Here is a 72,089-nt window from a genome sequence, read left to right as displayed (position 1 = left end):
TATTCACACTTTGAGAAAAGTGCTTTGCTCATCAGAGATTCACTACATGGGCAGAGGAAAAATGCATCAATCCTCAGGTTTGGGTCAGTTAATTAGATAAGAATTGCCTTGCACTTCACCCTTCTCCCCACTTCTCACTTCTGTCAGGGGTCCCAACTTGCTATTATCTATCCCACCGACTTGCCAGGGACAAGATCTAACCATAGTTTAAGACCAGTACAATAGGAAATGGACAAGAAGATTTGCATGAGTTTCCTTGGGCTGCCATAATGAAGTACCATGTACTGGTTGGTTTTAAACAACAGGAATTCATCCTCTCACAGCTCTGGAAGCTAGAAATCCAAAATCAACACTTGAGGGCTGGGGGTATGCACCCTCTGAGATTCTGAGTAGACGCCTTTCCATCCCTCCTTAGCTTCCAGTGTTGGTCATCCACCCTTGGCATCCCTTAACTTGCAGTTACATCATTTCAATATCTACCTCTGTGGCCACCTTGACTTCTCTACATGTCTGTCTCTTCATACAGCATTTTCCTCTTCTTAAAAGGACATCAGTCACACAGGGTTAGAATTCACCCTAATGACCTCATTTTAGCTTGATTACATCTATAAACACTCCATTTCCAAATAAGGTCACACTGGTTCTGAGGGTTAAGACTTCAACATATATTTGGGAGGACACAATTCGGACCATAAGAGACTTTAACCTCATACTCTTTCTTCACTGAGGACTCAGCCTACTTGTCATCATTTTGACTTGTTGGTTCCAAACTTGTTCCCCAAGACTGTAATTCTCTATTACCAGCCTCTTCTTTCTGTGTTGCTTTTCTGGTTGACAAATATGACTTCTACTTACTGTCCTGCATTTGAAAAACATATTGATCCTGTGTCTGACTACCCAGACTTTGAAGCTAAGATTTGTGATTTCAGGGAATAATCCATGCCTGTTTCTAGCACCAGGTCCATAGCTCTGTGATAGCCACCATGTCTAAGCACAACCCCAGATCCAGGCCCTCCCCTGATTCACCACCTCCACAGTCCTCCTACACTTCCCTTTACTAGAACCCAAACTGGATTCTACCATCTGCCAGGCCTGACACAATCAACAAGAGCATTCCAACTAGAGTAAAATTTTCTAATTTGCTTTTTATATATCTCAAATTAGGATTATGTTCACAATGTTTAAAATGGTAACCCCTGCCTCATGTTATTCTCATACAGCTTTAGGTATCTATATATATTTACCATGGTTTCTCAAACTCATTTTGAGAAGAAGGAAAAATTAGCTAACTTTATGGCAGGGCAGCAAATAGTTTAGACAAGTGGAGAAGCTAATTATGAGGGAAAAATTATGTAATTTCTTCAAAGATCAAACAATTAAATTATTTAAGGTTTGCATCAATGAAAACATAAATGGAAATCTGTAGCAATTTTCCAAATTTTGTCTTTAAATAAGTCTTAGCCACAAAATATTTGAAGGAAATTTTTAAACTTTAATTACTTGAGAAACTGTATTAATTCTCCATTTACCATTTTGGTATAAACTTGGTCTAAAACTATACCCACATACAGAAGCAAACACAGCTAGTCCATTAGCCCGCCACCCTCTTTCTAAACAATAGTGCCAGCTTAATTTAGAAAGATTTGATTATCTCTCAAGTCCACAAAAGTCAAACACTTTCTAAACAGCCACAGTTTCCATTCCTTCAACACAGAGAGATGACCAATGATAAAATTAAACCCTGACATTGCCAAGAGCCATGTCATCTTTCAGCTGTAAAAATCCTGTTGCTTACAGTTTATAAAAAGATTATCAGCTTAGCCACGCTTATGGTCCACAAATACAACTTAATGACATCATTGAGTCTTCCAGTTGGCCACATACATGACCTCAAAGAAGAAAATCAACAATCTTCCCACTATTAGTCATTCTAGTTATTGATGTGTGCATGTCTCAAGTCTGCCTGGTCCTCCCTTGCGACGTTTTAAAATAAATCATCCTCATTTGGGTGGAAAGAAACTCAGAAAGTACAACTGACCAGCACATTTTTGCTTCCATCCAATCCAGACAATTCTTCAGCCACTCCTTTTACTCATGGGGCCACCAGAGACTAAGTGAAGCATTTCCATCCTCTGCCAAAAACACGTGCCAGTGTTTACTAGGACTTATGCAAAATAATTTTACAGAATAACTTTTCAAAAGCAGAAGGCTCCATTGACTTATAAAAGTCTAAAATGGATTAATAGGAAAGAAAGAGACAGTCCCAGAGGTACAAGTTATCAATTGTATGCACAGGATGAGTAAGCCTTACATATTTCAACTAAGTTGGAATTACAACACCTCATTTCTCTTGGTGGCTGCTGCTAAAATGAAGATGCACTTTGTTTTACTTTAATAACAGAAAGTATTCTTGGCTGGATCAAAATGATTGCCATGAAGCCTTGAAGATGCTGCCTCACCAACTGATTTGTCCCAGTTCTAAGCCATGTCTACCTGACTTTGGTGGGCTGAACGATCTAAGATGACCTTTATATGCATTCATTCATTTAATCATTCAGTTCAACAACATTTAGTGAGCACGTATCACATGCAAAGCGTTGACCTAAGACCTCTGAATTCAAAGATGAAGAAGAAAATACTCCTTCTTGCAAGGGAATCATAATCTTGTAAAAAACTTCTCTAACCTCATATGTATTGCCTTTGTATCAGTCAGGGTTTTTGAGTTATAAGCAATAGAAACCTTCTCTTGCTTACTTACATCTGGGAACAGAACAAAAATAAGCTTCAGAAAGGACAGGAGCCAGATGCTTCATGATTTTCTAGATTATAAGAAAAAGTAGAGCAAGTTTTCAGGTTCCTGCATTTTAAGTGAATGTTCTCTATTTTCACCACTTTGGATTCTAATTAACTTATATTGTATCACATACAAGGTAAGGGTGAGTTACATTGAGTGACAAACTCACCAAGACTGTCTCCAACAAAGGAAAGCAGTTTTCCCAAAGCAAATTCAAGTACTCTTTCTAGAACAGAGCAGACTCTGGGCAAGCAGAATAGCCCTGCCTAAACTTTTATTCCTCCCATATTCCAAAGTGTGCTTTTTCCATTGTGAAAGCCACTTAATACCCCACCTGAGGGCTGACTTGCCTTAGGCTTTGAAAGAAGCCCAGTCCAACAGTTCAGAAAATCAGTAGTAATTCAGTCTTGCCTCAAGTCCCACTCAAGTCCTTGTACTTGACTCTGATAGCTGGGCTCTGCATTGGTGCTGAAAACCTGAGAGTCAGGGACCTAGCATCCATCATCTCTGCATCCCTGGTGCCCGGAGCAGGACCTGCTGCAGGAGTACTTAGGAACTGCCTGATGGTTGATGCATTTTCAGCACTGGGTCCTGTCTTCTTTGTGTTGCCACCTCTGCCCTACTAACCTGTCCAAATATTTTAATCCCTATCAAACTAGGGTCTTGTCTCCCCAGCCTGACCTCCCTCCTTATTTCCACCTAAAAACTTGAATTCTGCACTTGAATATGAGCAGCAAAACTGGGTGGTTAAGAAGCAACCCTGTTGAGTCAGAAAAGGTTGAGTTAAACCCAGATTCTTTCACTTACTATGTGATCTTGAATAAATTGTACCTTGCTAAACTGCAGCTCCTTAAAATGGGTACAATAATATTTACCTCCTTAGGTTGTTATGGAGATTAAACGAGATTAGTTATTTAAACATTACTTAGCACAGTGCCTGGCCTAGTAAAATATTTAATAAATCACCTTTGATCTTCCAACCAAACATTTCATAATTTTACATGTTAATGTCATATTGGTGCTATTTGACTCTTTGGATTTCAAATCCCCTGTTTATATGCACCTCCAAGTCTTGACTACTCCCATGATTCAATTTTCCACCTCCTATGATATGGATTGGCCCCAGCAAGTGATATCCAGACTCTTTACAATGGGCTGTGGCTGCCCTGCCAGCACCGAATCCCCATGGCCAAGCTCATTCCTTTCAAACAACCAAGTTCCCTCCCCTGCAACTTCACAGGCTCAGGCTTAGATCTTTCTCAGCTCTCTCCCTCCTCACAGCCTGACAGGCATGACCAAGGGACTTGGCCCTTCAGATTTACTCATCCTCATTACAACTGTTGTGAAAACAGTTTGGTCTGCTTCCAGAGAACCAACTCTCCCAGGGCTGCTCAATACTCACCAAATTGCAGAGCAATTTCTGATTTTTTTTTTTTTTTTTTGCTATAATTATTGGAATAAATCCTTAGTTACTTAAACTTAGAGAAGGCATTTTGCCCTCTTCAGCAAATAGTTTATCTAAACACATAGATCAATGTCTACATGCCAAGCACTGGAATTGTTGTTGTTCAATCACTCAGTCATGTCCAAATCTGAGACCCCCACAGACTGCAGCACGCCAGGCTTTCCTGTCCTTTACTATCTCCTGGAGCTTGCTCAAACTCATGTCTATTTAGTCAGTGATGGCATCCAACCTTCTCATCCTCTGTCGCCCCCTTTTCCTTTTGCCCTCAATCTTTCCCAGCAACAGGTAGCCAAAGTTTTGGAGCTTCAGCTTCAGCATCAATCCTTCCAATGAATATTCAGGGTTGATTTCCTTCAGGATTGACTGATCTGATCTACTTGTTGTCCAAGGGACTCTGAAGAATCTTCTCCAGCACTGCACTGGATGTGAAGTGAAGTCTCTCAGTCATGTCCGACTCTGCAACCCCATGGACTGTAGCCTACCAGGCTCCTCTGTACATGGGATTTTCCAGGCAATAGTCCTGGAGTGGATTGCCATTTCCTTCTCCAGGGGATCTTCCCAATCCAGGGATAGAACCCGGGTCTCCCGCATTGTAGAAAGACGCTTTATTGTCTGAGCCATCAGGGCACTGGAGGTAGAGATGCTTAAGACACAATGCTCTTCCTATGGAAAGAGGACACCAAGCCAGAAGAATCACAGAGACACCGTTGCTCCTCATCTCCTTCCATTTTAACTAGCAAGCAATGATGATATAAATATCCTAAAAAATAATAATAATAATTCTTATTAATGAGTAATAAAGATACAACTTAGGTTGGATTTTAGAATGCTCTTTGGCAATGACATTTGCAGAGAACTACAATTTTAAGAGTAGATTTCAATGATTTTTCACATCCAGTGCCCAGATCAAGAAATAGAACATTGGCAGAACACCAGTAGCCCTCCCCTGCTCCTTCCCAACCACTCTCCATTGCTGGGAACCACTGACCTGGTGGTGAAGCTTGCATGGATTTATACAGTAGGCACTCTTGACTGGCTTCTTTCACTCATCACTGAAGCTGTGAGATTCATCAACGAGATTGCTTGTCACTTCAGTTTGTTCATTCCCATTCTTGAATAGTATTGCTTTGGGAAATAGTTTACACTTTATCCATTTTCCCTACATGAACATCTCTTTTATTTCCAGTTTGTAGTAATATGAATAATGCTGCTATAAACATCCTAACCCATATATATATATATATATATATATATATATATATACACACATACATACATATATATATATTACTATAAAGACTATCCTAGCACCCAGATGGTCTCCACTGGGAGGAGAATCTTAATTCTGACTTACAATTTGCATTAAGCTCAAGAGTTAAGAAAGAATTCATATATTGGGACAAGTCAGCGATGTTCATTTCTGGGAAATAGGGCAGAAGTTCTCCTGTGGGAAAAGGAAAAAGAACAAGGAACAAAAGTTTTCCCATGCTCTTCTGCCCTAACACGTATCTTTTGGTTCACCTATGTACTCTTCTCTGTTTAGTTTATAGGAGTGGAATTGCTACATCAGAGCATAAGCACACGTTCAACTTTAATAGATATTTCTAAATGGTTTTTCTCTTCTGCATGTGTTTTTAAAGAAGATGTCACCTTCTAGAGAAACAGCAGTTCATTTGTAGAGGCCAGATTCTGTGGGATCTAAGAAGCTGATTTTAGGACCTGTACTCAAAGCTCCCTTCTCTGTGTTTGCTCTTTGTGCTTAGGGGAGGACATTTATATTGGCTACTAGGCAGGTGCACAAGGCCAGCATCAAGTAAAGAGTCCATGCACTCCCCTGGAAAACTGGTAGGAGTCCTCAGGGCTGAGAGCATAGTTTATGCTGGGCTTTAAGAGCCTCCCGGAGACAAGTGAGTGAAGATTTTATCAGAGAAAAAGAATGGGAGGAGTGGTGTAAAAAGAGTCAGATCAGGACACCAGGACACAAAATCCAAAAACAGGCCTTTGATTCATGGGAAGAGACTAGGTGGGTCCCCAAGAACAAGTGAAGAGTGAACAAGTCACAGGGAACTAGAGAATGAAGAGTGGGAAGGCAGCAGGGCAACACAGGAGTCTAGGCAGTCACCCTCCACCCAAACCGCCTCCTCTCTGATTTCTGCAGGGTGGTAGTGGCTGGGTGAGTAGCAAGTAAGGAAGGGGATTAACCCCACAGCATTCTAGTTTCCTGACTCACTACTTTCTCAAGGTGACTGCTTAAAAGACCAGACCTGGTGGTTGAATTACCAAAATCCTTCTCTATGTTGTCAGACCTTAAACATCCATATCTGCTGGGCCCATCCATTTGGGAAGCAATATAGCAATAGATGGGTTTCCCTGGTGGTTCAGTGGTAACGAATCCACCTGCCAAAGCAAGAGATGTGGGTTTGATCCCTGGGTTGGGAAGATCCCCTGGAGTAAGAAATGGCAACCCACTCCAGTATTCTTGCCTGGAAAATCCCATGGACAGAGGAGCCTGGCTGGCTACAGTCCATGGGGTCTCAGAGTCATACACAACTGAGCATGCACACGCACGTAGCAACAGATGATGATTCATAAGACACGTATATCTCTTAATGCAACAATCCACAATAATCCACTTCTGAGAATTTGTAAGACTATCTTTTTTTTTTTTTTTGCAAGAGCACCTTTGCTCTTCTCTCCCTATTCAGGTTTTTTTTTTTTTTTTTTTTTTTAAACTTTACAATACTGTATTAGTTTTGCCAAATATTGAAATGAATCCACCACAGGTATACCCGCGTTCCCCATCCTGAACCCTCCTCCCTCCTCCCTCCCCTACCCTCCCTCTGGGTCGTCCCAGTGCACCAGCCCCAAGCATCCAGTACCGTGCATCGAACCTGGACTGGCGACTCGTTTCATACATGATATTATACATGTTTCAATGCTATTCTCCCAAATCTCCCCACTCTCTCCCTCTCCCACAGAGTCCATAAGACTGATCTATACATCGGTGTCTCTTTTGCTGTCTCGTATACAGGGTTATTGTTACCATCTTTCTAAATTCCATATATATGCATTAGTATACTGTATTGGTGTTTTTCTTTCTGGCTTACTTCACTCTGTATAATAGGTTCCAGTTTCATCCATCTCATTAGAACTGATTCAAATGCATTCTTTTTAATGGCTGAGTAATACTCCATTGTGTATATGTACCACTGCTTTCTTATCCATTCATCTGCTGATGGGCATCTAGGTTGCTTCCATGTCCTGGCTATTATAAACAGTGCTGCGATGAACACTGGGGTACACGTGTCTCTTTCAATTCTGGTTTCCTCAGTGTGTATGCCCAGCAGTGGGATTGCTGGATCATAAGGCAGTTCTATTTCCAGTTTTTTAAGGAATCTCCACACTGTTCTCCATAGTGGCTGTACTAGTTTGCATTCCCACCAACAGTGTAAGAGGGTTCCCTTTTCTCCACACCCTCTCCAGCATTTATTGCTTGTAGACTTTTGGATCGCAGCCATTCTGACTGGGGTGAAATTGTACCTCATAGTGGTTTTGATTTGCATTTCTCTGATAATGAGTGATGTTGAGCATCTTTTCATGTGTTTGTTCACCATCTGGATGTCTTCTTTGGAGAAATGTCTATTTAGTTCTTTGGCCCATTTTTTGATTGGGTCATTTATTTTTCTGGAATTGAGCTGTAGGAGTTGCTTGTATATTTTTGAGATTAGCTGTTTGTCCGTTGCTTCATTTGCTATTATTTTCTTCCATTCTGAAGGCTGCCTTTTCACCTTGCTAATAGTTTCCTTTGTTGTGCAGAAGCTTTTAAGTTTAATTAGGTCCCATTTGTTTATTTTTGCTTTTATTTCCAATATTCTGGGAGGTGGGTCATAGAGGATCCTGCTGTGATGTATGTCGGAGAGTGTTTTGCCTATGTTCTCCTCTAAGAGTTTTATAGTTTCTGGTCTTACGTTTAGATCTTTAATCCATTTTGAGTTTATTTTTGTGTAAGGTGTTAGAAAGTGTTCCAGTTTCATTCTTTTACAAGTGGTTGACCAGTTTTCCCAGCACCACTTGTTAAAGAGATTGTCTTTAATCCATTGTATATTCTTGCCTCTTTTGTCAAAGATAAGGTGTCCATATGTGCGTGGATTTATCTCTGGGCTTTCTATTTTGTTGCATTGATCTATATTTCTGTCTTTGTGCCAGTACCATACTGTCTTGATAACTGTGGCTTTGTAATAGAGCCTGAAGTCAGGTAGGTTGATTCCTCCAGTTCCATTCTTCTTTCTCAAGATAGCTTTGGCTATTCGAGGTTTTTTGTATTTCCATACAAATTGTGAAATTATTTGTTCTAGCTCTGTGAAGAATATCGTTGGTAGCTTGATAGGGATTGCATTGAATCTATAAATTGCTTTGGGTAGTATACTCATTTTCACTATATTGATTCTTCCAATCCATGAACATGGTATATTTCTCCATCTATTAGTGTCCTCTTTGATTTCTTTCACCAGTGTTTTATAGTTTTCTATATATAGGTCTTTAGTTTCTTTAGGTAGATATATTCCTAAGTATTTTATTCTTTCCGTTGCAATGGTGAATGGAATTGTTTCCTTAATTTCTCTTTCTGTTTTCTCATTATTAGTGTATAGGAATGCAAGGGATTTCTGTGTGTTGATTTTATATCCTGCAACTTTACTACAATCTCAGAGACCTCCAGGACAATATTAAACGCTACAACATTCGAATCATAGGGATCCCAGAAGAAGAAGACAAAAAGAAAGACCATGAGAAAATACTTGAGGAGATAATAGTTGAAAACTTCCCTAAAATGGGGAAGGAAATAATCACCCAAGTCCAAGAAACCCAGAGAGTCCCAAACAGGATAAACCCAAGGCAAAACACCCCAAGACACATATTAATCAAATTAACAAAGATCAAACACAAAGAACAAATATTAAAAGCAGCAAGGGAAAAACAACAAATAACACACAAGGGAATTCCCATTAGGATAACAGCTGATCTTTCAATAGAAACTCTTCAAGCCAGGAGGGAATGGCAAGACATACTTAAAGTGATGAAAGAAAATAACCTACAGCCCAGATTATTGTACCCAGCAAGGATCTCATTCAAATATGAAGAAGAAATCAAAAGCTTCTCAGACAAGCAAAAGCTGAGAGAATTCAGCACCACCAAACCAGCTCTCCAACAAATACTAAAGGATATTCTCTAGACAGGAAACACAAAAACAGTGTATAAACTTGAACCCAAAACAATAAAGTAAATGGCAACGGGATCATACTTATCAGTAATTACCTTAAATGTAAATGGGTTGAATGCCCCAACCAAAAGACAAAGACTGGCTGAATGTATACAAAAACAAGACCCCTACATATGTTGTCTACAAGAGACCCACCTCAAAACAGGGGACACATACAGACTGAAAGTGAAGGGCTGGAAAAAGATTTTCCATGCAAATAGGGACCAAAAGAAAGCAGGAGTAGCAATACTTATATCAGATAAAATAGACTTTAAAACAAAGGCTGTGAAAAGAGACAAAGATGGTCACTACATAATGATCAAAGGATCAATCCAAGAAAAAGATATAACAGTTATAAATATATATGCACCCAACACGGGAGAGCCGCAATATGTAAGACAAATGCTAACAAATATGAAAGGAGAAATTAACAATAACACAATAATAGTGGGGGACTTTAATACCCCACTCACACCTATGGATAGATCAACTAAACAGAAAATTACAAGGAAACACAAATGTTAAATGATACAATAGACCAGTTAGACCTAATTGATATCTATAGGACATTTCATCCCAAAACAATGAATTTCACCTTTTTCTCAAGTGCACATGGAACCTTCTCCAGGATAGATCACATCATGGGCCATAAATCTAGCCTTGGTAAATTCAAAAAAATAGAAATCATTCCAAGCATCTTTTCTGACCACAATGCAGTAAGATTAGATCTCAATCACAGGAGAAAAACTATTAAAAATTCCAACATATGGAGGCTGAACAACACGCTGCTGAATAACCAACAAATCACAGAAGAAATTAAAAAAGAAATCAAAATTTGCATAGAAACTAATGAAAATGAAAACACAACAACTCAAAACCTGTGGGACACTTTAAAAGCAGTCCTAAGGGGAAAGTTCATAGCAATACAGGCATACCTAAAGAAACAAGAATAAAGTCAAATAAATAACCTAACCCTACACCTAAAGCAACTAGAAAAGGAAGAAATGAAGAACCCCAGGGTTAGTAGAAGGAAAAAAATCTTAAAAATTAGAGCAGAAATAAATGCAAAAGAAACAAGAGACCATAGCAAAAATCAACAAAGCCAAAAGCTGGTTCTTTGGAAGGATAAATAAAATTGACAAACCATTAGCCATACTCATCAAGAAACAAAGGGAGAAAAATCAAATCAATAAAATTAGAAATGAAAATGGAGAGATCACAACAGACAACACAGAAATACAAAGGATCATAAGAGACTACTATCAACAATTATATGCCAAAAAAATGGACAACGTGGAAGAAATGGACAAATTCTTAGAAAAGTACAACTTTCCAAAACTGGACCAGGAAGAAATAGAAAATCTTAACAGACCCATCACAAGCACGGAAATTGAAACTGTAATCAAAAATCTTCCAGCAAACAAAAGCCCCGGTCCAGACAGCTTCACAGTTGAATTCTACCAAAAATTTAGAGAAGAGCTAACACCTACCCTGCTCAAACTCTTCCAGAAAATTGCAGAGGAAGGTCAACTTCCAAACTCATTCTATGAGGCCACCATCACCCTAATACCAAAACCTGACAAAGATGCCACAAAAAAAGAAAACTACAGGCCAATATCACTGATGAACATAGATGCAAAAATCCTTAACAAAATTCTAGCAATCAGAATCCAACAACACATTAAAAAGATCATACACCATGACCAAGTGGGCTTTATCCCAGGGATGCAAGGATTCTTCAATATCCGCAAATCAATCAATGTAATACACCACATTAACAAATTGAAAAACAAAAACCATATGATTATCTCAATAGATGCAGAGAAAGCCTTTGACAAAATTCAACATCCATTTATGATAAGAACTCTCCAGAAAGCAGGAATAGAAGGAACATACCTCAACATAATAAAAGCTATATATGACAAACCCACAGCAAACATTATCCTCAATGGTGAAAAATTGAAAGCATTTCCTCTAAAGTCAGGAACAAGACAAGGATGCCCACTTTCACCATTACTATTCAACATAGTTTTGGAAGTTTTGGCCACAGCAATCAGAGCAGAAAAAGAAATAAAAGGAATCCAAATTGGAAAAGAAGAAGTAAAACTCTCGCTGTTTGCAGATGACATGATCCTTTACATAGAAAACCCTAAAGACTTCACCAGAAAATTACTAGAACTAATCAATGATTATAGTAAGACTATCATTTAACAAAGAAAAAAGAAGAACAAATGTATTGACGTGTACATTGTAAGTATATCTATATTGCTTTAAAAGAAAAGGTGGGGGCAACCTAAATGTCCAACAGTAGTAGAGAGTGTATCAGTTTGACTGACACTTATAAAATCATTAAAACTAATTAAAATTAAGCTTTTGTGCAAACTTGTGTAAATTAAAGTCTCAGGAGACAAGATTGGACAGACATTAAGATTACAGTGAAATAAACATGCATTTAGAGGTGGACAAAAGCTCAAAAGGAATAAGAATAGCTAACATTACATGCTCACTACACAATATCGTTCTGAGTGTTTTATACAAATTAACACATCCTCACAATCATTTAGGAGGTAAGGAGTATTTTGAACTCCATTTTACAGATAAGGAAACCAAATCACAAAGAGCTAAACAAAACTGTCCAATTAGTAAGTTTCAGAGCTCAAGTATTTGACCTCTAAGTCCTTAGGACTAAACCCATTATTGTGAAAATATGAGTCAAACAAGGGAGTGGGACTATTGTTTTTCCATCTTTGTATGGGAAATTTTCTAATATCTTTATAACTAAATCAGATATGACAAACATTTAATACTACATCAGATAAGACATCCATTATGTCTCTTGTGTACAGCTAAATTCTTTAACAGACATCATTTCACTAAATATTTGTGATGTTTGTCAGAATCTTAAGCCATTGGAACTATTAATGTTTATTTTAGAGATTAAAACTAACAGTTATGTTGGCCAATTAATTATAAAAACTTAAAGTACAAACAAAAGAAAGCAAACCCTACAACTTTCCATAAATCCGCATGAGAAGTAGAAACAACACAGAGAAAACCCTCTCAAACAGGAGCAAAGTCAAGGACCTCCTCCTATGAGACAACCCACCTGTGTGAAGTAGGATGTTGAAAACATGACAAAGAATGCTGACTTTAAGCTGGAATTTGGCCAAATTGTAGAAAGGAACATAGAGCATAAAACTAGGTAATATCCGTAAATTATCTAAAGGTTTTAAAATGCCTATTTACAGAGAAAGGGCAACAAATGATTAATGGGGAATCTTGGGGTTTTCTTGGAGTTATTGTGAATTAGTATACCAAAGGCTCACAGATGATGAAAAATGGGAGCACCCTGAGGGCAGGAACTATGGAAATATTCTGTGAGGATATAAATGAAAATACCTTTGACCTTGAAATCCATTTGAGTTTGGAAAGATTGTCTTAGTGCTGACTCAGCAAGATTTTCCTGGCTTAACATCTGGGCATTATGCCTGGATGGCAGGCTTCACTGAGTGTCAAAATTATTAATATGTACACATGCACATATATACATGTGTATATATGTAAAGCTGACCTTTGAGCAACATGGGTATGAACTGCAAAGGTCCATTTATACATAGATTTTTTTTCATAGTAAATACTGCAATACTACTATACCATCCTCAGTTGGTTGAATCAGCAGATGCAGAACCGTTGATATGGAGGTAATGAGGATACAATATGGAGTTCAGTTCAGTACAGTTCAGTCGCTCAGTCATGTCTGATTCTTTGTAACCCCATGAGCTGCAGCACGCCAGGCCTCCCTGTCCATCACCAACTCCCCGGAGTCCACCCAAACCCATGTCCATTGAGTCGGTGATGCCATCCAACCATCTCATCCTCTGTTGTCCCCTTCTCCTCCTGCCCTCAATCCTTCCCAGCATCAGGGTCTTTGCAAATGAGTCAACTCTTCGCATCAGGTGGCCAAAGCATAGGAGTTTCAGCTTCAACATTAGTCCCTCCAATGAACACCCAGGACTGATCTCCTTTAGGATGAACTAGTTGGACCTCCTTGCAGCCCAAGGGACTCTCAAGAGTCTTCTCCAACACCACAGTTCAAAAGCATCAGTTCTTCGGTGTTCAGCTTTCTTTATAGTCCAACTCTCATATCCATACATGACTACTGGAAAAACCATAGCCTTGACTAGATGTACCTTTGTCAGCAAAGTAATGTCTCTGTCTCTGCTTTTTAATATGCTGTCTAGGTTGGTCATAACTTTCCTTCCAAGGAGTAAGCGTCTTTTAGTTTCATGGCTGCAATCACAATCTACAGTGATTTTGGAGCCCCCCAAAATAAAGTCTCTCACTGTTTCCACTGTTTCCCCATCTATTTGCCATGAACTGATGGGAGCAGATGCCATGATCTACGTTTTCTGAATGTTGAGCTTAAGCCAATATTTTCACTCTCTTCTTTCACTTTCATCAAGAGGCTCTTTAATTTTTCTTCACTTTCTGCCATAAGGGTGGTGTCATCTGCATATCTGAGGTTATTGATATTTCTCCCGGCAATCTTGATTCCAGCATGATGTACTTTGCATATAAGTTAAATAAGCAGGGTGACAATATACAGCCTTGATGTACTCCTTTCCTATTTGGAACCAGTCTGTTTTTCCATGTCCAGTTCTAACTGTTGCTTCCTGACCTGCATATACGTTTCTCAAGAGGCAGGTCAGGTGGTCTGGTATTCCCTCTCTTTCAGAATTTTCCACAGTTTATTGTGATCCACATAGTCAAAGGCTTTGGCATAATCAATAAAGCAGAAATAGATGTTTTTCTGGAACTCTCTTGCTTTTTCAATGATCCAGCAGATATTGGCAATTTGATCTCTGGTTCCTCTGCTTTTTCTAAAACCAGCTTGAACATCAGGAAGTTCATGGTTCACGTATTACTGAAGCCTGGCTTGGAGAGTTTTGAGCATTACTTTACTAGCATGTGAGATGAGTGCAATTGTGCAGTAGTTTGAGCATTCTTTGGCATTGCCTTTCTTCAGAATTGGAAGAAACTGACCTTTTCCAGTCCTGTGGCCACTGCTGAGTTTTCCAAATTTGCTGGCATATTGAGTGCAGCACTTTCACAGCATCATCTTTTAGGATTTGAAATAGCTCAACTGGAATTCCATCACCTCCACTAGCTTTGTTCATAGTGATGCTTTCTAAGGCCAACTTGACTTCACATTCCAGTATGTCTGGCTCTAAGTGAGTGATCACACCATCGTGATTGTCTGGGTCGTGAAGATCTTTTTTGTACAGTTCTTCTGTGTATTCTTGCCACCTCTTCTTAATATCTTATGCCTCTGTCAGGTCCATATCATTTCTGTCCTTTATTGAGCCAATCTTTGCATGAAATATTCCCTTGGTATCTCTATTTTCCTCTATTTCTTTGCATTGATCACTGAGAAAGGCTTTCTTATCTCTCCTTGCTATTCTTTGGAACTCTGCATTCAACTGGGTACACATTTAGAGTTAGATATAAATTAAATGCAGATTTTTGGCTGCATGGAGGGTCATTATCCCTAATTCCCACATGGTTCAATGGTCAATTTGTATACTTGTACACATATACACATGGGGCTTCCCAGGAGGCTTCTCAGTGGTAAAAAATACTCCTGCCAATAGTGGAGATGTGGGTTCAGTCCCTAGGTTGGGAAGACCCCCTGGAGAAGGAAATGGCAACCCTCTCCAGTATTCTTGCCTGGGAAATCCCTTGGACAGAGGACCCTGGGTGGCTATAGTCTATAGGGTCACAAAGAGTCAGAGACATCTTAGCAACTAAACAACAACAGGTACATACATACCTACATACATACATATGGATAAATAGTCTGTGGATGTTAAAGTACCTGGAGTTATAAAACACAAAGAGCAACCCCTTCACACAGATTGTCAAGACTGCCAAAGCTGAGACACTTGTCCATATAATATGAGAAACCCTGGGAGTGTCATCACCATCCATCTTTGTCTCATTTATCTCTTCCATTTTAATGTTTCTTTTCAAAAGGTAGTCCAAGCAAAAGTAACATTGAATCGGGTCCTAAGGCAAAATTTTCATCCACCCTCAAAACCAAACCTGCCTCCAGCTTCAGCTGTGACTTAGGTCTGTGTCTTTCCCGATCCCCATTGTGTTCACAGCACATAGCAGAGTGCCTGGTGCATGTTCAGCACTCAATGTTTGAACAAACTACTGTCAGGTAAAAATAAGAAGAAAATCAAGGAGCTCACGTGCACTTCAGGAAATGACGACCGAAGTTAAGAAAGGAGAAGTGTGCCTAAATATGTGGGACAGATACCTTGTTTACTGGGAGTCTAGAAGAGGGAAGGAAGAGGGAGGCCCTGAACTGGAGGCAAGGAGAGAGAGCAGTGGGCTTCTGGACTGTGGAGGTACGGGGAACACTCCTACAGTGCTTCCAACTCTAGTGCTTTAGGAACTCTGCAATCTCCTGACTTTCCTGAAACACTCAGTTGGCATCACCAGGTCAGAGGACAGGCTGGAGGACTCTTACAATCCAAGAGTGTTGGAGCTGGAAGACAGATGATCTCATCTACTTCATCTCAGTTCTGCAATAAGTAAACTGGGACCATGGGAGTGAAATAGCCCCTCCCAAGATAATAGGCTGTTATGGGGAGCCAGAACTATTCTCTGGAGCACAGTGGGCATCTTTACTGCATCTTTACTCTTTACTTTAGTGACAAGAGTGGCGCATGTGTCAGAGAAAGATGTCAAGTCACAAAAGTCACCACAACTGATTTGCTAGACATGGAAAAGGAAAAAAGTTGGTCGATCTGGTTACCTAGTGTTTGACACAGCCCAGAGGCTGTTGGAATATAAAATCCTGTGGACAGACCTGGAAAATATAAATCAGAACAATTGGGTATAATAATTTGGCTATCAGCTGTTAGCCCAACAGAAAGACATTTCCTTAGGAGGAGGGGAATAGAAAGAAAGCTTTGTTAAATGCACTCAAACCTGGTGAAAACATCAAAATAATCTCATTAAAGAGTAATACACACAGACAAAAGGAGTTCACTGCAGTCTTAAAAATCTCTTTAAGGAATTTCATTTAATTCTCCCCTCAGTAAACTTGGTTTGTTTTTTATTTTCAAGTTTGCCTATAAGGCAATACTTACATCATTATATTTAGAGTAAGGGTCTATCCCTGCAAACACTTATTTAGGTAAAATGTTCCTTCCACAACCTAAGAGGACCAGGTGGTATTGAATCATATCTTTCTAGTTCATCTAGGAACAAACCTTTCTGAAAACCTCTTAAGGCAGAAGTGACTTGTCTTCTCATTTTCTCATAAGTAGTAGTTTCTTGTCCAGTCATGTCCGACTCTCTGTGACCCTGTGAACTGCAGCATACCAGGCTTCCCTGTCCTTCACTATCTCCCTGAGTTTGCTCAAACTCATGTCCACTGAGTCAGTGATACTATCCAACTATCTCATCCTCTGTCACCCTCTTCTCCTCCTGCCCTCAATCGTTCCCAGCATAGGGGTTTTTTCCAATGAGTTGGCTTTTTGAATAAAGTGGCCAAAGTATTAGATCTTCAGCACCGGTCCTTCCAATGAATATCAGGGTCAATTTCCTTTAGGATTGACTGGTTTGATCTCCTTGCTGTCTAAGTGACTCTCAAGAGACTTCTCCAGCACCACAGTTCCAAAGTATCAATTCTTTGGTGCTCAGCTTTCTTTATGGTCCAACTCTCACTTTCGTACATGACTACTGGAAAAATTATAGCTTTAACTATATGGACCTTTGTCAGCAAAGTAATGTCTCTGCTTTTTAATACACTGTCTAGGTTTGTCATAGATTTTCTTCCAAGGAGCAAGCATCTTTTAATTTCATGGTTTCAGTCACCATCCACAGTGATTTTTGAGCCCAAGAAAATAAAAGACTAGGAGATTATAAGGGCTTCCCTGGTGGCTCAGGCAGTAAAGAATCTACCTACAATACATGAGACCCAGGTTCAGTCCCTGAGTTGGGAAGATTCCCCTGAAGGAGGAAATGGCAACCCACTCCACTATTCTTGCCTGGAGAATTTCATGGACAGAGGAGCCTGGCAGACCATAGTCCATGGGGTCACAAAGAATTGGACATGACTGAGCAACTAACACATACACAGGAGGTTATAAATAATGTCATGCTTAATACCAAAGAAATATTTACATAAACCAACAACATCCAAGGTATGCAGTTTTAAAAAAATGAATGACTTATCAGTCTGTCAAATTATATGTCCCCTCCCAGAGCAAGTCTTACCAAATGATGGGTGATAGAATTTTCCATGATTGAAGCTCTTTTTTAATTGAGTAAATAAGCAAAGGTAGGAATGAAAACATAAAATTATAGTGTAAAAGTAAAGACAGTGTATCTGAGAACAGAGAACAAGGGTGTTCAGTCAAAAGGTAAGCAGATTTATCCATTTGCTTTTTAAAATTTTTGTATCTCCTTTTTATTTAACATTGTGCCTGTACATGTGTGTATGCATGGTGTACACAAAAGAACGTGTAATTCAAGCCTTGGAATCACATCCCGTTTACTTATGTCTCTGCCCTGCACCCTCCATATTTATTCCTTAACATTCTATCAAGAAAAAAATGAACTTCAGTTTGTGAATCTGTTGTCCATTAGCCCTGGTAAGGTTGCATTATTAGCCCAATTCTTCCTTCCTCCTTGCATCCCTGATTTATGTTTAGCCATGTGACCAGTTGGCCAATAGAGTGAAATAGACATGGAAGTGTCCCATTTCCAAGCTTAAACCTTGAGATGTCGTGCAAGTTTCGGCTTGCCCTCTTGTACCTCTGCTGCCACCATGTGAAGACTTGTCCAGGCCAGCCTGCATATCCAAGAAGAGAATAAGGGTTACATACAGAGAAACAAGTCTGGTCATGCCCATCTTAGATCAGTCAAGCAAGTCAGCCAATATCAGCAGAGCCACCCAGGGAAGCCTAGCCAAGAGGAGCTGATCCACAGCTAATCTTTATGGCCTTGGATAATAATAATACTGCTATAGTAATAATAAATCTAAAATATTATAGCTATGATAATAACTATTATGCTATTATTATATAGCTTTTGGTTTTAGGATAGCTTATTACACAGCAATAGCCACAAGTTATACTAGATTTGCTCAGAAATTCAACAAGCAAAAGGTTTCATTCTAACATATTTTGAGTAATAAGGAAGACATTTCCCTGTCAATGCTTTACTTCTCACAATTGTAAATGGAATCTAGTACTAGCTGTTTCAGTCTTCCAGGCACTGCAACAATCAGATGCCCATAAGTTTCTTATTCTAGGAAACACAGAACTGATTACAAAGAATTATGCTATGATACATCGAAAGGTGAAAGAAATAGAAAGAAAAAAAGAGAGGAAGGAAGAAAGAAAGAGGAAGGGAGGGACAAAGGAGCAAGAAAAAATCCTCATCTCTAGAGGTCATTGTATGACTTTAAAGGACACACATTTAAGCAGTCACTAAATATACATATCCAGGGAGATAAGAGAATCGCCTGCAATGCAGGAGACTCTGGTTCGATTCCTGGGTTGGGAAGATCTGCTGGAAAAGGGATAGGTTACCCACTCCAGTATTCTTAGGCTTCCCTTGTGGCTTAGCTGGTAAAGAATCCATCTTCAGTGCTGGAGACCCGGGTTCAATCCCTGGCTTGCAAAGATTCCCCTGGAAAAGGGAAAGGCTACCCACTCCAGTATTCTGGCCTGGAGAATTCCATGGACTATATAGTCCATGGGGTCGCAAAGAGTCAGACACGACTGAGTGACTTTCATTTTCAGGGAGATAAGAGAGACATTTGTTTAAATGGATAGAGATGACCTATTTTAAATAATCCAAACAATCCATTTGCATGAGAAGATACAGGCTAAAGAAATATTTGGATGTTCCAATGAAGTGCTACCCTAGAAACTAAAACAGTGACATCTGCTAAATGAAGCCCAGTTTATTCCTTTCTTCCAGGCTCTCATGGAAATCTGCTTAAAGGAACAGTAGCTGAGAAACCTCTCATAGGATTCCTGCCCCAGAATTTGTATAAAAGCCCTAGACTGAAAGCCCAATTAATTGCAGAGGCTGCGGTGCCCTCCTTGCTCAGGTGTGACAGGCACGTCAGGGACTGCTCACTCTTTATGCAAGTGCAGTCGGGCTGAATCGTTGACTAATTACTAACCTGCCCTGCCCTCCACCTAAGGCCTTACCACCCAAACTGCGATGAGATAACTGTTGGCCAGGTCCACACTACAAAGAGAAATTGCACTTCTACTGAATGGCCATCACCTGAACATTTAATTGCCCAGAGAAAGCTCCATCAGGAAGAGTTGTGTGTGCCCCATTCAGCAAATCAAGCACAGACAGAGAAAAGGTCGGACGTGTCTTTATCAATCAGAAATTGGCACCAAGACAGCAAAGCTGTTGAATTGAGAGAGACAAGAAGTTTGAGGTGGGTATAGCAAGGGACAAGGAGGGCATGGCAACCCACTCCAGTATTCATGCCTGGAGAATCCCACGGACAGAGCAGCCAGCCTGGTGGGCTACAGTCCATAGGGCCCCACAGAGTAGGATACGATTGAAGTGACTGAGTGCAGCAGCACAGCATGGCAAGGGGTTCCCAGGCCTGGGATGTGAAGGTGTTCCCTAATAATCTGCCCAGCCTGGAACTAATAAAAAGAAACAAACAGGCTATGCCTGCAATCAGACACTCATCCATATGGAAATAGACCTAGGGAATCAGATGGATTTCACATTGTCAACATCTTTTCCCTTTGTCCCATCAAGCATTCCCTATGCAACAATTCAGCAACTAAGAGAACCAAGTTGCCACTAATAGCACCCAGATTCCCAGATAGAAAAGGCAAGCCATAATCCTAGGATGTTTATCTAATCTGGGTTGATGGACATGCATCTACTTTGGAGCTGAAAAGAGAGGCTGTGTGTTGCTGACATTGTTGGGGAAAGGGCCTCTGTTCTCCAGATATTCTCGTGTCATTGGTGGAGGGGGGCTGGGTCCTTTCCAGGCAACATCACTGTTGCTCTTGGATCTATAGATTCACTCCTTTTATGTAACTAAATCTTCTTTTACAAGGTATATCCTCTATACTCTTAGGAAAGTAGATAGCATAGTGCTCTGTGTGTGTGTGTGTGCACGCGTGTGCATGTGTGCGTGCACACGCATGCTCAGTCATGCCCGACTCTTTGTGACCCTATGGACTGTACCCCACCGGGCTCCCCTGTTCATGGGATTCTCCAAACAAGAATATTGGAGTCGGTTGCCATTTCTTTTCCCTGGGGATCTTCCTGGCCCAGGGATCAGTCTCCTGTCTCCTGCTTGGCAGGCAGATTCTTTACCCACTGCGCCACCTGGGAAGCCCAGATAGCATAGCAGTCATTCACAACTTAATGAGTTTGGTTAGATTACTTCTGTCCAACAGAAAAGAGTTGATGGTGAAAGAATGGTCATTAGGTTGGATTGGTGAAAAAGGTCAGTTTTGAGTTTTAGCCAATGTTGGGGGTCAGGGGGAGTTGCAGGTGGGGAGAGGGGAATTCCAAGTATAGACTCCAGACTTTCAGAGGCATCTGTGAGGTTGAACTTGTATGGACCTCAATACGAATGGTACAAGGGACAGGATTGGAAGGGGTGGGGGTGAGGGATGACAAAGCCTGATTGGGAAGCATGGAAAGGGTGGTTCCAGTGAGAACCATTCATACACCTCCATGGCGCGTCTTGGAGCCCAGGTCTTCTCCCAAAGGCTAAGCGCTGTAATGGTCATAGATGTGCTCACCTATCCAGATGGAGCCTGAAGCATCCAGAACCCTTGTAGCTGCCTCCATTTAACCTACTTCTACCACCCAAATATTATTTCCTATGTGTGTCATTATGGAGGAAATGTTAGAGAGCCCTGCTACAGCTTAATGATGTAATGGAGCAAGTGATGCTTTTAAAAGATCTCTACTTTTATTAGACTCAACCACTTTTAGATGTTTCCTAAAGCCAGACAACCTGATTAGTCATCCCAGCTCTCTACACTCCCATCTGGACTCCCATATTCTCATCTATAAAATTAGAGGGCTGTGCCTGATGGTCTCTAAGACTTCTTCTGAGTGAAGATCTCCACTGACTTCCTGACCTTCACATCCTACAACTTCTTCCCACTGTCCATTCACTTGATCTATCTTAGGACTCAGCTGAAATGCCACTTTCAGACCCTCATTCATGGACTAGTTTAAGTCTCGGTTATATTGTGCTCCCCCTTTGAAAAGTTTCATCACACTTGCAATTACGTCATTCATCAGTTCAGTTCAGTTCAGTCGCTCAGTCGTGTCCAACTCTTTGGAACAACATGAATCGCAGCGCACCAGGCCTCCCTGTCCATCACCAACTCCCGGAGTTCACTCAAACTCACGTCCACTGATTCTGTGATGCCATCCAGCCATCATACATTCATGCAATCAGTATTTTTTTTTTGGGGGGGGCGTCTACCTTGATGAGAGCATGGGTTTAGGAGTTGGACCGACAGGTGTAAATTCCAGTGCCACTGCTTACACTCTGTGTGACCTTGAGAAAGTCTCTTAGCCTCCCTCTGCCTCACTTGCATCAGTGATCAAATGAAATCTACAACTCAGTGCCCTGGTAAAGGTTCAGTTAATGTAGGTAAAGCACAGAGCCTGGCATAGAGCAAGCACTCCGTAAGTTAGCAATGATGATCTTCATGATGATTTCTTTACATCACACAGTACAAGGTGTTTATCCAACATTATTCTTCTGTTAAGCCATAATTCACAATTTCTTCTTTACTAGCTGAATTTCCAATGTCTCACATAAAGCCCAACATTTAACCACATAACTGAGGTTCAAAATACTGTTTCAGTGAATCGATGAACACAAGTAGCTTGCCTTGTTTTCAGTCCCATCAATTTCTCCCAGTGCTAATTTTCACAGCTAAAATTTTCTTCCTCTTCAGCTTATACCGAATCTTGCTTTTGTTCTCAGTCTTTGGAGAGAGCAAGAACAAATGTACATTTCTCTGTTCATTATAGAAATATTACTGTTTGGGTAATATTTGGGGAAGTTCCATGAATACCTTTCCCTAAACTTCTTTCTCCCAGCTCCCCCTTCTAATTGCCACTTAAGGAATAACAGTTTGAGTAGCCAAATATCTTTCCCCACAAAAAGGGAACACTCAAAAATTTATGCATTAGATTTCCAGATGTGGACAACTCTTGTTTTTGCCTAAATTGTGTTGACAATTGTTGGAAAGTCATTTGATTTTGTCTTTGGAAAATCACTTGATAACAATCCAACTATCTAGAACCTCTTTATTTTATGCCTGCTAAAAGAAAAGAAAGTTATTACCCAGGAAAATTTCCAGACTGCCATAAAAAGGAACGGGTTTGCTGCCAAGAACCATCTGCCATAAAACCTCCTCTAACAGCGTCTTACCTTTATGTATCTGTAAAGCACCCTTTTTAAAAATGAGGAAAGGCCATCAATCATTTCTTTTAAGGTGAATTGCAAATGTTTAATACAGAAATTGAATATCACAAAATAGGACACAAGGTGTGCGGCTTTATAGAATTAAGTGTGGGCATCTCACAGAGAGGAATGCCACTTCCAGCAACTGGGCGCCTTGCTATCCGTGCCATCTACAGAGAGTGATGGTGCCAGTTTCACTGGCTTTTGAGGTCTTTTGTGAGAATCACAGGAGATAAGAGCAGGGAGAACACTTTGAAAATCTAAATGTGGTATGAAAAATCAAAGATACAAACTTTCTTAATGAAAGAAAACAAAATGAAACAAAAACCTATAGTTTCAAAGCTATTGTAATAAAGATGCAATAAAATTAAGGGATTGGACTCTAAGCCAGTGGTTCCCAAATCTGTCTGCACATGTGAATCCCTGAGGATCCCCAGCTAATAAAACAGGGCTCTAAAACCCACCACAGACCTACTGAATCAGAATTGCTGTAGACCTGTGGATTTAGAATTTGTTCACCAGACCTGGGACTCTGTATTTTAGTGCACTTGCAGGAGAGGCAGACAGATGTGGAGATTTTGGACATGCTGGGCTGGATGATGTCTAAGCCTACCTGGAGCAGAGAGAAAAGAAAACCCATTATCTTCTTCATTAATGTCTCCACCAAAACTAATGATTCCTGTGGTCAATTCTACTCTATATGGTGTTCTGCCTGGTCCCTACCAGTGCCCATCAATCAGAGGGAAAGATTACACAGGCTGCCACTGGCACAGCATCACCTCCCTCCACCCACAGCAGGGATAAAAGGGAAGGTCCCAGAGGAAACAGGGGGAAGATATCCCTCCCCCGCTCCCATTGGAGTGCATGGCCAAAGCTGGTTCCAACCTGACTACAAATACCCTGGAAATGAGGCACTTTGTGCTTTGTTCACTCTTTCAAAGGTCCAAGTGGAAACTGGAACTTTATCCAGAATAACAAAGTTCGGGGGCATCCCTCTCTCCTTCTTTTCTTTCCTTTTTTCCTTTACCATTTAGTTATGAGATACCTAATGAGTGCCAGGCCCTGTGCTAAATATTAAGGGTGCCATGACAGGGTGTTGCTCATGGTCTGTCGGAAGATCCAACATGATGACCTCCAGACACAATACTATGAAGAAAAAGGAACTCGGCTGCAGAAACCATAACAGAGGAATCTGACACCATCTGGAAAACTGACCCAAGAAACATAAAGACAAGGCAGAGGAAACAGCCAATACAGGGGTCCTGCTGGATTAAGGCCAAGGAAACCATCCCAAAGAATGAGGGAAGATGGGGTGGCATAAGGGGACGTGAGAGGGGCAGATCGATGCCTGTGGGTCATCCATTTAACATTTTGGACTTCAGCACATGTGCAATGGGCAGGCATTAAAGGGTTGTAAGCCAAGCAGAGAGGGGAGTTGATAAGGGCACTCTGTCTGCAGGGTGGGAGCAAGTAGGGACCAGGAGATAAATAGGAGGCAATTCAGAGAGTCCACGTAGCTTGACCATGGCAGTGGCCATGGAGGTAGGGAGAAATGGACATTTCAGTGGATAAAACTAACAAGGAATGAATTTGATTTTTATTTGGAAACAGAAAAAAAAAACCCACAATCATTTATCTGCTGCAGGGGATACATTCCAAGACCCCCAAGGGATGCCTGAAACCTCAGAAGATGCTGAACCCTAATATGTTTTCCAACACATATGTGCCGATGATAACATTTAATTTACAAATTAGGCACAGTAAGATACTAACAACAATAACGAATAAAGAAATAGAACAATTGTAGCCATAAACTGTTAAAAACCTGGAGTAGGAAATGGCAACCCACTCCCATATTCTTGCCTGGAAAATTCCATGGACAGAAGAGCCTGGCAGGCTACAATCCATGGGATAGCAAAAAGTCAGGCACGACTGAGCACACACACTGTAATAAAAGTTATGTGAATTCAATCTCTCTTTCTCTCTCTCTCAAAATATCATACTGTACAAATTTAATGCCTTTTCCATCTTAACTAAGCACTTACCATGTACTATGGCCATTATTTTTGTAGTTTGAGGTGCAAGAGCAAAACCAGGAATTTGTTTTTTCTTCTTCACAATTTCATAAATAAAACATTCATTCTTACCATAGATCTTAGCAACCTCAGACTATGATTTTTTTTTCTTTCTTTATGAAATTGAGAACTTTCACCTTCATACTAAAAGGAAATGCTTTATGGCTTCTCTTTGACAGATCCGAATTGCCAGCATCACTCCCCTTGTGCTTGGAGACATTAGTAAGCAAATTAAGGGTGACTTGAACACAGCACTGTGGTACCAAGACAATTGATCTGATAACTGAAACAGTTACTAAGTGACTAAGAGGTGGGATGTGCCAGACAAAATGATGATTCACATCCTGGGTGGGACAGAGAGGGAAGGCATGGAATTTTATCAGGCTACTCAGAATAGCGCACAATTTAAACATGAACTGCTTATTTCTGGAATTTTCCACTTAATGTTTTCAGACTATAATGGACCACACGTAACTGAAACCACAGAAAGTAAAACCACGGATAAGGGGGAACTATTATATTCAGTTTGGCAGGAGAGCAGGGCAATGGATGGAAGAAATAATCAGAGGTGTTTTTGCAGTAGGAAGTTTAAGAAATTGTGATCTGGTCAGCTTCTTATACGGAAAAGGACACCCTAACTCAGAGATGTTAAACGACTTGTTGAAGGTCACATATGAGTTCAATGACAGGGAGAGGCTAGCATAGTCCCCACCCCAGGATCAGTTTTGGTGGTAATCAAAGTGAAGGAATTATACCAGCTGAGACCAGGGTTACAGTAAATCCAATACCAGGTTCTGAAGAGCTGTTGGAAATAAAGGAAATGTGTTCAGTGGTCCCCAGGGCCGGGACCTGATAAAGCTTCATATTACAGTCCACCACTATGAGAACAAAGATGGTACAAAGAAGGGAGCCAATGGCACTGTCTCAAGACAGTAAGACTCCAGCTCTCCTCCTTCCTCTAGCCAAGAGCTGAACAGCATCATGTCCAGGACAAATGCAAGTCAACTGGGCCTGGCTCCCAGTCCCTCAGAATACATACTCTCCCCTCCCTTCCACTCATGGGGGCCTCTCACACTGCTTACCCAGATATGTTGCTGAGCTTATGGAGCATGGCTGGATGCTCAAAGGCACCACTGGTTACAAGCCTTGGGACTTTGCAGAGAAGCGTGCACACACACACACACAAATGGGAGCAAGAGGCTTCCTCTGGTGTGCATTACACATATCCTCAGCCAAAAAAAAGATGAGCAACAACCACAGAAGTGGGAGACTCCACATGATAGCTGAAACAACTCGCCCCTCATAAGGACTGATATAGCGGCTGCTACAAGATTAATTGTATTTTTCCTGGAACAATGCTGGAAATCACTCAAAAGGCAATAAATGCTGAAGTCTATCTATGCTCTGCCAAAATTTCAGACAAAAAGCCAATAAGGCTATTTTTACCTTACGTGCTTGAACGGATTTTTTTTTTTTTTTTTTTAAGCAGATCTGTGTTCAGTGCAGTGAACTAGATCAGCTCAAGAGCTCAGAAGAGACAGATCACCTTGGGGAGGTGAGAGAATTCTCCTGAGTCATCTGTACTCCAAACCACATGTTGGATGTGCCACCCAAAGGAGTACCTTGCCTGTGCCTCCTTGTTAAACCCCACACAGAAATAACGGGCTGCCAAGTGTGTGGACTAAACAGGGCAGTTCCTAAGATCACTTCTTGTATGGAAGCCAAGAATAGGAAGTTGATGATGGTAAAGCAAAGGACCCTGTTAGCCACAGCTCCTTTTGAATTTCTGAAATATTTCAAAAGATGAATATTGCTTTTGCAACCAGATCAAAGTCCTTCGGGGCTCCCTCAGGGTTAAATAGATGGTGATAATAACCTGTGTCTTGTATGTGTAGAGCATTTATAGGTTTTCATACACTATCACATTTATCCTCTCAACAACCCTGTGAGTTGGGTATTATTATTCTTAATCACACTTTTACAAGTGAGGAAACTAAGGATCAGAAATGTTAAACTGGCTTGTAGCAATTTGCTAGAAAGAATCATCAGACATACATAAAGACTGCCACAAAATACAACTTTGCTTACAACAAATAAAATGTTACATCAGTCAGGATTCTAGCAGGAATCAGATCCCAAACTCAAAACAAAACTAGTAACAGGGGGATGTTATATTCCTAGGCTGTTATATTCCACTGACTACACTAAAGCTTTGTCTGTGTGGATCACAGAAAACTGTGGAAAATTCTTAAAGAGATGGGAATACCAGATCACCTTACCTGTCTCCTGAGAAATATGTATGTGGATCAAGAGCAACATTAGAACTGAACATGGAACAACAAACTGGTTCCAAATCGGAAAAGGAGTATGACAAGGCTGTATATTGTCAACCTGTTCATTTAACTTCTTTGTAGTATACATCATGTGAAATGCTGGTCTGAATGAATCATAAACTGGAATTAACATTGCCAGGAGAAATATCAACAACCTCAGATATGCAGATGACACCACACTAATGGCAGAAAGTGAAGAGGAACTAAAGAGCCTCCTGATGAAAGTGAAAGAGGGGGGTGAAAAAGCTGGCTTAAAACTCAACATTCAAAAAACTAAGATCACGGCATCTGGTCCCATCACTCATGGCAGATAGAAGGGAAAAAGTGGAAGCAGTGACAGATTTTATTTTCTTGTGTTCCAAAATCACCATGGGGAGTGACTGCAGCCATGAAATTAAAAGATTTTTGCTCCTTAGAAGGAAAGCTGTGGCAAATCTAGACAGCATGTTAAAAAACAGAGACATCGCTTTGCCAACAAAGGTCTTGTACAGTCAAAGTGTGGTTTTTCCAGTAGTCATGTATGGATGTGAGAGCTGGACTATAAAAAAGGCTAGGAGCCAAAGAATTGATGCTTTTGAATTGTGGTGCTGGAGAAGATTCTTGAGAGTCCCTTAGACATCAAGGAGATCAAACCAGGCAACCCTAAAGGAAATAAATCCTGAATATTCATTGGAAGGACTGATGCTGAAGCTGAATCTCCAATACTTTGGCCATCTGATGCAAAGAGTCGACCCATTGGAAAAGACCCTGAGGCTACCAAAGATTGAAGGCAGGAGGAGAAGGGGTTGACAAAAGATGAGATAATTAGATAGCATCACTGACTCAACAGATATGAATTTGAGCAAAATCCAGGAGAGAGTGGAGGACAGAGGAGCCTGGTATGATGCAGTCCATGGGGTTGCAAAGAGTTGGATGCAGCTTAGCAACTGAACAACAACAAAATTCCTAGGCTTGAGAGGCCTGGGGAAGAGGCAGAACCTGGAGAGAACCCAGTTTGAGAGATGCTATGACCGTCAGTCCAAGCACGGAATGAGTTAGAGAAGTAGATAATCCAATTGCCTGGGTTCCATATTGGCCATAACCAACCAGAGATCAGACGACAAAATGATAGTTGGATTAACTATGCATCTGAACCCGCCAGAGCAGAAAGCAGATTGGGAAAGGTAAGGAGAGTGTCAAATGAAAATTATCTTCAAAGTGATATTTGTAATTAAAGACCAATCTACATACTCAATATTTGGAAAATGGTTCAATATATATGGTTCCTACAAACAATAGAATATTTGTACAGCAATAAAAATCATTTTCATTCTCAAAGAATAATGACAACAGAAAGTATGCTTATGATACAATAAAAACTCTAAGAAGCCACATTTTAAAAAAGAAAAGAAGAACTACATAGACAGTATGATTCTAAATAAAAGATGAGATAAAAGATGGAAGGAAAGACACAGGAAGGTCAGCATCTCCAGGTGTTATTTCTGATAGAATTAGCTTGTTGTTGTTTCCATTTTCTTCATTTTCTACTTCACTGTTTTCCCAAATGTTGTATAAGGAACACATGCTATCATTGTAACCTAGAAAATGTATATATTGACTTAAAGCAGATAATCTTAAATACTTAGATATTATGAAGCAAAAGTGTTAGAAGCCCTTGGCACTAGCTAACACTTAATAAAAGAAAAAACAAGAAGGGAAAAATCCATTCCTGTAATGATATCAGACTAGGTGTTGGATGTTCTCAGGATTGCTGAAAGTAAGGTTGTGCATCTTATAATGAATCTTCAAAACAATCGTATGACAAAAGATTGGGATTGGGGGCAGGAGGAGAAGGGGACGACAGAGGATGAGATGGCTGGATGGCATCACTGACTCAATGGACGTGAGTCTGAGTGAACTCTGGGAGTTGGTGATGGACAGGGAGGCCTGGCGTGCTGCGATTCATGGGGTTGCAAAGAGTCGGACATGACTGAGCGACTGAACTGAACTGATGACAAAAGAATCTTCACCTCCTTCTACAAAGAGATATAGATTTAGACTCACAAGGTCACACTACTGTTAAATAACAGAGCCAATATTTGAACCAGACTGTCTGATTCCAAAGTCAGTGCTATTCCAAGGAGCTGAGCCATGCTCCTCATGGGGGCTATTCCACTCCCAGGAGCCCTGTCCTGCATGTCAGTCTCCCCTCAATCATCACAACTCTAGAGAACTGCATCACTGTGGACACATCTTAAGCACCTTCTGAGCTAACAATAAAGACTTAGAAATTCCAGGGAGTGCAAAAGAACATGTCCTGGTCTGGTTTTCCACTCATAAAGTCTTCATCTATAGACCAAGGAGTTTGCTGATTTCAGCATCCACTCAAAGGATTCCCATTATGAATAATAATGATTATACAGAAAAAGATTCATTGAGCACTAATTTCATGCCTAGCACTGAGCAGTATGCTTTTATACTCATCCTGCTCAGACAGTAAAGAATCCACCTGCAATGCAGGAGACCCAAGTTTGATCCCTGGGTTGAGAAACTCCCCTGGAAAAGGGAATAGTTACCCACTCCAGTATTCTTGCCTGGGAAATTCCATGGAGAGAGGAGCCTGGCACACTACAGTCCATGGGGTCACAAAGAGGCGGACACGACTGAGACTAAGCATGCGCACACACAATCTTTGAAACAAACTCTGGGACGAGTCTATGACTACCCTTGTCTTATGCAGGAAGACGTTGAGTCCCAGAGAATTTAAGTCACTTGCTCAAAATCAAATAGCTAAGGAAGCAGCAGACTGCTCAGTGGACGCAGATTTGTTTGACCACAAAAACCCAGGCTCTTGGAGCTTATGAATTAGATGGGGAGATAGTCCAGATTTATTTGAGAAAGTCACAAAAACATAAATCAGCAGGACTTATTAATATCTTTAATAGAAATATCTCCTACTGGGCTTTAATGTTGCTCAAAACCCTACCATAAGAACATCAGCCCATTCGCTGATCCATGGCTCCCTTCGGTGGTCTGAGAGGCTGCTTCTCAATGCTAGAAAATGTGGTCAGCCTATGTGCCCAAGAAAAGGACAGGTGTCTGTAAGCCTTAGCAGCTTGTGCCACAGACAGAAAACTGGCCCTTCCTCTGAGTCCTCGGTCCCAGACTTCATCCCTGGGTGGCAGAAGAAGCAGGTAGAATGGCCCAATGATGGAGCAGCTTTAGCCTCCGCTTACCTCCCCTACTCTATTCCCAGCACCAGTAAAAACTAACCCCACAAAGTTGTGGATCCCCAGTTGCCATGGGCCACATATTACAAAACAAGACAATAAAATGTCGCAAAGATCCCCAACCACAAAATTCTCTCTATTCTGTCTCTCCTAGTTTCAAGAGTTCATAAGAATTAACCAGTGACTATCCCAGTGATAGGGCTTCCCTGGTGGCTCAGTGGTAAAGAATGTGCCTGCCAATGCAGGAGACACAGGTTCAATCCTTGGATCCAGAAGATCCCCTGGAGGGGGAAATGGCAGCCCACTCCAGTATTCATGCCTAGGAAATCCCATGGACAGTGGAGCCTGACAGGCTACGGCCCACGTTGTCACAGAAGAGCTGGACATGACTTAGCAATGGAACAACAAACAAGCAACAACACATCCCAGTGATACCATGACACCGTCTTTATCCTTGGCAACCGAAGCAACACCCACTCAACCCAGCTTCTGTTCCTGCCTCTCCTGCTCACCCCCGACTCCAGTTCTACAGCCAGAGTCTCCTTCTTGCCCCACCAGGGCCTCTGTACATCAAGATTCCATTGCACAGTGGGGAGAAAGGATAAGATGTATCTTAATTTACTCTGTGTTCTGCCCACCTCGCTTATTTAGATTTTCAGCCTGCTGAGAAGGAATTGTGCCTAGCTTAATGATCAGCTCAGCACTTAACCTGTTGCTGACACTTGAATGTGTTCTAACCCTGGTTAAAATTCTGGGATAGCATTTAGGCTGGCAGCCTGAGGGTAGGAGCCACTCTCTGGCCCTCCATCATTACTGAATTTTCTGCTCAGCAAAGTCAAGAAAATAGGAGTTGTAATGAGATTAAGTCTGAACTTGGAAAATGTCATTCCTTGAATCCCAAATACTGGTTTTAATGCTTTTTGGCATGGGTGAGGCCCCATATTTCTCTAGCCTGACACCCAAGCTTTGTGGTTCCTACAGATTCCAGGGGCTTGGTGCTTCTCGTCTGCCTACCTTCTACAAATTATTAGAAATTAATTTGACTTGGTTCAGCATTATCTGACAATTGCACTGAACCCCCCCACCCCACCCCATGAACCTTCTGGGCTAATTTACATCCCCGCCATGCGGCTTAATGTCTCCAGTGCTGGCGCACATTATTTTAAGCTCATGCCAATTATAATTTTTAATACAGTCTGAAAATCATGCCGTTACTTAGCAACAAAGGTCACTCCAATAAATAATAACATTTTGTGAGCCTATTGATACCCTCAATTCCTTTTCATGGGATTGAAAGTTAGTGGCGAGGCCGCTCCCAGTCCTTCCTGGTGGGTTTCTGTTACCTGCAGCTCCTCCCCTAGACACCGGCTCAGTCCCCACACTTAGTCCCCTGTCTCCTCACTCTCACCCCTTTTAGACAGTGATAGGGTGGACCTGGATAAGCTCCTCTCATCTCATCCTTACTCCCCAGTCATATCTGGGACAGAAACACTGAGCTAAAGTCCCAGGGACCTGTTATATCAGAAGCCAAGGGTCAAATATCACCACTGAAATGGGAGACCGCAACTGTTTCTGCCCTGCAGACTTTTTTCTTCACTTTTCCCTGGGAGATGACTTTAGCTGCAAGTGCAATGCATGGGTAGACCTTTCAGAGGACAGCCCCGTGGTAATCAGGGCTTAGGGAGTCCGCAGCACAGCTGGAGCCCAGACTTAAACCGAAGGGCACTCCCCCGACCCCGCATCTCCCAGGCTTCGAGCATTTGCTGTTGTCCCATTTATGTTGGTGTGAAGATCTTCTTCCTCCCCGGGCAAGGAGGAGCCAAATATCATTTGGGAAAGCTCATCAAACAGGGTTGTTTAGAAGCTGTAAGTTTTTGTATATATGGAAATCTTTTGACATGGACACAAAAAACGACCAAGCACACTGCCCACCCTCCCTCCCCCACCAAGCCCAGTGGACTCTCTGGAGAAGGAAAAGTCCTACTCACTCCCCACAGTCAACTGCTCACCATAAACCATCCTAGAAGCTGGAGTTAGGCAAAAGGTTACTGACTCCTGGCTCATTCCTCCCCAGCAGGAGCCAGAATAAAATTTTCTCCTTTTAGAATTTGACCCATTGGAGTCCTCCGAGTGCAGTTCACATTTCATGCTCACAGAAAGTGAGGCCACTTTTATTAGCTAACATTTATTCATCACCCTGTGCTGTGCCAAACACTTTACATATGTTAACTATTTAGTCCAAAGACGTAATGGCAAATACTCTCCCCTTGACCAAACTTTAGTCAGGCCCCTCTCAGCCCTATTCTCAATCATGAATCAACCCTGAGCTCCCATGCCCAGCTTTGCAGAATCCAGTTTTGGCAAGACTTCTGCTAAGTCAGTTTAGAGAGGATTCCCCACCCTTAGTGTTGGATCACCCTTGATATCCAATCAATTTCTTCTTCTCTTATCCTTGATATCTGATCACCTTGGCTTGTCTTCAACAAGAGTCCTATTAAGTTAGCTTAGCAAGAATCCCCTTCCCTCAATGTGTCCTGTTCATAACATTCCACCCATTGAACATCTCACCCTCTTCTTTGGCTCTAAATCCCCAGCTGTCTTGCAATATTCAAAACTGAGCCCCATCCCTCTCCCCTTTTGTGATATTCTTCTTGCGATAGTACTGAATAAATGTTACCATGTTAATAAGAGTTAGAATAACTTTTTTCTTGAACAATATGTACCTCTTCTATTTCCATATAACAAACAAAAAACAAAGGCTCAAAAGAGAACACTGTATTATTTGACTAGCATGTATCAGACTTAAAATTTGAAGGCAGGGAATTTGATTTCCAAAATCTATGCACTTAACCATTTCCCTTGGGGCTTCTGAGGTGGTGCCAGTGGTAAAGAATCTGCCTGTCAGTGCAGGGGATGCAGAAGACACAGGAGACATGAGTTTCATCCATGGGATAAAAGCTAGCCACACCATCAGGAGGATCCCCTGGGGTAGGAAATGGCAACCCATTCAATATTCTTGCCTGGAAAATTCCATGGTAGAGGAGCCTGGTGGGCTACAGTCCATGGGGCCTCAAGAGTCGGACGTGAGTGAGCAATTGAGCTCACACTACTAACCATTTCCCTTAACTGACAGTTTGCTATGAAGTCACTCTCATCCCCTTGCTAGCGATAACACATATTTTCTCTCCTGCACTGCAGGCAGATCCTCTACTGTCTAAACCACCAGAGAAGCCCCCAACACATATTTTAAAAGCCACCAAATCAGACCAGACCGGAAAGTCTTGGGTGGTCTCATCTTCTACAGACAAGCTATAAAACGAAATTATAAGAGATCCTGCCCTTTCAGGGTTGTTGTCCTAGATGAATCTCAGAAAATGAAACTAGCTGAGTTCCTCACTCTTTGGCCAGTTCTGTAGTTGGAAAGATCCAGCTTTAGCAGCATTATTCACTCAATACTGTCCATTTGCAAGGTGTTGTACTAGGCACCAGAAGAAATACAGATGTACAACATAGTCTGCTGCTGCTGCTGCTGCTAAATCACTTCAGTCGTGTCTGATTCTGTGCGACCCCATAGACGGCAGCCCACCAGGCTCCCCCGTCCCTGGGATTCTCCAGGCAAAAACACTGGAGTAGGTCGCCATTTCCTTCTCCAATGCATGAAAGTGAAAAGTGAAAGGGAAGTCGCTCAGTCGTGTCCGACTCTTAGCGACCCCACCGACTGCAGCCTACCAGGCTCCTCCGTCCATGGGATTTTCCAGGCAAGAGTACTGGAGTGGGTTGCCATTGCCTTCTCCGACAACAGAGTCTAGTCATAATCTAAACCTATGCATTATGGTGATGAAACATCCTAGCAGGGTAAAGAATCTAACTGAGCAGGTTATTAGCATCATTTAACTTTATCTTCCCTGTAATTATCACTTCACTTATTTCCTAGGGCCTGGAGGAAAATGCCGCTATCATGCAAGCTGGTTTCTCTCCAGACTACCACTTTACATATCCAAATAGAAGGTCAGTGGCCTGCAGAGAAAGGACTCGGGTTGTATCATTTCAACAAGCTCTAGCAGGCCCCTCTGCTTACCCTCAGCCCCAAGCCACCAGCCTCTATGCGTCTGATAACCCAGGTGTGTGTGAAGATCTAAGGGCACTGATGCCAGGCCAGAATGTTCCGTTGTGCCAGGGAATTTTCCTCCATCATTTCATGTGAATTAAAAATCATTTGAGATTTTGTTCCTAAGCCAGCATAGCCTGGGGCCTCTAAAAGGACAGCAATAAGAACCTGCTCAGCATCCCAGGGCTTCCCTGGCGCATCACTCAGAATGAGGGTACAGCTCCGCAGGCCTCCAGCTCACCCTCTGGCAGGAAATTGCTTCCTACAGTCATCCATGGGATAAAAGCCAGCCACACCATCAGGAACCATAAAGAGGCCAAAAGGCAAGCAGCCATCCTCTCAGATCAATTTCATTTCAGTATCTCTGCTTCCCAACACTGCTGTCTCTCTCTGCCCTGTTATATTACTAAATCCTATTTATCTTGATCTTTGAAATGTGTTTCTTTTTCATCATGCCTTCCTATTTACCTGTCTTCTTAACTGTTAGCTTATCCTTGGCCTGGTATGTGAGAGCCACCTTGAAACACGGTCTCCATGTTCTCAGTTTGTCCATTCATTCATTCATCAAATATTTACTGGGAACAATCAGGTGTCAGACTGCAAGATGTTGAAGACATAATTGACATCCTTGTATTTGAAGAGGTCAGAGTCAAACAGAAGAGACAGACATGTGAATCAGTCATTGTAATACATGCAATAAGCTTATTCAAAGCTCAGAAAGAGCAAGGAGGAAGGTGAAACTGGGAGGGACAGAGACATCTACACAGAGATGGAGGAGAAGGGGGTGAATGTGCTAGATACTGAGAACCAGAAGGGAGGGTGCAATCAAAGCCAAAAGGATTCGAAAGAGCCAGTTAGGTTTAGGAAATAGAAATTCTCTACTGTCCAAGTGTGATATGTGAGATGTGAAGACAAAAGAAGGTGAAAACAAACGAGCTGCACGAGTCAGATTTTAGAAGGCCTTTTGTGATACACTGGGGGTTTTATTTATTTTGTCTGATCCTTATCAGAGCCTCATGAGGTAGGTATAAGGTGGAACCATAAGAAACTTATCAATACTCTACCATTTTGACCTCTGGTCATGGAAATCTCATGGTTCAACCTTTAGTTTGAACTGCTATTGTTATCACCATTCGAGAGATGGGAAAATCATGGCATCTTACTTGATGACCAATGGTCACACAGCTAGTAACTGCGGGGGCAAAAAATTGAATTGACAGTCTGAGAAGACGAAGGGTAAAATTTTAGATAAAGACCTCAAGCCATGTGGTTATTTTGGGCAAAGCACTCTGGGAAGAGGGTACCATGAGTACAAATTCCCTGGGGCAAAAATGTGTCTGGAATGTTCTAGAAATCCAAGAGGCCAGTGTGGCTGGAATGAAGAGAATGGCAAGAAGGAGAATGGTAGGAGATGAAGTCTGAGAGGTGACATGGAGCCAGATCGCATGGAGCTTACAGATAGTCCAATAAAGATCCTGACTTTTACTCTGAAAGAAATGGAAAACCAAGTGTTGTGCTTTACCAATATCATCCAGGCTGCCGGGCTGAGAATAGACTACAGAGGGGAAGGCCGGTTCAGAGGAAGAGATGAGGGTGGTTGGGGTAAAGGTGGTGTTGGCAGTTGAGGGGAATGGGCCATCGGGGTGTGTTGATCTGGATGAAGGTGTGCAGGAAAAAGAGAGTCAAGGATACTGCCAAGATTTTAGAAGAATAAGGTTGCATTAACCAAGATGAAATTGCCAGTAGATCTGGTTACAGGACATTAGTGCAAGTTCAGGTTTAGGACTGTCAAGTTTGGGACACTCACTGGACCAACTGGAGTTATCAGGTAGGCGGTTGGCTATGTAGGTGCATAGCGCAGGGGAGAGGTCCAAGCTAGAGGATGTATTTGGAATCCAGCAGCAGACAGATGGAATTAAACCTGTGTGATTGGAGAAGATCATCTAGAAAGTGGACATGAATGGAAAAGAGAAAGGGTTCAGGAACAACAGACAGGGCCCTCCAGTATTCAGAGGTCAGGAATCTGAGAAGGGTCAATGAAAGAGACTGAGAAGGAATGACCAGAAAGTGAGAACCACCAGTGGGCACTGATTTTAGCAACATGAAGACCAGGAGGAAGAGGAAGGCTGCTCTCACTTCTCAGAGCACTGCCTGTTCTCACAGTCCCAGTGGCCCATCTGCCCAGCACTGCCGGTCAAAGCCCAGCCTCAGTACGACTGTAACTATCTGAACTATCAGGGCAGTTCATAACCGGTAATCACTGAATTATTCCAGTAGCAGATTTTTTTTCTTTTTTTTTACTGAATAAGAAAGCTTCATTGCCTAAACTATGTAATGGCACACTCTGTAACTAGAGAATTCCCAAAGAGTAGGTACAATTTTATTTATTTTCAATATCAGGGCATTTGTCATGAAAATAATTGAATTTCTAAAAATTCTGGTACTTTCTATGTCATTTCCTAAAATTATCCTTTGAGAATCCTCTGTAAGAGAACTCATCCCCCCCCACCACCACCACCATCACCCACTGCTGGGAGTAATAGAGGAACTGCTATTTGCACCTCCCGAAACCAAATTTCCCTGGTGGCTCAGCAGTAAAGAATCTGCTTGCCACGCAGGAGACACCAGAGACTCTGGATCAGTCCCTGGGTTGGGAAGATCCCCTGGAGAAGGAAATGGCCACCCACTCCAGTAATCCTGCCTGGGAAGTCCCATGGACAGAGGAGCCTGACAGGCTTCAGTCCACAGGATCGCAAAGAGTCAGACATGATTGAGCACACACATTCTGCATTCTCAACCAGACTTACTTTCTGTGATTACATCTGCAAGCCAATGAATTAATGAGGACGGTAGTTCCCAAACATACATGAAACTGCCCTATTAAATGCTGATATGAAAGCAAACGTTCATCACCAGGACCCCTAATCCAAAGAACATCATATAATCAATGGCCAAATCCCATTTCTAAAATTTGCTCCTTGCCTTCCAGTTTTTACTTAGAAGTTTTCTATCCCACACAAAAGGTGCTTCCTTGCTACACAGGTCACTTTTGTGATCCTCCCTTCACTCACACACACTTTCATTTCCTTTCCCATTTATAACATTCTGCTCTAAGCAACATTTTGTCTTCCAAATCTGTTGTAAAAGAAATTATGACATTTCACTGTAACACCAGAATCAGACATCTATATGAACACATAGATACATGTAATGCAAGCAAGAATGAGTTCCATATGTTATTTGAAACAATAAGGTTCCACAGGAGCAAGAGGGCATCTGATATTAATCATACACAGATGAATCTTACTTGATAGTCTTGCCAGTGGCTTTGACTTCTGAGAAAATTAACATTTCCATCTATGTAAATAACCCTTGATTTTGAAAGAAACAGAAAATGATGTTTTTCCTTTCCTGCAATGGAACTTCCTCCTTCTGGCTTATCTGCATCAATGGAGGTCAAGAGAGTATCTGCTCCTACTTTCCAACACTCACCTCTCTTGACCTTGATTAATATCTGGAACAGCTGACAAATCATGCTTTGGCCATCCAAGTCTCACTCCATCCCTAAAGGCACTCAGAGAATGTTCCTGTTCAAGGCATCAAGCCTTCTGTGTTCATTCTAAGCAGATACACAGTGGAAATCTCCACAAAGTGCTCTTTCCCTTCCAACCCCCAGAAAATACTGATAGGCTGAGCTTTTATTTGATCTTCCAGAAGCTTTAACGACCCAGAAGCCTTCCAGAAGCCTTATGTGATCCCATTGCATCTTACACATGTTAACATATGTGTTACACTTTCAAATATGAGCACTTTTTGCAAATCTACCCTCACCCACCAAGACAAGGGGGAAGAAAACACTTTGATGATTCTCTGAAACCGCCCTAACGCAGCCTGAAAGCCCAAGGCATTCAGCTTTGCTGTCGCCCTTTTACCTAGGAAACAGACGCCGGAACAGAACTGAAATCACTTCCTTCTGAGAAATCATGGATGCTTGTAATACATCATTTCAGGAAGAAAAACTTCTAAGGTAGTTTTTTTTGTTTTTTTATAAAACCATGTCTGTGTTTCTGGCAGCTATTTGGTTAGAAGTTGTTTGATGTGTGATCTTGACATCAATCAGTATTGCCAGAAGGATCACTTCTGCCAACTCCAGGCTCCTCATGGAGCCCCACAAACAGCTCCAGCCACAGCCTCCTTCATCCGCGTGGCAGCCATGGAGAAATGGACACTGTGGGAGAACCCTAGCTCTGAGTGCTCCACCCAACTAAGTGTGCGACCAGTGAAAGTTACTGAGCTTCTATCAAGCCACACTCTTCTTATCCCCAAATGGGGTTATCAGTCCAGGTCAGACAACTCAAACTTTCAAAAACAGGGAAAAAATTAAGTGAGCCATGACACATTCCATACAGAGATGCTCCAGAGTCAGGTTAAAGAACGAAAGAGACTGCTGGTGCTGACGGGGAAAGATTTCCAAGACACACAGATATACTGCAAAAAGAAAAAGAACAAATCACAGAACCAAAACCTACGATGTTTCCATTTTATAGAAAAAGCATCTTATTCCATGTCATTAAGTAAATTACAAACTCATCACAAGTTTATGCCTAAATATATGCAAATAGGGAATTCCCAGGTAGGCAGTGGTTAGGGCTTTGCTCTCACTGCCAAAGGCCAGGGTTTGATCCCTGGTCATCCCTGGTCGGGGAACTAAAATCTCACAAGCTGCACAGTGGGGCCAAATAAATAAATAAATGCAAATATATGAACCCGTGTGTGTTGGTACATATACATACCTATACACACAGATATGTGTGTGACATACCTCTCCATGCTTACAGATGTGTCTGAAGGGATGCTCATCATCCTGATAAGCACTTATCTCCAGGGAGGGGAGTAAGGTTGTGATGAAGTAAACAGGGGAATTTTCTCTCTTTATCTTATGTTCTTTGGAACTCTGGATTTTTTTTAATAATAAGAATGCATGTAAATATTGCTTACATAACAAAAATAAATAAGCTTGATTTATTCATTTGTTGATTTACTTATTCCCCTATGATTCAACAAGTGCTCTGGGAGAAAGTTAGTCACTTTTCCACTATCCATCCCCACTTTCACCTTGCTAACATGACCCTGGTTTTCAGGGGTGCCAAGTTCTGAGTTCAACATTTGCTTTGCCCACTTTTTTGCAGGTTCAAATAGCCAGAGGATACACTCTAGTCAATGAGATACAGATGGATATGTTGTGGAGGGGAGGGGGAAGTGACATGTTTTCCCCTAATCTTGAAGGAACAGGATGTCCGGCACTGCAGCAGCCATGTTGCCAACATGAGGTGTCAAGTATGAGAGGCCAGGGCAGACACTGTTGAGTCACTAACCAATGCAGCAGCTGCCTACCTTCAAAATTCTTGTTTTATTAAGAAATATAAATGCTATCCATTTAAGCTAGTGTAAGGTGAGTTTTTTGTTACTAACAGCTAAGTGCATTTCTAATCAACACAAGTGCCTATGATGTATGGAGCAGAGCCAGGCTAGGAAAGAGGAGAAATTCTCAGCAACATAAAATGCCTAAAACTAAGAGGATGCCTAAAACTAAGAAACGGGGTTAAATAGGAATGCCCCAATTTCTTCATAAGGGGTATTGAGTCAGTCAGATAAGACCCTACCTATGAAAGTAGTTTGTAAGTGAGGTAACAATGGACAAATGTAAGGGCTGACTTTGGTGCATATGTAGTCAAGGTGTGCTATAAACAGTGGCCAAAACGGCACATTCTGAAGTCAGACCATCCTGGCACAGCACACAAATAAGCTTTGAGAGTCAGGAAAATTATTTAATTTCTTTGCACCTCAACTTCCTAATATGTAAAACTGGAATCATAATAATAATTACACCTATGACTACTGTAAGGATTAAATAAAATAATGTATTAGAGGCTTAGCACAGAGCCTGGCATGGGTGGCCCTTAGGATGAGTCATTCACTGTTATTATAGGATGACTGAAAGGGCACCCAAAGATCCTCCGGTGCCAAAACATAACCCCCACAGCCTCCCCAGTAGTCAGAGAAGGTCTCATGATAGCTACCATCTGGCTTAAGGCCTTGGAGATCACTGTTAGAAAAGAAATGTAGAACTCACCTGAGGAAGGTTAAACTTTGATGTTCCAGAAAGACTTACAGAGAAGCTATGACAAGCAAGCGAGGTGCTGAGGATAAAAGAGAATGTCAAAGATCGGACTTCCATGGTGGTCCTGTGTTTAAGAATCCGCCTGCCAATGCAGGGGACATGGGTTCGATCCCTGATCCAGGGCAGCTAAGCTGGTACACCACAACTACTGAGCCCCGTGCTGTAACTACTGAAGGCAGCACTCTAGAGCTCAGCTCTGCAACAAGAGAAACCACTGCTAGAGAGGCCCACTCACTGCAACCAGAGAAAGCCCATTTGCAACAACCAAGACCCAGTGCAGCCAAAAAAAAAAAAAAAAAATACTGCTTTGTGCTCTCAGGGAACTTGAAGAGATAAGACATAAATGCAGGTGAAAGAATATACAGAAGATAAATAACAGACCAATGTTGTACAGGAATGTCCCAAGCCAATGTGTGATTAATTGCCAAAAAGAGATGCAGAGAAAGATCAACATCATCCCAAGGCCAGAGATTATTTTTTGCTGGGAGTTTGAATACGAAGGACTTTAAATAGATGGAAAAGTTTGAAATGCAGCCTATAGCCAGTGGAGAGTCATAGAGATTCCAGATGAGCAAAAATGACCAGAACCTTCTATGGACACTCATCAGAAAGCAATGAGTAGAATTCCAGGGCCAAGAGAGTGAGCAAAAGTAGACAACCTACTGGGACCTATGTCATAATGACACAGATGGAAGAGCATGGTGAGAACCTGGACTAAACAAAAACACTGATCCCATTAGCAGGTGATATCCCTCCAAACAAATGGGAAATCTTTCTGATTCTGTTTCTATTGTTGTTCACCTTCACTCACACTACTAGTTTATAAGATTAGTTATTGTATGGAGCGGGGAAAGCCCAGGACAGGTAAGTCTGGGGAAAGCAAGGCAGACAGAAGTGCTTAAGAACTGGGTTCACTGCCTCAGAAGGCAGGGAGAGAAGTGTATGCAACCCAAACTATGCACAGAAGGCTGGGTTCTTGGGGACACAGAGAGAAGAGATGGAAGATGGCAGAAGAGAAAAGATCTGTTAAGAGAGATTTGACCCAACTTGACCAACAGGTACTCTGATCTTCAGCTGTACTCAGTGCTTCAGTCTCCCAAACGTGGAGGCATCTCCTCCTGTGTGCAGAGCTTGGGCTTGCTCAGCCTTCCAGAGCCAAAAGTACCTCTCAAGCAGAAGACCCCAGACCCCCTCTCATCATTGTGAATAGGGAGTGCACACGTCCTGTTTCATAAAGGAGTCAGAATATCAAGGTAGAGCAAACCTCCAGCAGCGCATCAGAGATGTCCCCTTCATCTTTACAATATAACTTCCCTCAAGCCTGGAAGTTGGGGGAGTAGCCTGAGTTGCCTGGTCATGGCTTCAATGCATAGATAATACCATTAAGGTGGGGCAAAATCTCTTTAAAAACACTGAAAGTCAACATTCTTTGAATTCTTCATACAGGTCGAACAATGTGCAACTATCTGTAGATAAATGATCTTCTTGAAGTGCCATTTTTGTTCCCATTTTACAGATGGGAAAAACTGAGGTTTAAAGAAATGAAGAAAGCTGCTCAATTCAAAGAGCTAATCAGTGACAGGGAATATTTGAGCACAGACAACCTCAACCCAGAGTGTATCTTCCTTAACCACAGGATCATGCCCTTTCCTCCTCCCTGAGCATGTGAGTGCTAATCTGGTTGACGGTTGAGGCCATTCTCAATGAACAGAGGGCCAACTGGGCACTTGAACTTGGGCTAACACTCAAGTGGCAGAGCTAATAATGAATCAAGCCACTTTGTCTGTGAGACCCTACGGAAGCCCCTGAGCTGCTCTGGCTTTCCCTGTGGTCTAGTTAACCCTCTTTGAGGTGGCACCACTAATTATCAAACTCTTTATTTGGCTGAGCAGACACTCAGTGATGCTCCTCAATGCTCCTGGTGAGATGTGTCCTCTGTGAAAGCTGACCTCTACGTGACAAGGGAGAATTCAGCTCTCGGCCAGAAAGTCTGCCCTGGCTTCTTTTTCATCACTGTGTCTTAACAAATCCTCCATAGTTTGATTTTTTTTTTTTTTTTTCCTTTCTTTCTTTCTAGCTTGTCAGGAAGCCAAGAGTGGCATTTCAAAGGACACGTTTACCCCCCAGCAATTTCTCTCTTCTACCACCATGTGCTTTCTTCTCATAAAATCAGACCAGACAATGAAGCTGTAAACCCAGCTGGTGAGATTGATGTCCTGTTTCTCCAGCCTCCCTCCGGTGGGTTTGCCTCAGGAGCTGTGCGCTGTGAACGATAAACATCCAAATGAAAATGCTTCGAGATAAAGACAATCACAATAACAACAAAAGTAAAAGTCTTTAATTGATAGAGCAGAGGGGTGAATTCAAGGGAGCATATGGCACACAAATAATGAACTGGACGAAACTGCAAGGAAAAATCTTGACCTCGGGATTCTGGAAAGCTCCACCTTATTGTCCACCAACATCTGGAGCACATACACCAAGAAAGGACTGTCCCTGCGAAATGTAACCAAACAAATCAACCGCTCTGCTCCCTATTTTCAAACACTTTTCCTTTTTACAATGAATGAGAAATCTCTGGCAATCACTGTTACATCATTTACGATTAAAAAATCACAGGTAGATTATAGAAAATAAAACAGAGGCTCATATATTCTGCAATCTCGTCTCTGCCAAAAATGAGCTGCTAAAATAAATCCCAGAAGTTTTACATTTTGTCTGCCACTTTTTGTTTTCTAACCCCTCTGTCAAACCGCAAGGATAGAACTTCCATGGAGCTTAACACAAGCTGACCTCACCAGACTCAAGACATGGCAATGCTATGAGAAATTAAAAGCCATGGTGGATTTCTCATTCCCTCTACTTTCTGTGACAATTGGCAGGTGAACTTTTCCATTCCCTAAATTCTGAAAGTAAAAAATATGAGGTTGTTCTGTGTGTTTATCATCAAAATAGAAGTACAAAAGTTGTTGTACATCTAGTGGTGGAGGGCTGCTTGCCAGCCAAAAAAAGGATCTACTGACTGCTGAAAATGAAAAGTAAATACACCCCATTTTAATTGTTTTCCTTCAAAGTGAAGTGAAAGTGAAAGTCACTCAGTCATGTCTGACTCTTTGAGACCCCACCAACTATAGTCCATGGAATTCTTCAGGCCAGAATACTGGAGTGGGTAGCCTTTCCCTTCTCCAGGGGATCTTCCCAACTTGGGGACTGAACCCAGGTCTCCCGCATTGTGGGTAGATTCTTCACCATCTGAGCCACAAGAGAAGCCCAAGAATACTGGAGTGGGTAGCCTATCCCTTCTCCAGCAGATCTTCCCACCCCAGGAATCGAACCAGGGTCTCCTGCATTGCAGGCAGATTCTGAGCTCCCAGGGAAGCTGAGCTACCAGAGAAGCTCCCAATTATTTTCCTTCAGTTTCCCCAAAGAACTTAAATATATATCTCTGCTTCTAGAGAGTGAATTTCATTTTCCTCATCCATAAAATATAAATGTTGCATTAGGTGGTCTCCCAGCTGCTTCTCCATTCAAACAAATTCTATGATTTTAAATATACAATACATATATATATATATGCAATATATATTTAAAATATATTTGTGTCTATATATAAATGTATATGTACATTTGTATATATACATATATATAATCTATGTTAACATGTCAAGATAATTTTAAAATAAAAATGTATTTTTCCTTGCATCTGACATACATTTAGCCTCTCTCTGCCTCAGTCTCTGACTCTGAAAAAAAAGTAAAGACTTGGAATCATGGGTGGAAAATGGGTTTCGACTTGCTTGCCAAATCTTATCCTTTGCCAGGATCATTATGTTGAAAAGCATCGGCAAAGCTATGCCTGGGCTCAGCATAAAAGAGCACTTATATTTATAATGAGTATTTATATATAGTGAGCATTTAAAATGAGTAATTATAATAAGTTATAACATGAGGCAGATCATACATGATATTTCTATGGCTCTCAAATAAGCCTATTAAAAGTCTAAATCCTATTCCCTCTGTGGGAGAGTCATTGTAAGGACAAAAGAGACGTTTGGAGTCCCCCCATTGGGATTTCACAGCCATGAAAAGAGAGATCCAAAGAGATGAAATTATTTGCCTGTGTTTAAAACCTGAATTCCAGTATTCTGAGTCCAAATCCATAAGACTACACCATACCACCTTTCTTAAATTCTAGCAATCTCTATGCAAGGGGGTGTCTACCTGTGGGCAATGAATCATTCGGGATCCAGCTAGGAAGTAGAAATCTTTCCTCTCTAAGGATTGTCAATGGAGTAAATTTAATCAGGGAATTAGTTACACAGATAACTGAAGAGCTAAGAGGCAAAACAGATGAAGCAACCCAAGGATTAGTAACAACAGAAAATCGCCATCACCCTTGAATTGAAAGAACACAGGGAGGAGATAATGTCCCCAGAACCCTTTCTAAGGCTACCTGGAAGAAAATATGGTGGAGTCTGTGGGGAGCTACAAACATGGAAGAAATGAACCAGTGATGAAGCATGAAGGCAGAGACAGGGAGAAATACCCTGGCTTCTCCCCATCCTCCCACCTCTAGTCTTCTGTAAGTGTCTCCATTGACCAACCCTACTCAGAATACAGTCAGCAAGAGAGCCTGAGAAACCTAGTTGCAGAATTGTAAGCAATGACAAGCACACATAAAATAATATATAGATATATTATGTAGATATATATATATATATATAATATATAGATATATAATATCTATATTATATATTATAATATATAATAATATATAATATATATAATATATATTATAATATCTATAATATCTATATAGATATATAGATATATAGATATAATATATAGATATATTATATATATATATATATTATTATATATAGATAAACACAGATCTGATTTCAGGACATAAGGCCAAGCCAAAAGCTATATCCATATCCTAAGGGTATGCCCAATTTTTTCGGCCTAAACCGTTATCTTATTCCTGAAAGTGAAAATGAAAGTTGCTCAGTCATGTCTGACTCTTTGTGACCCCGTGGACTATACAGTCCATGGAATTCTCCAGGCCAGAATACTGGATTGGGTAGCCATTTCCTTCTCCAGGGGATCTTCCCAACCCAGGGATCAAACCCAGGTCTCCCACATTGCAGATGGATTTTTTACCAGCTGAGCCTCAAGGGAAACCCAACTTATTCCTATTAATATACAAAAATATCTCCCCTTTCCCAGATGGGGCAGGAAAAAAGAATCTTTCTGACATTTTTCTATTGATTCTAGACTCATAGTCAATGGACAGAAATTGGTTTATAGAAATCTTGATGGAAGTTTGCACTGAAGCCAAACTAAAAGCAACCTCCTATCCAGGTCACTCCAACTCATATATGAAGGTTTAAGACCTTGAGATGAAAGGGAAGTTACCAAAGAGGGAGGTCCAGGAAAATTAGCTCTCCTCAGAGGCTCCTAAGTTAAATAAAGTGGACTTCAAAGCTATAGACTAGAGATAGTTCTGTACCCTCAGGATCCCTGACCTCAAAGGCTAAGACAATGACTCCCAAATGATGGTCCTGGTTATCTGCATCAGAACTGCTCTGAGACTCTTGTGAAAGGTCTAACCTCAAGACCTTACACTAGACCCATAGAAGCAGTAAATCTAGAGATAAAACTTGAACACTGCATTTTGGTAGAGTCTCCAACATATTTGGAAAATAAGAGTTCCTGGACAAGAAATCCTTGGCAACAATAAGAAATTCAAGATGTGACACTCTGTATTCCTTCCCAGATGAGCTACTAATAGTTTTTAATGCCCCATGTCCTCTATAGCTGCCAAGAGTGTTTTGCTCTGTCTGACAATCCACAAGAAGGCCTACCAACTGCCCAGACCTTGATTCCTTGGGATCTGTTCCAACTCTGGACTGTATTGTTCAGTTCAGTTCAGCTCAGTCGCTCAGTCATATCCTCTTTGCAACCCCATGAACTGCAGCATGCCAGGCCTCCCTGTCCATCACCAACTCCCAGAGTCCACCCAAACACATGTCCATTGAGTCAGTGAAGCCATCCAACCATCTCATCTTCTGTCATCCCCTTCTCCTCCTGCCCTCAATCTTTCCTAGCATCAGGGTCTTTTCCAATGAGTCAGCTCTTCGCATCAGGTGGCCAAAGTATTGGAGTTTCAGCTTCAGCATCAGTCCTTCCAATGAACACCCAGGACTGATCTCCTTTAGGATGGACTGGTTGGACCTCCTTGAAGTCCAAGGGACTCTCAAGAGTCTTCTCCAACACCACAGTTCAAAAGCATCAATTCTTCGGCTCTCAGCTTTCTTTATAGTCCAACTCTCAAATCCATATATGACCACAGGAAAAACCATAGCCTTGACTAGACGAACCTTTGTTGGCAAAGTAATGTCTCTGCTTTTGAATATGCTATCTAGGTTGGTCATAACTTTCCTTCGAAGGAGTAAGCGTCTTTTAGTTTCATGGCTGCAATCACCATCTGCAGTGATTTTGGAGCCCAGAAAAATAAAGTCGGCCACTGTTTCCCCATCTATTTGCCATGAAGTGATGGGACCAGCTGCCATGATCTTAGTTTTCTGAATGTTGGGCTTTAAGCCAACTTTTTAGTTCCCTTTTCTCTTTCTCCTCTACCTGGGTAAAATCTTGCTTCCCTTCTCCACTGCAATTCTCACCAGTTCTCTCATTTTGGCCTCACAATGACTCCCCTGGACAGCCCCTCCCCTGAAGCTAGGAGCCCTCAAGATACCTCTTGTTTGCCACGTTACTCTGAAATGACAGTGCAAGTGGCTGTCATAGATACAGCTGCCCCAGCTGTGGGTCTGGGAGGCCCACCCATTACAGGTGCTGTTGGGCTCCATCCCCTTTGGGTTTGACTGTGGCTGAAGAGCCTGGAGGGCGGGTGCCATGTGGCACCTGCTCCTGGAAGGTGAATATTTTCCAGGTCCCTCCACAGGTAATAAAGCCTGTAGGATTCCACTCTGAGACTTACAGCCTCCCTTTTCCCCTCTGCAGGGGAGGGATGTGGATGCAGTACTGTTACTTGTGCCTGCTATAATGGTGCTTCTTTTCCTTTAAACAATCCAGAGGGGCCACCTTCCTAGAGATAAAAAATGAAAAGATGGTGAGATTACCTGCCAGGACCATTTAGGCTTTAATGATCTTCATGTGAGTGCTCCCAGAAACACCATGCAGCAACCAAGTCATAGGATGCTGTTCTAATAAAATTAAAATTACTAAAATAAACTGCCAGGCATCTGGAAAGCACTGAGAACACAATACATTATGTAAACTGACATTCAAATATTGTACACCTACATGGCCCTTGAGTTACAACAAAGGCATGATGCATGCTAAAGCCTTACTTTTAAAGTTTTAATTTCCTTGTAAGTGGATTTTAATCACTAGGTAACCAAATCATATTCAATACCAATTTCCCTTATGTTGTCCAGTGGCTCACTGTTTCTTTGTGTCGAATTCTCAAATTCACATTTACATACAGTCTAGAGTTGCAAATACGAAACAAGAACTATTCAAATGAAAAGTACAAGAGTTTACAAATACCCAAATAATAGATTCCCCTCCTCCTCCTTCTTACCTCTAGCTCTGTTGGAGTCCATTAAAAACAGACTTAAGATAGGATTAAAGGAGCACTTTGCAACTTGATGAAAATCAAGCTCCGTATATCACTCTTTAAAAAAAGAATAAGAAACACCAAGCGACATTCAGTTTGATCATGAATATTGATAATATAATATTTATTTTAAATATAATGTATTCATCGGTACTCAACCAAAAGCAAAATTAAACTCATCAGGATCAGAATAACTGTTTGGTTTTGCAAAAGTCAAGGACCCTCGTTGGGTGGCTTAATGACTTCTTGTTTGTGTTCTGTTTGCATAAATTATCCATCAAGTGCAGCCATTACACCGGATGCAGCATGGCTCTCGCGGAGGGATGAGAGCCGCGTCAGGACCCTCATTAAAGGGAAATGTGATTGGAATGGAGTCATCATTCCGTGCCTGGCAAGGCTCTGCTGTCTCCACTCTCCATCCCTCTGCACCAATTCCATCTGAAGTCAAAACTGGGCTTGCAGACCTGGATGCTTAAAGGCAACGGATGCAATCAAACAATAGATAAATGACAGCCACTGTGCCTATAGCCAAATGTGAAAAAGAAAGGGGAGAAAAGCAGTAGAATGAGTTTCAAGGCAATCAGATGAGGCTCTAAGAATGCAGGTGCTGGGTAACACGCTCTCCATCCATCCCCCACAGAAAAATTCCTTTTTTCAATATCTACTGACATTCTTTCCACCTCATAGTATTACTATCCAATAAACTGAGTATGGATAGGACTCAAGTCATGCTGTGTGTAATACTAATTAAGGAAGACAGGCAAAAATAATGGCTTTCCCATTTCACATAGTACAATCATCCCATCCCAGTCTGGACACATCCTGCAGCTATTTCAATGTAATTGTATTACTTAACGCAGGGAGAATGTTGTTTTCTAGTAAGAGATGATGCAAAATGAAGTTGTGGGAGCGTTAGAGAAGCCACATAATAGGAAGCGAGGACCTTCCCAACAGAGTGATAAGATGGGTTTCTGCGATGTGCAGAGCTGAGCATATGTTGTATTGGAATAAAAAATGCAGGTGAATCCAGGGGAACTGAGAAACACAACCACTTCTTATTGCAATCTTAAATAAAATTGCCTGTGTACCTAGTGACAGATCTGGTTTGGTTCACAGACATTCAGCTCTGAAATAAGAAACGGAAGAACATTATCAGAGGATGATCATCACCATAAACTAGTCATGGCTAAACCCACCCTCCAGGCTGGAACACTATTTCCAGCAGCTTGAGCTTGTCACAAATGTTACATGCCAGACAGCATCACCGTGCAAGGTCCACACACAGCTGGGGCTCAGAGTCAGGCTGTAACCGGCTGAGACTGGTCTTTAATACTCTAAACTAATGCCAAAAACAACTGAGATGTGATGTGCTTAGTTATAAAATACATCCTCAGGCCTGCTAATAGCTCATAATGTGGCCTTACAGATAGGTTCAAGTACACGAAAGGACACTGGCCTAAACAGGTGACGGGAAACAGCTGTGCTCCATTTACACAGAGGACAGGAAAGGAGGGAACGAAATTTAAATTACAACAGGCAGGTGTGACAGGTGTCAAAAGACAGAAATGAAGACAACTAAGTTACTAGCAAAGGGAAACATTGTTAGGTGGTGAAAGAGAGTAAAAAGGAAATGGACATTACAATATTGAATATCAGCACACATATACATGGGAGAGTGACATGTTGATTAGAGCAATCAGCCTCTACATCAAAATTTTTTCATAAAATACTATCTTGAACAATATGAAATGGTCATTTTGGTAGACCAAAAAGTGGTCAAATATCAGCTACTTCAAATGGTTCAACCTAATATTAATACTTCTGTCTTAGGTGAGAAGCTTGAACAATACCTAATGTATCCTAGACAATCCACAAATATTCACTCTGAGGACTGGTAAATCATGAAATGAATTTTCAAATAGTTAAAGCGATAATGTTTAACTGAACAAGGAAGAGTTTTCTGGGTGGTTATGTATCTTTTCTGTTAGTTTCTTTGTCTCTTTTGGTGCAGTCTTTCATGTTAATTTCTTTCTCTTATCTACCTTGACGACCTTTTAGTCCGTCACTGAAGTTGCACTCATTAGGGACGGTGAACATTTGTACACACTATTAGTAATCATCTTTTCTACTTTTTTTGGATTATCAATAATGAAAGTTAATAAAACTAACCAAGTTTGGATACTAATTTCAAAAATACATACCAGAGGATTCAACGACTATTGTTTGCTTTTGAGTCTTTGTGTTGGTTTTAAAATACTTAAGGAAAAATGTTCATCTCCATTAAAGATGTTTGAATCAGTTTTGCACATCAAACTTGTTGAGACACGTTAGTTCCTTAACATCTTCACACCAGCCAACTCCATTCTATCAGTTACATCAGCCAAAGCCCTTGCAGTGAGCCTTAATTTTGTTTTTTATTTCACTCACACCCCATAGCCAATCTATCAGCAAATCTCAAAGCTGTAAAATATACCCAGGATATAGCCTGTATACCTGTAAAATATACAGGTATATTGTAAAATATACCTGTAAAATATACCCAAGATATAGACTGGGTATACCTAAAAATATACCTGTAAAATATACCCAGGATATAGCCACTCCTCACCGCATCTTCTTCAAGGCCCCCTCACACTCAGCTCCAAGCTCCTCCAAGGCCAAGCCAGTATCTTCCCTCATCCAGATAACTGCAAGAGCGTCTAAAGGTTCTCCCTGTTTCTGCCTTTTCCTCCCTACACTGTATTCTCCATAGAACAAGAAAAATCATCACCCTCAAAAGCTTCCATTAACTCCTCATTTCAGTCAAAGTGAAAGCCAAGGTCTTACCTTTATGTAAAAGCCCTCCCCGACCTGTCCCATTACACCGTTTACCTCCCCGGTTTTATGTCCTGTGACCTCCCCACCCTGGAACACCCTGCTCCAACCCCCCGGCTTTTTCCAGACATTGACTCTAGTCTCACCTTCTTCGTGAGTCCTTCCCCAGTCATCCCATCTAAAATGACAACCCCCCATTTACCAGCACTCCATATCTTTCTTCTTTATTTTTTTCCCTTAGACTTTGTGGTGGTTTTAAGATATATCCACAAATTCTATGATATTTGTCCCTTCACTTAAAGGCGGAACCTAATTCCCCTCCTCTTGAGTCGGGGCTTTTCTTTGTGACGCTTGTGACAAATAGAACATGCAGGAAGTGACAAGATGTTGTTCCCAAGACCAGGTCATGAAAAGTCCTTGTGGCTTTCTCCTTACACACCCTTTCACGTGCTCTCCGTTCACTTCCATCAGGTTTGGAAGGCAGCTGCCATGTTGGAAGTATACTCAAGCAACTCTATTGAGAATCAGTCATGGAGAAGAACTAAGCCCTCTTGCCAACAGCCTTAGAACTGAACCATCATGGACGTGGATCCTCCAGCCCTAGTCAATCCTTTAACTTAACTACAGCCCTGGCCAACATTTTGACTGCAATCTCATAGAAGGCTTTTAGCGAGAAGGTCTTCAACTTTAGCCAGTGAAGCTGCTCCAGGTTTCTGACCCACAAAAGCTGTGCAGAAATAAATTTTGTTATTTTAAGCCTCTAGATTTGGGGGTAATTTGTTATACAGAAATAGACAGCTAATACAGCCCTTATCACCATCTAACCATATTTTATTATCTTATTTATTGACTGTCTTCCCCTCATGAATGTATTTTCTGTGAGGGCAGAGACAATCGTCTTTCATTTTTAATAATGAATAAGATGGGTATCCAAGGCTCTCATACATTAGTGGATCAGCAAAAAACTGCAACATTCCAACACAACTTACAGTGGTAGCAAGAATTTCTATCACTTGGGTAAAGGATGATTGCACTTAGTAATAAAGCAGATTCTACTACGGATGTATTGCAGGATAATGACCACAAAGAGGCTCCTAATTTCCTGCTGAATACTAAAGATGTGTTCTCAAAGAAAAACAAATTACCCACTAGATAATTTGTGAGTTTTTGGTTCTTAATCCAGACAGACAGCAAAATTGTCAGCAGACCTCCTACAACAACAAATGCCCAGATTCCACACCTAAAATCTCCGATTAATGGCTTCTGCTATAGACATAAAGCTTGTGTCCCCTGAATATTCGTTTGCTGAAACCTAATCCCCAATGTGATGGTATTCAGAGACTGGGTTTTGGGAGGTGATTAAGTCATGAAGATGGCGCTTTCATAAATGGGATTAGTGCCCTTATTAAAGAAATCCCAGAGAATCCCCTCATTGCTTCCACCATGTGAGGATACAGTGAAAATCTGGCCATCTATGAATAGAAAGAGAGGTTCTAACTAGATACTGACTCTGCCTGCACCTTAATCCTGGAGTTCCCAGGCTTCAATAAATAGAGAAATAAATTTCTGTTGTTTATAAGCCACTCAGTCTATGGCATTTTTGTTGTAGTGGCCCAAACAGACTAAGACAGTGTCTTCAGCTGCAAAAAAATTCTTCTAGGTTATTCTGATATATAATATATCCAAGACTGAGGACTCCTTCACTGGTTGCTAAGTAATTAGAGAAGGTAGCAGCAGCAGCAGCATACTGGTCTATCCTACTAGTTCTGGAAGCTCTTCCCATCAGTTCAGCAACTCTGAATTCTCCTTCTGCACTCACTTACTCACTTATTAAGTATTTATAAAGACGTTGGCACTGTGCTAGACTCTGGGGAAATGAAGAGGCTGGTGGAGCTCAGGGTCTGGTGAGGGAGATCAGACTCTCACTCAAGGAGACATCCAACCCAGAAAGCCTCATCCCTAACTTTCCAACAGAGCCTGGACTCACCCCACACACATGCCTTGGGCTGGAGATAGCTTGATCAGACATCATCAGAGAGACATGGAATGGGCAGCAATGGATGGCAAGGAAGGGTTGAAATCATCTGCAAAGAACATGTAAAGTGGAAAGGGGAGGAGATCCAAACTAACTCAAGCAACTCCAGAACTTAAGGACTCCCAAGGGGAGAAAAGCCTGCAAAGCAGACCACAGAGCAGGCTCCCTAAAGCTAAGAGGAAAGCAGAGAGTCTCAAGTCCCATGAATCTCAGAAAATAATTTGTCCATACATTTGAAGGGTCTCTGTTTCCTCATCCGTTAAGTAATAGTGTGAGAATAAGTAATTTTTAATGTTTTTTTCAACACGAATGTTCTATTAAAAATTATATATGTGATTATGCATGTTTGTATATGTAACAATTCATTACCCAATATTGTTCTCCAAGAAATGGAAAGCTCACTGTGTATAGGAAAGAGATTGTAACTTGACTTTATTGGTAAGGGAAGTAAACACTATCTGGCTTATGCTAATTTCCAGAGCCGTAGTTGACAGTGCTATCCTTCATTTAGAAAGTATTTCAATACCAATTGGACAAGTTAGAACAAATATCCCCGGGCATTCCAGCAGTACCAGAAAACTGTCAGAGCCCCAGATGAAGCTCAGAGTTCAGCTGGGTTATGCAATGCCCCGAGCTTCTAGACGACTGACAACACAAAGCATTTACCCTCCCAGCCAGTTGTTTACCAGCTTGTCCTGGTTCAGGGAGGGCGTGTGAAGGCCACAGACCCATACCAACCCTCCAACACAGGAGCTCCTCACCTTCCAGCTTGGCATAGGCAGAATATGATGGATGCTGCAACAGATGGCAAGCTGGAGGCTGTGGGAGGTTGTAACTCCTTGTTCCCTCTGTCAATTAATTCCCAAGGAGGAATCTTTTTTTTTTTTTTTAATTGAAGTATAGTTGATTTACAATGTTAGTTTCTGGTGTACAGCAAACTGATTCAGTCATATGTATATGGATATTCTTTTTCATATTCTTTTCCATTATGGTATTATAGGATATTGAATATAGCTCCCTCTGCTATACAGTAGGACCTTGTTGTTCATCTATTTTATATTTAGTAGTTTATATCTGCTAATCCCAAACTCCTAATTGATCCATCCCCCACCCTCTTTCCCTTTTGGGAACCATGAGTTTGTTTTCTATGTCTGTGAGTCTGTTTCTGCTTCATAAATATGTTCATCTGTGTCATTTTTAAAATTCCACGTGTAAGTGCTATCATATGGTATTTGTCTGTCTGACTTACTTGACTTAGCCCAAGAGGCATCATTTTGAAGAGAGGTTTCCAGCCCTCATCTCATTCCTTCTGGAGGAAAAGAATGAGAGAGTCAGAAAAACAAGGGAAAGATGGGGACCAGGGATAGTCATTCCCACCTCACTCTAGAGCAAAATTTCTCCACCGTGGCACCACTGACACTGGCAGCTGGAAAATTCTCTGTGTGGGGCTGCTTGGTGGGCTATGGGATATTTAATAGCATCCTTGGCCTCTACCCACAAGATGCCAGTGGTACCCCCTGCAGGGGTGCGACAATCAAAAATGCTTCCATACGTGCCCAAAGATCCCCCAAGTTTCTCCCACTTAAAATCATTCAAAGAATAGTCTGCCCACAAAGGTCCCAGACAAACCTGGCTGGCTGGAGAGAACACTGTCCACCCCCCACACTGATGCTTCAGTCAAAACTGCCAGCATGAATTATACTGTTTAAGCAATTTAAAAGAGTAATTATGTATGGATGTGACAGATGGACCATAAAGAAGGCTGAGTGCCAAAGAATTAATGCTTTTGAGCAGTGGTTCTGGAGAAGACTCTTGAGAGTCCCTTGGGCTGCAAGGAGATCAAACCAGTCCATCCTAAAGGAAATCAGTCCTGAATAATCATTGTAAGGACTAATGCTAAAGCTGAAGCTCCAATACTTTGGCCATCTGATGAGAACAACTGACTCATTGGAAAACACCCTGATACTGGGGAAGACTGAACGCAAATAGAGAAAGAGACAGCAGAGGATGTGATGGATAGCATCACTGACTGAATAGACATGAATCTGGGCAAACTCTGGGAGACAGTGGCGGACAGAGGAGACTGGTGTGCTGTGTTCCACGGGGTCACAAAGAGTCAGACACGACTTAGCAACTGAACAATAACAACAAAGCAATTTAAAAACTAACCAAACCTCTACAGACAACTCCACCCTGCTGCATTCTTAAATCCTGAATCTAGATATTGAAAGTTCCAGCTAATAGCCTAGCCTTGGGGGAACCCATGGTACAATGTCAATCTTAAATTCCCAGCCTCTGGTCTTCACTCTAGCCACACTGACTGGAACCTCCCAAGTGGCTGCAAAGGACAGGCTGTATGTTTAAATCAGCCTTGTAATAGAGAAAAGAAGAGGCTAGTGATCAGAATACCCAGCTTGGAGCTCCACTTACATCATTCACTAGCTATGTGACCTGGAGCACATCACTTAAGCTTTCTGAGGATGTTTACTCAAGTGCAAAATGAAAGTAATGCTATCTGCCTTGCTTTCCTCCATTCATCATCGTGAAGCTCAAACACAAGACATGGAGCTCTGTTCAATGGTCAGGAACCACATGCTTACTGTTACCTATGAGGGCTACGGTTATCACAGCACCCCATCTCTGTGTTAACACACCCACTGCAGGAGTTTGAGGAGATGCTCAAAGAGCAGGCTTCTTTCATTTTAATGTTGACTTCCTCAGAAATTCTCTCTACTTAATTTTGCCAAAAATGTGAGATACCTCCAAGTGATTTCTTTTCAAAAGATTGTCTATCAATTCCAAAAATAGTAACAAATATGTATTTAAACCTACTATATACTTTAGGGATTCATCAGTAAACAAAATAGACCAGGATCTCTGCCCCAAAAGTCCTATTTTTAAAATGGGCTGGGGAATGGGTAATAAGCTATAAACAAACAGAAAACATAATAAACAGTAAGTTGCACAGAATGCTAGAGGCTGGCAAATGCTGTGGGGGGAAAAGAAAAGGCAGATAAGAGGCATGGGGTCAGCAGGAGTGTGGGTAGGGGTTAATTTGCTGTTTAAAGAGGGCAGCCTGATTGAGAAGTGAGATGTGGTAGAGGTGAGGGGTCAGCGTGGAGCTGTTGGGGAAGAGCATTCCAGGCACAGGGAACAGCCAATGAAAGGCCCACAGGCTGGACCATGTGTTCCAACATGCACAAGCAGGAGGCCACAGTGACTGGAGCGGGGTGAGCAAAGGAGAGGTTGTGGGAAATAGGACACACAGTGCAAGAGTCGGAGGGTGAAGCTGGGGCACATAAAACGCATGGAGGGAACACTGTTCCAAGCTAGCGACTGAGGAGCCACAGCCGGAAACTTGGTCCCTGCTGCCAGGGGAAATGAAAAGGGAGCTCTCAAGAGAGCTTGCACTTCCCTGGTGGCTCAGATGGTAAAGTGTTTGCCTGCAACGTGGGAGACCCAGGTTCGATCCTTGGGTTGGGAAGATTCCCTGGAGAAGGAAATGGCAACGCATTCCAGTACCCTTACCTGGAAAATCCCAATGGACAGAGGAGCCTGGTAGACTACAGTCCATGGGGTCACAAAGAGTCGAACACAACTGAGCAACTTCTCTTCTCTTCTCAGAGAGCTTGACCAAGTCCTTGGCCTTCCTTATTCAGGACTAGTTTGGACGGGAAGACGGGGTCAGCAGCCCGTGACCAAGTTCTTCTTTCCTCTACGGATTGTGCAGGCATCAGAGTTACTGTGCCGAAGCCTCCTTCCCCATCACCATCAGATAACACTGAATCCTCCTGCACACAGGACTTTCCAGCAATCCAGCATGAAGAGAGAATGTCCATCTCAAACTTTCCCCCATTCTTTGGTAGAAGCTCAGCCAAAGGGTCTGGCTCAAGAAGAACCAGAGGTCACTGCACCAGTTCACCTTCTGATGCCAATCCACTCACTCCTACCCACCCCTAGCCAGGATCTGAAGAGCCTGTGCTTCTCACTAAGGGGGTTTCAGAAGCTCACCCTGGGCTCCCTCATTTCTCCTCACTCTCCTAGACTGCCAGGAGCAAGTTGAGGGTCTTGGGCTGTCACTTCCACGCTGGATGCAGCCATCTCAACCTTGTCTCTTTCTTCCCCAAGTTATTTGCAAACGACGCTGCTGCAGGAGCATGCACAGTTGGCTTTGTGCCCGAGGGAGAGGCGGTCTAAAGCAGCGGGGGATGTGCCTCTCCCAATAAAAATTAATGGAACAAAAACCCCCTGTGTGCTGCACAAACTGCCTCTCCCGGGGAGCTTTCATCTCCCTTGTTCTCTTCCCAAGCCCTCCCCTGGGTTCTCCCATCCCCTGGGTGTCTTTGGCATAATCTGGGGCCCATCATTAAAGGGAAAAGGAAAAGGAGTAAATCAGACAAGGGTTCACACACACCAAACACACACATGCACACGCACACACATGCTCAGCCAGGTCTACACACACATGCACACTCATACATGTGCACACACATTTTATAGACATGCACCTTTCCAGTTTCATTAGTAATTTCATGGTGGGAGAGATTACACCATCAGCACAGCAGAAAGAAGCTGCTTATAGAAAAAAAAATTACCCTTTAAGGGTTTGCAAAAGAGTTAAGAACCTCTGGTTTCCTTTTCATTTCTATTGTTTGTTTTGCTTTGTTTTCATACACAAGCACTCCATGCGCACATTTTTGTCGTGAAAGATTCAGGACAGTATGTTATGAACAGAGCATGACAGACACATAACTTCTGCCCTCCTGGTTCCTGCTCCCTTCCTCAGAGGGAACACAATTGTGCTGGATTATTCTACTGTCAACTTGGTTTCTCTGGGAACTCTTTATCTCAGAATCCGCCTTCCCTGTATGGTTTAAGTTGTCGTTGTTGTTCAGTCACTAAGTCATGTTTGACTCATTGAAACTCCATGAACTGCAGCCCACCAGGCTCCTCTGCCCATGGGATTTCCAAGGCAAGAATACTGGAGTGGGTTGCCACTTCCTACTCCAGGGGATCTTCCCAAACTAAGGATCAAACCTGCATCTCCTACATTGGCAGGCAGATTCTCTACCACTGAGTAACCAGGGAAGCCCCATGGTTGTAAGTTAGAGTCAGTCAAAAGCTTGCATGAGATTTTGCAGTCAAAAGTGGAGCAGCCACGATGCTCTGAAGGTCATGTTGGTCAAAGGTGATGAGAGAAAGGGCAGAGGTGCTGGTGGGTTTTCTTCTCCATCTCCAGCTCACCTTCCAACCATCAGCCTGCCCTGTCAAGCACCAGCAACACCAGGTAACCTCCAGACGCTTCATTGAAAATCCAGAGATGGCAGCACACACATTCAGCCACCTGCCAAGGGCCCCTTCTGCAACCCCACTGCAGCAGCTGGAAGAGATGGCTTCCAGATCCTTCACCTCCCCTTCACAGACCCTTCCCTACTCAGCTCCTCCCACAGCTGTGTCAGGACTCATTCCTACAATAAATTCCTTATTCCAAGCCTCTTCCTATTTCTGCTTCCCTGATTAACTGTCTGACACAGCTGTCAACAGTGCACGATGCTTCCATCCCTTTCCTAGCTTCCATCCCTTTTCTATACAAAGGCACATACCCACACACATCTCTGCTTTTTTCCCTCCCTTTTCCCTAAATGTAACCATCTCAGTGAGATTTCTGGGGCAACACATAGAAATCAACCTCCTTCTTTTTCATGGCTATGTAGAATTCTATACGTGTGATTTATTTATGTATTTCCATATTGGCAAATATTTAAGTTGTATCTAGTTTTCCGCCCTGACAAAAATGCTGCAGTGGCATTTTTATATATCCTTCGTTATGCCTAACATGAAAATCTTCTATCGGGCAGCTTTCTAGAGCTGGAATAAGCAGGTGAATATATTTTTAATTTCTACAGTTATGACCTAATTGTCTTTCAAAAGGCTTCTTTCTCTAGAATGCTCTTGCCCTGCAGGCAGCTTTGTCCTTGTTTGCTAAGCAGGGCCCTGCACCATGGGTTCCCTGCAGATGCACAGCCTAGCATGCTCTGCCTGGAAGGCAGTGGGCATTTGAAGCAGACACGTGGACATAGGGAAAGCACAGGTAAGCACACGGAGAGCATCTCACTCAGAAGAAACATACAATTAGCTGCTTATAGACAAAAAGATCTCATGGCTACATAGAAAAGTCCTCCTGGTTATAGAGATCAAATTGCCAACATCTGCTGGATCATTGAAAAAGCAAAAGAGTTCTAGAAAAACATCTACTTTTGGTTTATTGACTACGCCAAAGCCTTTGACTGTGTGGATCACAACAAAATGTGGAAAAATCTTAAACAGATGGGAAAACCAGACCACCTGACCTGCCTCCTAAGAAATCTGTATGCAGGTCAAGAAGCAACAGTTAGAAATGGACATGGAACAACAGACTGGTTCCAAATCGGGAAAGGAGTATGTCAAGGCTGTATATTGTCACCCTGCTTATTTAACTTTTATGCAGAGTACATCACGTGAAATGCCAGGCTGGGTGAAGCACAAGCTGGAATCAAGATTTTTGGGAAAAATATCAATAACCTCAGATACACAGATGATACCACCCTTATGGCAGAAAGTGAAGAAGAACTGAAGAGTTTCTTGATGAAAGTGAAAGAGGAGAGTGAAAAAGTTGGCTTAAAATTCAACATTCAGAAAACTAAGATCAAGGCATCTGGTCCCATCACATCATGGCAAATCAATGGGAAAATAATGGAAACAGAGAGAGTCTTTATTTTTTGGGTTCCAAAATCACTACAGATGGTAACTGCAGTCATGAAATTAAAAGACACTTGCTCCTTGGAAGAAAAACTATGACCAACCTAAATAGCATATTAAAAAGCAGAGACATTACTTTACCAAAAAAGGTCCATCTCTAGTCAAAGCTATGGTTTTTCCAATAGTCAAATGTGAGAGTTGGACTATAAAGCCGAGCGCTGAAGAACTGATGCTTTTGAACTGTGGTGTTAGAGAAGACTCTTGAGAGTCCCTTGGACTGCAAGGAGATCCAACCAGTCAATCCTAAAGGAAATCAGTCCTGAATATTCATTGGAAGGACTGATGCTGAAGCTGAAACTCTACTACTTTGGCCACCTGATGCGAAGAGCTGACTCATTTGAAAAAGACCCTGATGCTGGGAAAGACTGAAGGCAGAAGGAGAAGGGGACGACAGAGGATGAGATGGTTGGATGGCATCACTGACTCAATGGACATGAGTTTGAGTAAGCTCTGGGAGTTGGTGACGGACAAGGAGGCCTGGCGTGGTGCAGTCCATGGAGTCTCAAAGAGTCGGACATGACTGAGCAACTGAACTGAACTGAGACAAAAAGGCAAACAATGAGAAGTGGCATCCATATGAAATGGGTTGTTATTGTTTAGTCGCTAAGTTGTGCCCGACTCTTTTGCGACCCTATGGACTACAGCCTGCCAGGCCCCTCTGTCCATGGGTATTATCCAGGCAAGAATACTGGAGTGGGTTGCCATTCCCTTCTCCAGTGAATCTTCCCAACCCAGAGATCCAACTGGCATCTCCTGCATTGACAGGCAGGTTCTTCATACCAGGGAAGCCCCACATGATATGGGTAGGTTGACATTAATACCAAGAAAAGGAAATTCTTCCCTTTGTATGATTTCAGAGATTCCCCAACCCCATCCAAATTACTGTCCATGCCTGCATCCATGGACATACAAGCACACACACACACACACACACACACACACACACACACACACACTTGAGATTCTGCTACTGAAGCTTAAAATCTCTTTAAATATTTTCTTCCTCCAATAGCACAAAGGTCCAAATGAAATGATCCTTATCAATAAATAGTTTACTTAGATGTAAAGAACTTCGCTAAATGTTCATCCAAAGAAGAGTCTTCTTCTCTTGGTCTTAATCTCAACCTATCCATTTCATATGGGGCTTCACTGGTGGCTCAGTGGTAAAGACCCTGCCTGTCAATGTGGGAGACACAGGTTCGATCTGTGGATCTGGAAAGTCCCTTGGAGAATTAAATGGCAACCCACTCCAGTATTATTGCCTGGAGAATCCTAGGGACAGAGGAGCCCGGCAGGCTACAGTCAATGGGGTCACAAAAGATCAAACATGCCTTGTGTCATTGGAGGTAGGCATTATTTCCATAAGAGAAAAGTAAGGTTCAGCAGAGTGAAGCCAGACAGCTAGTGTGTTGCACAGCAAGGATGTGAACTCAGCTCTCTATGTGACCAGACAACCACTGCCTGACCCACGGGAGGTAACAGTGTCCCTTCACTTCACAGAAGGGTGTAGACTACTTCTGCTGCACTTGTTCTTGAGAGTGGCTTTTCTAGAGGAATGGGCACTGGTTGTCGGAAAAGACCAGTTAGAGAGGAAAGAAGATCAAGGGAAAAGATCTTGAGAGCATAAATCCAAGAGTCATGTACTTCCTGGGTCAATGACAAGGAAATAGCTAGATTAGCCCAACAAGGGACGTGGAAGATAACCAGAGGAGGAAGGGCAGCTTCCCCAGTCCAGGCACCTCCTCCTGATTGTGGTGTTGGGAGCCTAGGAAGACACTGGAAGTTATGGGAAGATGTCAGTTCCATGATCTCCCTCCTCCTAAAGTATTGGAGCCTGTGCTGTGACAGGTGACTTCAGACTGTAACTTAATCCCCATAATTAGATAATTTCAGGGACCAACAACCTTGGAATAAGGATGTAGAGAAGGGACAGAGGGGATGCAAGTGATGAGGTGCAAGCTCGGGGTCAGGGCAGGTTGCAGGATGGTCAGAGAGACTAGTGCTGGAAAAGTGACAACGGGGGCAGAGTGGTTTCCTGGAAAGTACAAAGGATGCAGTCAGAAGTGTCGGGGGAAATGCAGCACACAGGTGCAGATCCAACAAGAGAGCTGGGGCAGCAAGCTTCCGGCGACACGGAAACCTGCACAAACTCCTGAAAACCACGGGTCCACAGGGGCCCAGGCCCCAAACACAGATCATGCAACAATCCTTTATAAAGTTTACCCTTGCTGCTCAGCCTGAAAAACGCATCATTTCAGCATGCTCTCACAACTCTTGGAAGTCCTACCCATCTCCGGATGAAAAGGAAACATGCCCCTGGGAATCTGTGATGATGGGAAGAGAAGAGAGCAAAAGGTAAACACAGCAACACAGAGTGCTTGCCCGGAAGGACCCAGAGGGGCGCAGTGCACTGTGGGGCACGGCAGGGTAGGCACTGCTCTAGTTTCTGGGAGACCATGAAGGTGGCTGGCGGCCTGTCCCATTGTTATCCACCCCAGGCCCCAGCAGAGGCCTGATGAAGATGGGCTGGGTGTGCTGAAGACAGTCTCTGATCCCTGCAGAGACTGTCAGTGCTGAGAGGTCAGCCGCTCCAGCCGCAGCTAAGGTCAGCATTCAAGGCGGCGATGGGGGCCAGGCCCGATGGAAAGAACATGCAGGCCCCTGCTATTTTTTAGACCAAAAGCCTGAAAGCCAGGTCCATCACAGGACAGAATATCATACATGCATTAAGCATGATAGTTACGAAGACCATATGTTAGTCGCTTGGTCATGTTTGATTCTTTGCTACCCCATGGACGACCCCATTGGAGCCCACCAAGCTCCTCTGTTCATGGAATTCTTCAGGCAAAAAGACTCGAGTGGGTTGCCATTCTCTTTTCCAGGGCATCTTCCTGACCCAGGGATCAAACCCAGGTCTCCTGCATTGCAGATAGATTCTTTACCACTGGAGCCACCAGGGAAGCCCATGAAGACTAAGTAGCAACGTGGAAAGTTATCAGGATGTAGAGCATCACCAGTGATCATGAATGAGCCTTTTATTCAAGTGGATAAACACCTGAAGAGAAGACCCCAAAATGGCGGCGTGAGGGGGTTGTGGGATTATGGGTTCTTCCCCCTCCACTTTCTGCATTTTCTACCAGCTGGTAGGCTGGTTTTACCATGATGCAGGAAGGTAAGGAAGGAAAGTGGTCTGGCTGTGACCTGAGGTGCCTGGGATGAACTTGGGTGACTACACAGTGTCCAGGTGAGTGTGAGAACCAGACCCCCACATACACACACAACACATATACCACAGCACACACGCATACCATATACACCACACATACACAATACACACGACACAATATACATGCCATGATACACACATACATGCACACACAACACACACCATACACACAACACATACATACTATGCACACAGCACATGTATATACCATATACGCCACACATACACAATACACACGACACAATACACACTCCGTGATACACACATACATGCACACACAACACACACCATACACACAACACATACATACTATGCACACAACACATGTATATACCACATACACCACACACATTTCTCACACAACAGACACAACACATACTACATGATACATAGCATGCACACAACACATACCACACACATATAACACATACATACTATGCACACAACACACATATACCATATACACCACACACATCTATCACACACAACACACAATACACACACAGCATAAACACACAATATACACCACACACACACAACACGTGCATACTATGCACACAACACACATATATACCACACACACACACAGTCCACACCTATACACCACGCATCTCACACACACACAAAGGAGAGCTCATGTGCTTTTATTTCCATGCGCATTTTACCAGGGGTCAGTCTTGGAAAGCGTTTGCTCTCAGGGATTCTAGGGTGAGCTGGGGAACCAGGAAAGCTCTCTCTTTGCTCTTCTAGGACTGAAGTTTGCTCTCTAGGCAGAAGACCCCCTGAGCTGATAGGGAGCTAGAAACCAGCCTCCACACCAGAGACTCTTGGTTTCCTTGAGAGCAATACCCTGGACCTGCCAATGGATATCATGCATGGAGAGAGTTCTAATGGATGCCTCCAGGAAAGCCACATTCCGGGTTTGGGAAGGCCTGGCCCACCCCCAGGCCCTACAGGAGAACCCTTGCTCCCGTTTCTCACACAGACCAGCTCCCACAGCTCTGTCCACTGGCACATGTGAAGGGGGCCCACGGTGGCACCCGCTCATTTACGATGCTGGTGCCAGCCTCGCTGGAGTCTTCCAGCGTTCAGCATTAGGCATGGTACATTGCGTGTATATAAATCAAATTAACATACACTGTCACTGCCCGCTTGAGCAGCTGTATTATTTGTGTTAAATTTCATAGTTAAAATGAAACACTTTTCCATTACTAAATCTCAACTCCACGGGGTGACCACAAGGGTCACTGCCAGAATAAAGCCTGCGGACGCCAGCCCAGTTCAAAATGGCAAATGCAAACTGGATCTACAATGTGACCACAAAACTGCAAATTGCCACCAGACTAAGACACTGGTGTTGATTCACATCTCAGAACCAAAAGTTTGTATCAACCCAGCACCACAGGTAAGCATACCCCTGACTCAGCTGGTTACAGCAAAGTGCTATAAAGGCCATGAGTAACTTGGAACGTGTGGCCCAATTACTTTGCTCAGCTCGTGGTCACGGAGTCTCCACTTCCCCGCATGTGCATACCATGCTGACACCCGTTAAATCCTTCCTACAGACCGTGCGCTTCACAGGCATTCAATGCGTCAACTTCCAAAAAAGTCAACCTCAGTGTCATGAGCAGCAGGGTACCTCTAAGGATATTGAGACCCAATTTAAAAACTGTGAGCTGGGGACACAGCTGATAAGTGACGCAGCCAGGACTTGGGCTGGGAGCTGAGTGAATCCAAATCTCTGTCCCTTACCCGTTGCCAAGCAAGTGTGGGCTGGTGCAGAGTGATCCACAACTGCTGGAGAAAGCAAACCCACTCAGAGTCCATGCTTTGCTGGTGATGGATGAATAGTGGCGTCTCCCTGCAGAGCATACATCATGGTTATTCTTAGCACACAGAGTGCCTGCCCTTAGGACCTCAGGCATCCTTCTCCCTGTCACATGGGGTATAGACAGTCCAGGTTCAAGGCCCAAGGTACAAAGAGGCACAGCTTCCACTCTGCTGCCCCGTCAGGCCCCAACATTGGGAAAGTCTGTCGTCTTCCATTAGTTGACACGTCACATAAGTACCCAGTTGCAAAAGCCCTTCATTTTTTGGTGGGCTTTAGTGGGCTTCCAGGCTTCCACCCACCAGACCTATACCAGCCAGAATTGGCTCTCAACTCTGTTCTGTAACTGGTATACCTCCTGTCTCCTAACTGGGTTCCCCGGCTGCACCCATAGCATTTCATGGTTCCTCAATTCTACCCAGTACCTGAACCCCCACCTCCACAGCAACTGCATATAGAACTCTGGGATGTTCCAGAGCGTGGATGTGGCTAAAGAAAGGAAAGCCAATCAGACCGACGCCGAGCCCGTAGAGCAGAGAGCTCTATTCTTATGAGGACAGCGCAATTCTCCGCTTCCAGGGCCAAGGATCATAAATTTCTCTCTATGCACACAGGGTGAGGGCAGCTACAGAAAAACCACAGCGGCTCAGACCGCCTCAAATTGGATGGCCCTAGCCCGAGCCATTATCCAAATATTTTGGTAGGCCGCAGAAAAGAATTATGACTTTGGGACTGGCAATTCTTTTCTCTGCCAAACAGGCGTTTTCCTGAAGTGGTAGCACATACTTTCCACTTTAGATAGATCGATGTTGCAATTAAGATGTTTAGCAAAGTGGGCCATTTCAAGGGCCCACTTCCCCACACCTTCTTGGGGAAGGGATGTCGTGTCAGAAGGCTGGGGTCTGACCCTCAGCACAATGAGTTTATAGGGTGATCAGGCAGTGGATGTTGATACCATGTGTCCATACGATGGCTATTTGTGGGGCTTGATTGACAAGGCAAGTTTTATCTCAGCAGAAAAAGCACACAGTTGGATTGCAGGCCAGACAGGGCTTAGCCACCTGATAGTCTTGCTGCCTTGATCAGGACACTTCGGTGGAGCGATTCACATCGGTGAGTTACAGGTGTTGTGGAGTGGCTGCAAAGACCATGAACCCTGAAGCCCAAGTGTGTCCTAAACCCAGATCTGCCACTACCATCCATCTGACCACAGGTAAGTCACACAACCTGTCTTTGCCTGAATTCCCTCATCTGTAAAATGGATGTAAAAATTTGCCTGTATTTCCTTTTGGGGTGATGAAAATGTTTTGGAACTAGATAGAGGTGATGGTTGCCCAGCATTGTGAATATATGAAATGCCATTAAATTGTTCCCTTTAAAATGATTAATTTTATGCTATATCAATTTCAACTCAATAAAAATAAAATTTCTTTTAAAATAATGCCTGCATCATGAGGTTGTTATAGGATTTAATATTGATATAATGTAAAGTTCCTAGGACAGTATCTATCACACAGTATCATGTAAGCATTAGCTATTATTTTATTCCAGAAAGTATGCTGAGTAATTCACATCCACTAAGTCTTCACAATCAACAATGCAATAGGTACTGCTCTTACTCCCATTTTGCAGATGAGGAAATTAACATTTGCAGGGTTAAAGTGATGCTCTAAATACTGTGGCTTTGTAGTCCTAAACTTGTGATGTGAAGAAACCATTTTTTTTAGCCTGAGGATTCTGTTGCTCAGAGGTTTGGAAAGAACACAGCAAGGACTGTTTGTGCCTCACAAGGTCTGGTGCCTCACTGGAAGCCTTGGAGGTTAGGGGCTGGAATCGTCTGATGCCGGCCATCAGCTGGGACCTTTAGTTCCCTTCCAGAGGGTCTCTCCATGGAGGCTCTCTCTGAGGGCTTCCTCTCAGCATGGGTTCTCAGGGGAAGCGTCCCCAGAGAGAGAAGGCCATATGGAAGGTGGGTCCTCTTTACAACCCACCATCAGAAGCCATGCAGCATCACTCCCACCACACTGGAGTCACAGAAGAGTCCTAAAGTCTTACCCAGACTCCACCCCTACACAGGTAATGACAAGATCTAGAAGATCATGTGCATAAGAGCCCAGTTCTTATCCACTGCATGCCGATCCACAGTGTTTTCATCTGTCAAATAGAGACAATAAAATCTTTTACTCTAGCCAGTTTTAAAAATAAGTTAACATACCAGGGCCTTAGTTTCCTAATCTTTAAAATGGGGTTTATATGTGGAATCTTTAAAAAAAAAAAAAGATACAAATGAATTTATGTACAAAACAGAAATATACTCACAAAGAAAACAAACGTATGATTACCAGAGGAGTAAGTGGGGTAGGAGGGCAGGAATAAATTAGGAGCTTGGGATTAATATATACACATTGTTGTATTGCTGTTATTTAGTCACCCAGTTGTGTCCAACTCTTTTCGACCCCATGGACTGCAGCATGTCAGGCCTCCCTGTCCCTCACCATCTCCCAAAGTTTGCCCAATTTGATGTCCATTGCATTGGTGATGCCATCCATCCATTTCATCCTCTGATGCCCTCTTCTCCTTCCCCCCTCAATCTTTCCCAGCATCAGGGACTTTTCCAATGAGTCACCTCTTCACCTCAGGTGGCCAAAATACTGGAGCTTCAGCTTCAGTGTCAGTTCTTCCAATGAGTATTCAGATTGACTGGTTTGATATCCTTGCTGTCCAAAGGACTTTCAGGAGTCTTCTCCAACACCACAGTTTGAAGGCATCTATTCTTCAGTGCTCTGCCTTCTTTACAGTCCAGCTCTCACAACCATTCGTGACCACTGGGAAGACCATAGCCTTGACTATATGGACCTTTGTCAGAAGAGTAATGTCTCTGCTTTGCAACACACTGTCTAGGTTTGTCACAGCTTTCCTGCCAAGAAGAAACTGTCTTCTGATTTCATGTCTGAAATCACCATCTGCAGTGATTTTAGAGCCCAAGAAGAGGAAATCTGTCATTACTTCCACCTTTTCCCCTTCTATTTTCCATGAAGTAATGGGGCCAGAGGCCATGATCTTAGTTTTTTTTTAATATTTAGTTAAAAATTATAATATTACTTTTTTAATATTTATCGCAATACTATACATAAAATAGATAACCAATAAGGACCTACTGTATGGCACAGGGAACTATATTCAATATTTTCTCATAATCTACAAGATACAAGAAGCTGAAAAAGAATAGATATATACATGTATATGGATAACTGAACCTCCTTGCAGTACACCTGAAACTAATACAACATTGTAAGTTAACTGTACTGCAATAAAAATAAATAAATGAATGAAATGAGATTTATAGAAGCTCCTACTTCTTTATGTTGTGGTGAAGATTGACTATTGTCAATAAGTGGAAGTGATAGGCAGACTGGAATATTCATGCCAGCTGGTCAGTACATTGTCTTCCCGACAGAAAAGTCTACCTGGCAAACCAAATTAAGATAAGAAGTTTCTTTGCTTAGGATTACCTGTAAGCACTGTACCTATTCACCCAGATTTAGACCAACCAGGAGAAACAGAACTGTCATCTTTGTCCCGACCAGGACATTGACAAATGGATACTCTCTCCTCCTTTCTTTTCTTTCAACCAAGTTTGGCAACATTGCCTCAACTGGTGATTAATTATTCACTCAGTAGTGTGGGACTCTTTGGGACCCCATAGACTGTAGCCCACCAGGCTCCTCTGTCCAAACAATTCTCCTGGAATGCGTTGCCACTTCCTTCTCCAGTGGATCTTCCTGACCCTGGAATCGAACCTGGGTCTCCTGAACTGCAGGTGGATTCTTTATCATCTGAGCCACCAGGGAAGCCCCAGATTACTGCTTATTTTACATTAAGTATTGTAAAACAGTGTCTTCCCCAAGAGGTTCTGAGAAATACCCTAGTCAGCAGCAAATTTTTAAAACTTCTCTTAGGGGAGATTTTCACACATGGTTAATCTCCCTCATGTTAGGTTAACTCTTGTTAGTCTCCCTTCCAGCCAGGAATGCATCCGAACTTGCGTCTTAATTCTGGGGGTTGTACTCCGTTCGGATCCCACAGCCCCTGTGCAGGCGACATTCCACTTGCGTCCGATCACTAAATGAAGCAATTGAGTCACTGCCACCCGCAGTAATAACACATTCTGACAAAAACATGAAAGATAGCGTATCTCTGCCTTAACTCATGTGGGTATCAGTAGAGGGGAAGAAAGTAAATTCTTTTAAAATACAGACAGAATCTTTTATCGATGGAAAACTGTCATCCGGTCTTTCTTATCTCTTTGTGCAATGACAGCAGGATTTATCTTTCTTAGAAGCAAGCCTCCAAATGAATATCATGCCTGTTTTGCCAAGGTGAGTAGTTTCTCATTGTTGGGCCCGCAGACATGTTTTACATAGATGTTGTAGTGCACGCACGCCATCTGTCATCAATCCCCATGCCCTCCAAGACGTCCTAAAGCTATTAGCATTAGTTAGCCCATTTCTCTCCCAAAAAGGAGAGTCCATGTGTTCAAAGCCTGCTCTGCAGACCCCAGGTGAGCAAAAATTCCATATTGCAATCTCTGCATCCGGCCATATGTGTGCTTCTGTAGCTGCTTCGCTAATAACTGATGATAAGCTTAGCTAGAAGCTTCTCCTCCACTGGATGCAAGAGTCCAGATTGGGATCAATGTTACGAAGAAATCCTTCCATCTCTCTAGACACCAGCAAGTAGCAGTTTCTTCTTTTCACCCTTCAGTTCATTAAAAAGGCTTTTATTTCTCTGTAAACCCAACTTTAGGTTTTCTCCTAAGGATTGGCTCCTTTGGTAATAACTGAAGAGTAATCAGTCTCAAGAAAATAACAACAGCAAATATTTACCTTGTGCCAAGTACCATTCTGAGTATGTTACAAGTATCTTAACTCATTCAATCTTTGTAACAGCCTATGAGGTACTACTAGAATTGTCCCCATTTTACAGATGGAGAGACTGAGCTACAGTGGCCCTAGAGGTCCCATAGCTAGCAAGCAACAGAACCAGTATGTGAAGCCAGGTAAATGGGTTCCAGAACCTGCAACTTCAACCACACCTTTGTCCTGTTGGTCAAGAAGTTTCAAGACGGTGACTGCATCATTATGTGACTCTTTTCTAAATGTCCCGGAAATGTTACAACCTGACACTAAGGACACCCCTTCCCCCACTCCAAGAAACTGCCAATGTGACTTCTCTACTTTGCTCAAAGTGGGAGGCATCATTCTTCTTAAGTCCAATGTGAGACCAAATCATATGACTCTAATCACAGGGAAAACTTCCCCCACACAGGTCAAGTCGCAATGTCCTCACAGTGGAGAGTTTTTCTAACTAAAAAAGCTTGGAAGTTCTATCAGTTGGAATCTGGGGCATTAAGTCAAACAGGACATTTATTAGAAGGCTATCAAGAGATTTAACAGAACTGAAGGCAGTTGGAGACCCAGGCTGCACGAAGAACAGGAGTTCAGAGATGGTCTCTTTGGGACAGATCCATGGGGACACCCAGGCTTTCACTGCAATCTGCCCTTACATCGCTCATGTATCAGTGGTGTCTTGTGGGCTTAGCCTGAGTCATGTACCCAAGCTCAGGGTCCACTAGAGGAGCCTCACAGGAAATTCTGATTCAGGGGATTGAGTGGCACTTGCTTTGAAAGACCACTACAGCTCACTTGTTACCTATACATGCTTTTTTTCCCCACTTTTTGGCCATGCCTGATGGCATGTGGCGTCTTACTTCCCTGATTAGGGATCGAACCCATGCCCCCTGCATAGAAGCAGGGGGTCTTAACCACTGGACTGCCAGGGAAGTCCCTAAATGCATTTTTTAATTCCATACAAAGGCTAGCTGCCACCGAAAGTTTCCAAGAATCTTGGAAGAGATGGAAGACAAGAATCATTTTCCTTTCTACAGATCAAGATGCTGAGATAGGAAAGGCTATGTAATGTCTGGGGAACACTCTAGCTGAGTAGCATCTCAGGTCTTCTAAGTCCTGGACTTGCTTTCCACCCCACATGGTCCTCTGGAGACCTAAGTGTAGACTTCAGTTCAGTTCAGTTCATTCACTCAGTCGTGTCAGACTCTGAGATCCAATGGACTGCAGCATGCACCATCTCCCAGAGTTTGTTCAATTTCATGTCCATTGAGTCAGTGATTACCGAACCATCTCATCCTCTGTTGCCCTCTTCTCCTCCTGACCTCAGTCTTTCCCATCATCAGGGTCTTTTCCAGTGAGTCGGCTCTTTGCATCAGGTGGCTAAAGTATTGGAGTTTCAGCTTCAGCATCAGTCCTTCCAATGAATATCCAGGACTGATTTCCTTTAGGATTGACTGGTTTGATCTTCCTGCTGTCCAAGGGATGCTCAAGAGCCTTCTCCAACACCACAGTTTAAAAGTATCTATTCTTCAGCATTCAGCTTTCTTTATGGTCCAACTCTCACATTTATACATGACTACTGGAAAAACCATAGCTTTGACTAGATGGACCTTTGTCAGCAAAGTGATATTTCTGCTTTGTAAACCTCTGTCTAGGTTTGTCATAGCTTTTCTCCCAAAGAGAAATCATCTTTAATTATTTCATGGCTGCAATCACCATCTGCAGGGATTTTGGAGCCCAAGAAAGTCAAATCTGTCACTGTTTCCATTTTTCCCCCATGTATTTGCCATGAAGTGATGGGGCCGGAGACTTAAGGTGGTTTTTTCCCTCCATGGCTTAGTATCTCGGGTCTTTATTCCTCCCTTCCTCCTGTCCCCACCCAACATCCTCCTGCACACTGG

This window comes from Bos indicus, chromosome 2 (assembly GCF_029378745.1).
Source record: "Bos indicus isolate NIAB-ARS_2022 breed Sahiwal x Tharparkar chromosome 2, NIAB-ARS_B.indTharparkar_mat_pri_1.0, whole genome shotgun sequence".
In the NCBI taxonomy this organism is placed as follows: Eukaryota; Metazoa; Chordata; class Mammalia; order Artiodactyla; family Bovidae; genus Bos; species Bos indicus.
The sequence above is the reverse complement of the archived record's forward strand: the minus strand, read 5'-3'. Positions refer to the sequence as shown.